Below are 72089 nucleotides of genomic sequence, written 5' to 3'. Positions count from 1 at the left end.
AATGAACTGGATTCTTCCTTGACCCACGAGACACCCTTCCATTAATTTTCCCCAAAATCAGGCTCGAAGTTTTTGCGTAAACCTGCTGACAATCAGACAAACACACCAAACTCTAAGAAGAACCGTCTTGACGGACGTTAATGTTTAATATAGGGCCGGGACTTTAACACGTTAATTAAGATTAATTAATTACACAAAAATTAACACGTAAAAAAAATTATACTGGAGCACCAACTAGCGTTGATGAGTTGAGACAACAACAAACCACAGTGAACATGAAGGAAGAAGCTGATGAGACCTTTGGTTGGCCCCGTGGATGATGGGACATTTAGTTACTAAAAACCAACGGAGGGAAGCGTCCATAAGAGCATGGTTGTGTTGCTAGGCAACAAGGAATTCACATATCACCATAGCAGCACATCCAGCCTCAAGTATCACCTCAATGCTAAACATATAGCAGCTAGCGGCTAGTGTGCTAGCTAGCGTGGATTGTGTTTTACTTCAAAAACCAAAGTATTCTAGTTTACAGAAGGTCTACCTACCTATAGGCTACCTGGATTTATGAAATGTACTATATTTATAAATATGCTATTGCTACACTTAATGGCAAACATTACACTGGTTTGTTGGACTTGAACAAAAATAAACAGTATTTTTGTTGCTGAAGCTTATGTATTCAGTCATTATTCAATGGTATACTAAAAATCCATGTGAAAAAAATCACTTCTCACTGTTCTCAGGTCAAATATTTACATGCGATTAAAATGCGATTGATTTCGATTAATTAATTACAAAGCCTCAAATTAATTAGATTCATTTTTATTTATCGAGTCCCGGCCCTAGTTTAATACGATCTTTTCAGGGCTGTGATCATTCAGCAACGACTGGCTATTAGAACAACTTCCTTTCCAAGATTTATTAGAAGTTCCTTTTTACCTCCTCTCATTCCTCTTTCCTTCCCTTCTTCCTCCCTCCCTTCTTATCTTCCTGCTCTCCTCTCAGCCTTTCCATCACACCCTGCCAGCTGCTCGCTCACCCCGGATCCTCCCACCCTCGGCTCACCTCTCTGAGTTGGGGAGGAATGTAAATGATAGTGATTCGGGATGTGGGGTGTGACGCTGGAATTTACTTAAGCGAGACAGAGCCGTGATGGACTGTGTGATCGTCTGTCTTGGTGGGTGCGTTGGGGTGACATCACTCCCTTCCCAGCGAGCGCTCAGAGGGGATGAGACCCCGGCTGGGCGGCGGTTTGGGATCCTGGACACAAGCTCTTTCTATTGTCTGCTCACTTCCTGTCCAGGCTTTCATTATCCCAGTTACTTGGCAACTGGCCTCAAAGTGTCTACGAAATAAAGTGAGGAGAAGCAGACCGAGGCTCACGCCACTTAGCCGCCACGTCATCGCTTCAATTTCTCAGAGATTGTTGTATGTCATCCCAACATCTGTATTTGTTGTCTCAACATTTTCATCCCTTTTAAAAGACATGTTTTTCTTGGCAGCGGGTCGTCCATTTGTCTGCCATGAGTTATTCGATAACTACAAAATGACTGATGCGTCACATTTAATTGAATTTAGATGTTGAGTGATGCAGATTGCTTCAGTTTATCCCTTGTAGAATCGATGATTTCTTGATTGCACTCATTGTTATGAGGCAACTAATGGCTTCTTGTCTGTCTGTCATATATCTACTCTAGATTTTTTTTTTTATAACTGGAAAGCACACATATTGACAAATCCATCTCCTGCAACGTGTTTTCAACAGGTCAGATCTGCTCACTTTTTAACTGCTTTAACCCTGACTTTATGCCACGCCAGTCAATAAAACCTGAAACCTCAGAGGGAAGGAAAGGAAAGAGCATGTTAGGGATACTGTGGTGAAGTGCAGCCCTGGTGTTTTCATGCCTCTTGGCTGCATTAGGATCCCCGTGGCAGAAAACACTTATAATGTTGATGAAGTGCACCGGTGGGATACCTCAGTGCACGTCAAGGGGCTGCCTGAAAGGCTAGGATCAGCAGCGTTATTAATGAAAGGCCTGAATGTTGGATTTGAGCCCGTCTATTCTGGGTGATGTCACCGTCTGGATAGACACGACTAGTCTCACCTCAGTGACTGAACACAACAGATGGCTCACATCTGGAGGGATTCCAGAGAGGCATTTTAGCGCTGAGGGTTCGGAGGTTTAGCTTTGTCCAATGACTTCCAGCGTTGATGAGGATTGATGGTGATTTTATTTTCTTTTAGCGCAATTAGCTCTGGCAGGGTGCCTAGCCTTGAGAGGTTTTACAAGATATTTAAAAAATGTCAAATCTGTTGGCGCAGTTGCATGGATCTTTGGATACACTTCTGTCCTCTTGTTTTTTACATACGCAGGTATGCAAATGCTAAACTTTAAAGGAAAACTTCACTCTTAAAATGACCATTTTTATATCAATTACTCCCTGCGTCATACCACACCATTCAGATGGTATCATTGGATTAAATTGGCATTGTTATTGCTTATCATTCCCATAAATATGGGGGAAAAGGCCTGCTCCACCTTCTAGTAGGTCCAGTAGGTTGTTTTCATATCACTCAATAGGCTGCTTTATTAACATGTGCTGTTGGCGGCAATCTCTAGTAGCCGTACTAATAATTAAATGAAACCAAGACGGAGGTGATGTTATAGAGTGTGAAGGCAAATAAGGAAATAATAGAATAAAAAACATGAAAGGGTCACTTCAACTTCTGGCATGTACATGTATTTATTTTACTATCATAACACCTAGACTGGAACTTTGTTGTCCAAACCTTAGAGAAGTAGTTTTGTAGTAATGAAACTGTGGCTTTTTTAACTAAAAGTAACCACTTATTTTTCAGCAACTGGCAATTGAATGGGCTGATAACAACCTACTGCAAATCCCAGAGGGTGGAGTAGGCCCCATACTCCATGCAAATGATAACCGCTGAAAACGCCCATTCAGTGATATGAATTCTGTATTGATATAGTGTTATTGTTAACCCTGGCCTCCACTTACTTCAAAACAAAAGAATTAACTACATTGTATTCCGTTAGTTATTTAGTTGTTAAATTAGATTTTATTAAAGAACAGAAACTATCTCACTTGCTTGCTTGCTTGCTTACTTACTTACTTACTTACTTACTAACTTTCTCACTTACTTACTTACTAACTTTCTCACTTACTTACTTACTAACTTACTTACTTACTTACTAACTTTCTTGCTTACTTACTTACTTACTTACTTACTTACTAACTTTCTTACTTACTTACTTACTTACTTACTAACTTTCTTACTTACTTACTTACTTACTTACTTACTTACTAACTAACTAACTAACTAACTAACTTACTTACTTACTAACTTTCTTACTTACTTACTTACTTACTAACTTTCTTACTTACTTACTTACTTACTTACTAACTTTCTTACTTACTTACTTACTTACTTACTTACTTACTTACTTACTAACTTTCTTACTTACTTACTTACTTACTTACTTATTTACTTACTTACTTACAAGCTTCCCTACAAATTAATGCTATTTTCCCCATTTTCAACAGTTATTTCTACAGGGAATAATATAAATGCATGGGATATTTTTCAGCACTACACTCTGTTGCATTTCTGTATGCATACACCTGGGAGATTGCTAATGCAACAGCAGTCTCACACTGTTGGTCACTCAGCAGCTCCACTTGAGTAGTTGGGGCTTAGCTGGGGTTTAAGCTTCCAGAAGTTGCCCAAAGGAACCTCTTTGAGCCAAAAACCTTCCCATCACTTGTTACTTTTCAACATTTGGTTTCCCAAAGGCACCCCGAGCCCTAAAGTCAGGGGAGCCTGATGGAAAAAAAAGACTGCTTTTGGGAATTTGTGTTTGGCCTCAAAACAAATGCCAAAACAGTTTTTCATTTGATCCTAAAAATTGCATTTAATTTCACCCTTCCCAGCAACAGAAAGGCTTCCATTTAAAATGTAATATTAAAATTTGGATGCCATGCAGTCCGTCTGACACCATGCCAAGGCCTAACAGAGCAAAAGAATAGCTGCTAAATCACATTTTTTTTTATGATATTTTGGGTTGAGCATAAAACTGGCTGTAATATACGGCTTCTCGAAATGTGAGCTCATAATTTTCTTTGTTTGAAAAAAAAAAAGAGAGCGCCTCTGGAATGAGCTCATGCTATACTTACATTAAATTAGAGAGATCCAGGCATAGCATTTATTCTCTCTTGTGTTTGCTCTTTGCCCAGACCGCAGATTCCGTACCTCCTCCTTGGCATGCTTCAACTTTACAAGAACCCTTCTTAAATTGTTGGATGCTTTTAAACAGATTATAGGTGATATGAGGAGTTGATCTCTGCTTTGGCACTGGGACGCTCTAATACTTTTGGACTGATAATAAAAAAAAACATTAGTGTCTTTTTGGAGGGATAAGATAAGGTTGGCAAGGCCAAAGAAACCAGAAAGCGTAAAACATTTAACGTCACACTCTGCAGAAGCCTTGTAAGGGTTTCAACCTTTTCTTGTGTCCTTGCTGACATGGATACTTCCCTTTTTTTTCACCAAGCCATGAGAGGCTCCTGAAACCAGATCGACCCTTTAAACAGTTTTTCCACCATTTAGTCATACTACTCACCCACCCTTCCCCACCTCTGTCACTGCCAGGAGGATTTGCTCCGTTTCAAGCCCAAAAACATTTGTCCCGAGATATCAGCCCCTGGACTTTGACAAAACTCTGATTTCATCACTCGGGCCTTTTATTGTGGAGTGCACAAGCAATCCTAAAGCCTGCCATAAACCATCAAAATACTATCCACGGGACATTTTTATCCTTTAGTGTTACAGGGAAAACCAAGTGCCAGGCCGTCATGGCTCACCACCAGGACAGCGCTACATCAGGATAGGAGATTTCTGAGTAAAACTAAGTCGACTGCATAATTCAATCTTGGAAAAATACAGTGTAATTAAGGGTTTGGGCTGGGATCAAAAAGACGCTGGAAATGACTTCTAGGACGAGTGCGGTCCGGAGGTTTGGGCGGAGGGAGGTGGATGTTGTTTGTTTTGCTGTTATGACACTACAGCTCTAAAGGTGTATTCTACATTTCATCAATATCCACCAAAAGGAGCCAATCGGTGGAGCTTGGCACCAGTCTCCAGCCATAAAAAGACCCATATTTGGTTTTCTGTCAAGTCATGCATATTATTGAGAGTTAAATTACATTTCTGCAGAGGCTTGGTGGGCTTGTAAAACACTAAACTGTTCAACATCGCTTCCACATTCTTTTCTAAAAACAACATTTCTCACGACATTACTCACAGATACATAATGATTTAGTTTTAATAATTTCCCTGAAATATTTTATAAAAACATTGACGACTATTGAGGGAAAAGGTGTGTCTGAAAAGATAATGTTTACCCTCGTATCTCAGGCCTGAAAACAGAGCAGTGCCAGCTATTCTCCAGCCTCGTAACCTTACAGGAAAACCTTCTCATCAATCATCTCCAGCACCTTACATCGGATCTGGGCGGAGGGAATTTAAAACCCAACCGTGGCTCTTATTTCCTGGTCGGTCTGAAAGTCTCGTCAAAATCCCAGGATGCACTGCGGCAGGGTGGTCCCTCTGACAGACTCTATTGTTCCCCGCCAAACACCTAATCCCCAAAGTTTTAACCTTCGGTTTTCATATCACATCTGCCCATAAAATCTCTTGGTAACACTTTACAATAACCAACTAAGTAATGTTAATAGATGGTTTATAGACCAATTATTAACCATTTACAAAGTGCTATACATATTTAATTGTTAAATGTTTCAAACCAATTTCTTAAAGGTATATTAATCATTTCAAAATCATCAACATACTTAATATGGTAAATAATAATATGGTAAAAATGTTATAATGAGTGCAACTAAAAATATTGATAAACTATTAATTATCATTTAATTGTGTGTTAATGGTAAAATAATTATAAACTTACATTACTTACATTACAAACGCATCTGTCCTCGTATGTCCCATCTCATTTAAATGTGTGGATCATAACTTCAAATAACTTTTTTCAACTCAAATCAAACAGGCCACTATATATTAAAAGGGAGCGGTTTCTGATGAGATGTAGCACCTTTATCATCTCTCACTACTGGGTGGCATTTTGAAGTATTTGTAGATTTTGGAAAAAGTAGTTTTTTCCACCTATTTTCCGTCTCTTGGCCAATGAAATGCATCAGAATACATGTGAGGGTGTCGCAATGCAACATGGGACTTTTCCAGAACTTTGTAATCATCACCAAAAAAAGACACAAAAGACACAAAATGACTAAAAAAAGACACAAAATGACAAAAAAAGACACAAAGTGACTAAAAGAAGACACAAAATGACTAAAGAAAAGACACAAAATGACAAAAAAGACACAAAATGACCAAAAAAGACACAAAATGACCAAAAAAGACACAAAATGACTAAAAAAAGACACAAAATGACCAAAAAAGACACAAAATGACAAAAAAAAAGACACAAAATGAGATACATGTGGAAGTGTCGCAATGCATCATGGGACTTTTCCAGAACTAATAAATCATGGTGGAAGACGACTATAGCGGAGGGACATCTACTTGTCATTTATAAATCACGTAGTTAGTCAAACATTAATAAATGATGTAGTTACCATTCTAAATGGCCTATATAAGGTTTATAAATGATGATTAAACATCTGTTTACCATTTATAAATGAGGGTTATTGTAAAGTGTTACCAATCTCTTCTTACTTTCTCAATATTTCTCTCATACAGTATGTTACACATCTTTAAATTCCATCGAGATGACAAAAAGATTCTACAAACAAAAAGCAGCTCCTTCAGGCACAAATAAACAGCTGGAGTCACTCGTAACCAATAACAGTAGCTTTGTTTTTCAGACAAACTTCGTCAAGGAAAAGTAAATGAAACCCTGTGCCCTATAAACATCCCTAATTAACAGCCGCCCAATCAAATCAGGTGCTTCCTGACACCCTGAGAAAAGTTACAAGAGCTATTTTCAATTTTACACAAATCCTGTAAAATCCCTGCAGACACAATGACTTAAGAACATGGATTTGTTTAATGGATGACAAAATATTTATCTCACATTATATCTACAGTTTGTTCTAGAGTTAATGAGGGACTTTAATCCTTAGAAGTCTAAGCATTCACATTACTTAACCCTTCGGAGTTTGGGGCTATTTTGTCAGTTTTTTACTCCTTTTCATTCTGCCTGTATACACCACTTAAAAATATTTACCATGATGTGTTGGTATCATTGTTTTCAGCACAACCTCACCTATATGACCTGATTATTTTTTCATTTTGACTTACTGGATCAACATTTAAAACACAAAAAAATACAAAAAAACACAAAACATGAAAAACAAACCAAAAACACACACAAAATTACAAAAAAACACATACAAACACACTCAAAACACACCAAAAACACAATAAAAACACACAAAAATGACAAAAAAACCACAAAGAAATTACAAAAAAACAGATAAAAACACAAATAAATTACAAAAAACAACAAAAGAAAGAAAAAGGTAAACACAAAAGATTGCATTACAAATGCTAAATGCACAAAGCTAAATTAGAAAAATCTCTGCAAAAAAAGTAAAATCATGTTAATGCACTTCGAGGTGTTTTTCTTTTTTTTTTTTACGTTTGCTAAAAAAAAGGTTAATGTATTAAATTGGACATGGAAATTTGTGGAAAAGCCAAAACTTTAGAGTTCAGCTGACAGCAGGGAAACATGCTGCTTCGTTTTTACGCTGTGACATCATACTGGATCAACATTTAAAACACAAAAAAATACAAAAAACACATAAAACATGAAAAATAAACCAAAAACACACACAAAATTATAAAAAACACATAAAAAACACACTCAAAACACACCAAAAGCACAATAAAAATACAAAAAACACACAAAAATGACAAAAAAAACAGATGAAAACACAAAGAAATTACAAAAAACAACAAAAGAAAAAAAAAGGTAAACACAAAAGATTGCATTACAAATGCTAAATGCACAAAGCTAAATTACAAAAATCTCTGCCAAAAAAAGTAAAATCATGTTAATACACTTTTTTTTACCTTTGCTAAAAAAAGGTTAATGTATTAAATTGGACATGGAAACTTGTGGAAAAGCCAAAACTTTAGAGTTCAGCAGACAGCAGGGAAACATGCTGCTGAAGTTGTTACGTTGTGACATCATGTGACGCGTTCATGGTCTCCAGAGGGTTAACATGCATCCTATTCTCCTGTTTTTGTGTCCATATGACTAATGAGGAGCGAGAGCGCTGCAGAAACAGGCTGCGAGGGCAGTTATTGCCAGAGCATCCACTAATACCAGGGGCGGATTATAAGACTTTGTGTCCCTGGGCACAGACACAGAAAAGGCCCCACCACCTCTCCTACTAACAGGCTTTATGTGTCTTTGTAGCTCATTGTGTTGCTTTTTGGTCGTTTTGTTTCTCCTTGTGGACTTTTTGTGTATTTTTCTGGTCAATATGCTTCACTTTGTGGACCTATTATGTTATATTGTGTCTCTTCGTGGACTTTTTATGTCTCTTTGAGACCGTTTTTGTGTCTTTTTGTGGTCAAATTGCGTCTATTTGTTGTTATTTTGTGTCTCTGTAGATGCATTATGTGTCTGTATAGCCATTTCATGTTTCTTTCTGGCCTATTGTGCAGCTTTGTGGACATATTGTGTGTCTTGTTATTTTGTGTCTTTGTAGTAGCTTTGTGTGTCTTTGTTACAATTTTGCTTCTTTTTGTGGTAATTTTGCTTCTTTTTGTGGTAATTTTGTGTCTTTTTGTGGTAATTTTGTGTCTTTTTGTGGTCAAATTGTGTCTATTTGTTGTTATTTTGTGTCTCTGTAGTTGCATTATGTGTCTTTGTTGCCATTCTGTGTTTTTTTTTTTTGGTCCATTGTGTCTCTTTGTGTTAATTTTGTGTCTTTTTGTGGTCACTTTACATCTCTTTGTGGACTTATTGGGTAATATTGTGTCTCTTCGTGGACTTTTTATGTGTCTTTGAGACCGTTTTTGTGTCTTTGTGGTCAAATTGTGTCTATTTGTTGTTATTTTGTGTCTCTGTAGTTGCATTATGTGTCTGTATAGCAATTTCATGTTTCTTTCTGGTCTATTTTTGCGTCTTTGTTGACTTTTTGTGTCTTTTCGTGGTCACTTTGCATCTCTTTATGGATTTTTTGTCATTTTTTGTCTCTTTGTAGTTGCTTTGTGTCTTTGTTGCCATTCTGTGTTTTTTTTTGGTCCATTGTGTCTCTTTGTGGTAATTTTGTGTCTTTTTGTGGTCAAATTGTGTCTCTTTGTTGTTATTTTGTGTCTCTGTAGTTGCATTATGTGTCTGTGTAGCAATTTCATGTTTCTTTCTGGTCTATTTTTGTGTCTTTGTGGACTTTTTGTGTCTTTTCGTGGTCACTTTGCATCTCTTTGTTGACTTATTGGGTAATATTGTGTCTCTTTGTGGACTTTTTATGTCTCTTTGATATCGTTTTTGTGTTTTTTGTGGTCAAATTGTGTCTATTTGTTGTTATTTTGTGTCTCAGTAGTTGCATTATGTGTCTGTGTAGCCATGTCATGTTTCTTTCTGGTCTAATTTTGCTTCTTTGTTGACTTTTTGTGTCTTTTCGTGGTCACTTTGCATCTCTTTGTGCACTTTTTGAGGTCATTTTGTGTCTCTTTGTGGACTTTTTGTCATTTTGTGTCTCTTTGTAGTTGCTTTATGTGTCTTTGTTCCCATTCTGTGTTTTTTTTTTTTGGTCCATTGTGTCTCTTTGTGGTAATTTTGTGTCTTTTTGTGGTCAAATTGTGTCTATTTGTTGTTATTTTGTGTCTCTGTGTAGCAATTTCATGTTTCTTTCTGGTCTATTTTTGCGTATTTGTGGACTTTTTGTGTCTTTTCATGGTCACTTTGCATCTCTTTGTGGACTTTTTGTCATTTTGTGTCTCTTTGTAGTTGCTTTATGTGTCTTTGTTGCCATTCTGTGTTTCTTTGTGGTCATTTGATGTCTCTTAGTTGTTGCTTTGTGTCACTTTGTAGTTTCTTTGTGTCTCTGTGTAGTCATTTGATCTTTCTTAGTGGAACCTAGCCGGCACATTCAGTTTTCCATCCTCGACCAAAAGTGCGTTGCCAGTTATTATTAAGTGTCAAACAACATTATTATATTGAAAAATAGAAAAGTCTCGTTCTGAAATCCTACTGAACATTTTTTTGCTTGAAAAAAAAGTTTTCTGCAGTTTGATTGTGTGTCCTATTATTAGTTTATTAGTTGCAGAGTTTGAGACGAGGTGAAAAGCAGCAACCTGGGAGAGTGAAAGCAACAACAGTGGCATAAATCACTTCACGCTGCTACTGCTTGACAGGACGCTATTATTTTCTGTTTGCTTACACAGCAAGGTGTCCTTCATCAGGACCAGTGGGTGGATGTTCGCTTCCCCAAAAGAGAGAGAGGAACTGAAAGCTAAATGTTCCATTGTGTAATGCAGCAAAAAGCAGCGAGAGAGAGAAAAAGATCACCAAAGTGGTTCTTTTTTTTGTGCCAAACACCGTCCCAGAGGTGGAGTTGTGTTGCCGGGCTAAACTGACTCTTCCTCCCAGCGGTCGAAACAGGATATGAGGTCATGAGCTGCGCTGACATGAGCATCCTCATACGATATCATGAAAAACCATCAGATACAGATACTTGCACCATTTATCTCCGAATGTGGAATTTGATATTTAACCTTTGTTATAATCTATAGAATGAATTCTCCCATTTTTTTCTTCTTCTATGGAAACTCTATGTACATTTACATGTACACTACCGGTCAAAAGTTTTAGAACACCCCAATTTTTCCAGTTTTTTATTGAAATTCAAGCAGTTCAAGTCAAATGAACAGCTTGAAAGGGTCCAAAGGTAAGTGGTGAACTGCCAGAGGTAAATAAAAAAAGGTAAGCTTAACCAAAACTGGAAAATAATGTACATTTCAGAATTATACAAGTAGGCCTTTTTCAGGGAACAAGAAATGGGTTAACAACTTAACTCTATGGAGTCTTGGGCTATTTTGTCCATTTTTTAATTATTTTCATGTCTTTGTAAGTCATTTTGTGTCTCTTGGTGTCTTTTTTGTCATTTTGTGTCTTTTTTTGTCATTTTGTGTCTTTTTTTAGTCCTTTAGTCCAACATAAAATGTGATTTTGAATCTTTTTTTTACTTTCAAAACACTATCATGCTCAATAAAGAATTTTAAATGTTGCAAATGTGCATTAATTTCAGAGTACACTGAGACATTAAACTGCATCATTTTCAATTAAATTCTGGAAAAGTTGGTGTGTTCTAAAACTTTTGACCAGTAGTGTATTTGCTTATCTTTCATGATAAAATTGTACTTTTTTTCAATATTCTTGACCTATTAACTCTCCTGTTATGTTTGTTTCTCAGGAACTAATAATAATAATCTTGGTGTGTCAATTGGACCCGGGTCTGTTTAATTATCCAAAAGTGTCAGAAACCAAAAAATCCCAATAAACATTGTTTATATTTCATTATTAACTGCATTACTAACCATTTCAATCAATATTTAGTGCAATGGTCTCCTATACCTGTCATAGATCATGTTTCAATGAGGATAATTGTTTTAATATATATATATATATATATATATATATATATATATATATATATATATATATATATATATATATATATATATATATATATATATATATATATATATAATTCTTTATAATCGTTTTTCATTTTAAAAAAATGCACGTTAAAACTTATTTTATGTACATTGGAAAGACCTAAATATAAAATGCAATAGATTACATTACCTACATTCACACCACATTGTTTTTTTTTTAATTTATTTTACATTTTAACATTTTTTCATATATACCAAAATAACAAATAACAAAATAAAAGTCATACCTGTCACAGATCATGTTTCAATGAGGATAATTGTTTTAATATATATATAATATAGTCTTTATAATAATTTTAAAACTTTTTAATAAGTCTTTATAATCGTTTTTCATAAAAAAAAAATGCATGTAAAAACTTTTATTTTGTACATTGGAAAGACCTAAATATAAAATACAATAGATTGCATTACCTACATTTAAACCACATTGATTTCTTTTATTTATTATTTTACATTTTAACATTTTTTCTTATATACCAAAATAACAAATAACACAATAAAAGGGTAACACTTTACAATAACCATCATTTATAAATGGTAAACAGATTATTAATGTTTAATCATAATTTATAAACAGTATATAGACCATTTAGAATGGTAAATAGATAATTTATTAATGTTCAACTATCTAAATCATTTAAAAAATGGCAAATAGATGGTATATTAATGTAAGTTTATAGTTACTTTACCATTAACAAACAATTAAATTATAATTAATAGTTTTAGTTGCACTCATTATAACATTTTTAACACCATATTAAGTATGTTAATGATTTTGAAATGATTCATATACCGTTGAAAACATTTAAAGATTAAATATGTATAGCACTTTGTAAATGGTTAATAATTGGTTTATAAACCATCTATAAACAATATTTAGTTGGTTATTGTAAAGTGATGCCATTAAACCTAGCAGAAGAAGTCCCAAAAAATAATTACTTTTAACAATTTTTTTTTTTTTTTTTTTTACTTTGAAATGGTTCAATTTGACACGCAACATAAGGGTTAAGATATTTATATTTCTATGAATTATGTTAGTTGGTGTGGTTGGGTAAACTGATTGGACTTTGTGCACTGTAAAAAAAATAAATAGCTACTCAATAAAACTGAGGCAACAGATTGCACGCAATATTATTAATTAGATCTAACAACATTACAAGTTGAGTTATTAACAACTAAACAGGAAGTGCCTGTCAATTAAAAACGGACTAATTCTATTGTGTTGGATTCATTCAAAATTCTCTTGATTTAGAATTACAGACACATAAAGATTATATTTAATGTGATCAGAATAAGTAGATTATATCTCAAACATTTTTATGTTAAAGTTACTTAAACAACTGCCTCAAAATCAAGGACGCATTTATATTTAATACATTTGATCAAATATATTAAGTAAAATGAAATGACTACAGAATAATTTATTACAGTGTGGTGGCTCCTGATTGGACGGCTGCTGCACACAGTTGTAATTAGACAGTGTCTTGTTATTTTGTGTCTTTGTTGTAGCTTTGTGTGTCTTTCTTACAATTTTGTTTCTTTTTGGTCCATTTTGTCTCTTTGTGGTAATTTTGTGTCTTTTTGTGGTCAAATTGTGTCTATTTGTTGTTATTTTGTGTCTCTGTAGTTGCACTATGTGTCTGTGTAGCAATTTCATGTTTCTTTCTGGTCTATTTTTGCGTATTTGTGGACTTTTTGTGTCTTTTCATGGTCACTTTGCATCTCTTTGTGGACTTTTTGTCATTTTGTGTCTCTTTGTAGTTGCTTTATGTGTCTTTGTTGCCATTCTGTGTTTTTTTTTTTTGGTCCATTGTGTCTCTTTGTGGACTTTGTGTCTTTTCGTGGTCACTTTACATCTCTTTGTGGACTCATTGGATAATATTGTGTCCCTTTGTGGACTTTTTATGTCTCTTTGATATCGTTTTTGTGTCTTTGTGGTCAAATTGTGTCTATTTATTGTTATTTTGTGTCTCTGTAGTTGTATTATGTGTCTGTGTAGCCATTTCATGTTTCTTTCTGGTCTATTTTTGCGTATTTGTGGACTTTTTTGTGTCTTTCCGAGTTAGACGAAGAATTAGCCAGTGTGTGTGAGCCTTTATCGGTGCTGTCCTGACGGATGCAGATATAGTGCTTTTTAAATACTAAATAATAGGGCTGAAGCAAAGTGTTAATAATCCATTTCCATCATGTTAATGGCCTGACACGCTCAGCACCAATCCTGTCTTTGTCCAAAAAGAAAAGGGGGAAAATGTCACCAGGTTGATTCACTCTCCCTGTTTGCACGATTGTTTCGGAGCCCATTCACCACCATGAGACATTGGAGTTGGCAGATCCAGGCAGGCTCCTTCCTCCCCCCATATTTCACTCACTATCTGGACAGCGAGCTGGCCCGGAGCTCCGGCACACACTCATTGTTCATACGCTGCAGCTGCCAGCGACCGGGACCTAATGTGCAAAGTTTCTCGCTGTCGCTTCCTCCCAGCCCCGACAGGACGGGAGGGAAAAATGGCTTCCCTTTGCCACGTTATGCCAAGCAGTAACTCAAGAAGGTGTCTGCTAGAACAAATGTGAGAAGAAGGTAAATCAGAGAGATTAGCCCTCGCTGGCTGGCTGGCGGGGAAATGGATCCTCCACAATGTCAACTTTCCATCTCATTCTTTGGATTTCCTCTGCTGCCTGTTGCAGTTTGAGTTTCAGTGTCTGTGTGCAGCTCTGAGACGGAGCAGAGGCTAGCACGGTTCACAGCAGGCGCAGAAATGTCATGCTAACGCTACATTAGCTGCATTTTTCCTCCTTGACCCCGGGAACCTCCAGCCTCGCTGCTATTTCCTTCCACAAATAGAAGATTAGCTCATACATCACTCCAGCAGATTCACAGCCACCAGAATCATTTGTCAAACTGGAGGCAGTTGACCGTTCTGCTCTTTTTTTTTTTAAACCCTGAAGTTACAAATATGCTGACAAAATGGTTTTAGAGCGAAACTTTTTGTTTCATACGTAGTCAAAACCAAAGGTGCCATCTTGTATTAGCAAAGTACCAAAGGCCTTTACTGTTTCTTGATTTCATTTCAACTTCTGATATGGAAATTAATCTCAGCACTGTATCAAAAAGGATGTCAGGATCTCTTAAATCAGGGGTGTCAAACTCAAATACACAATGGGCCAAAATGTAAAACTTGAATAAAATCGCGGGCCAACATTGAACAAATAAACCTTTTAATATATACCAAACATGTTTTGCTTTAACATTAAATATGGAACCAGCAACGCTTATAAACATACAATATATAACTAAATAGTGCAGACATGCAAAATCTAATTTAAATAACAATAAAAAACACATCAATGTCATTAATTTACAATAATAATATAATAATTTGGTATTGCCTCGCGGGCCAAATAAAATTACACTGCGGGCCAAATTTGGCCCGCGGGCCAGAGTTTGACACCCCTGCCTTAAATGATACACGTCTTTGAAGAAACCAGTGGCTTTTAACAACTTGATTGAGACAAAACACAAGTTTCAAGCACGAAAAACGCGAGTCTACAATTTCAAAAACATTAATCTTGTGAAAAGAACATATAAAAGTTAACTGCCTTCAGATTTTAATAACTTTATCGTCCATTAAATTTGCCTAAAATGGATATTTGTCTTTAGCACTGACGTTCAAAACACCATCACACACCATGCACAACATTAGTGACGCACAATGGTGGGAAACTTTTTTCTCGCAGATTCACCAATTTAAATCTCATAAATCAGCAAAAAAAAATTCTTGTAGATTTGCCACTTTAATCTCGTAAACTTTTTTTCTCAAAATATCACCCCCGTCCCCCGGGTCCGTATGTTTTTTTTTACACATTCTGGCAGAATGTAATATCCTCCAATATTCTCTAGGGTTGAAATTTGGAATTTGCAAGTATTTCAATGAGTGTCCTATTAAGGGTTAATGAACATCGAAAAACATCTTTGTACATACAGTACAGGCCAAAAGTTTGGACACACACCTTCTCATTCAATGTGTTTTTCTTTATTTTCATGACTATTTACATTGTAGATTCTCACTGAAGGCATCAAAACTACGAATGAACACATGTGGAATTATGTACTTAACAAAAAAAGTGTGAAATAATTGAAAGCATGTCTTTTTTGTCTTTTTTTTTTTAGTCATTTTGTGTCTTTTTTTAGTCATTTTTGTGTCTTTTTGTGGCTTCTTTTAGTTACTTTGTGTCTTTTTTTGTCATTTTGTGTCTTTTTGGTCATTTTGTGTCTTTTTTTAGTCATTTTGTGTCTTTTTTGGTCATTTTGTGTCCTTTTTTGGTCATTTTGTGTCTTTTTTTAGTCATTTTGTGTCTTTTTTTGTCATTTTGTGTCTTTTTTGGTCATTTCGTGTCTTTTTTTAGTCATTTTGTGTCTTTTTTTTATCATTTTGTGTCTTTTTTGTCATTTTGTGTCTTTTCTTTAGTCATTTTGTGTCTTTTTGTGTCTTCGTTTAGTCACTTTGTGTCTTTTTTTGTCATTTTGTGTCTTTTTTTAGTCATTTTGTGTCTTTTTTGGTCATTTTGTATCTATTTTTTAGTAATTTTGTACATAATTCCACATGTGTTCATTCATAGTTTTGATGAATTTACAATGTAAATAGTCATGAAAATAAAGGAAACGCATTGAATGAGAAGGTGTGTCCAAACTTTTGGCCTGTACTGTATGCCGGATTATAGCAAGGCTGCTAGTTTGCGTCCGTAGTCCCTTATCAACATGGTCTCACAGAAATCCGTGGAATAGCCACGGATTCGCTTAACTCAAAATCCGTGGAATAGCCACGGAATCACTCAAATTTCCGTGAAACTGACACGGATTTCACTACAATGCAAGTTAATGCCAGTCATATCCCGTGGCTATTCCAACATACAAAGTGATTATGTACATTCACTGAGTGAATATTTAGAAAATAAAACATATATTTCTCGCTAGAAATGTGATCAAAATCCATTTTTATGCAGAAACGAAGTCAAAATATTGATTTTTTTTCACTAAAAATGAGAGAACTGTCCGCCATGTTTTTTGTTCTGACCGCCGGGACCTTGAAAGTCACGTGACTTGGAATAAACCAATAGGAACAAATATCCATGGAATAGCCACGGGATATGACTGTCATTAACTTGCATTGTAGCGAAATCCGTGTCAGTTTCACGGAAATTTGAGCGATTCCGTGGCTATTCCACGGATTTTGAGTTAAGCGAAATCCGTGGCTATTTCACGGATTCCTGTGAGACCAGGTTGTCCCTTATATATCTATTCAACTCACTTACTTTACAAAATCAGCTGAAAGACCGAACCACAACGTATTATTTCTCATTTTCACACAGCAACAGAAATAGCACACAACATGTAAGTTCTATTTTCGTCTCTCTCTCTCTCTCCTTTTATAACAAGCGGGTAAAATGTGGGAAAAGTACCAGCAGTTAGTTTTCTGTGTCCCTGTGGTCGGTGAGGTCTAATCGCTGCATTCTGTCAGGGAGATGTAATCACATTACGCCATGGATGACGACTCTCTGGGCCTTATTACCAGCTAGTTTGCAGATGTAGTGGAGTAATACATTGACAGCCTCACACACACACACTTTAAGGTAACGCTGCACACATAAAATAGGCTTTCATGCGAGTGGTATCTGTTTTATGTTACTGCCATTTGTCTTCTAACGTCAATTGATGCATCACTAGCAGCACATCTGCACTGCAGAGCTGCTCTGCACCACTTGATGCACCTTATCTCTATCTTTTCAGACAATATTTTACCAATGATATCACTTCACAATAAAGCAATGACAGATTCTTAATGAAGAAGTTATCTAAGCTCGGTAAACAAAACCAGCCATTGATTTTCTTTCCCCAAAACATGCAGCATTTTAAAAAATGCAACGCTGTGAGGTCACTTTCTTCAAAAAACAACAATAAAAGTTAATTTCGCCAATCATGCAGATTTTCATGTATTCACATTGCTGTTTGATCTGAATCCAAACTACATCATAGTCACACAACACCAGAAAGTCTGGTGGTTTAGGGCAGCTGTTCTCAACCTTGGGGTCCCGACCCCAATTGGGGTCGCGAGATGATTTCTGGGGGTCGCCAAATCATTTTGGAAGTCAGCTCTGTCTCCACTGTGTTAAAATGTTCATGTGTTAATGTGTTTTTGGTCATTTTGTGTCTTTTTTTGATCATTTTGTGGTCAATTTGTGTCTTTTCGGTCATTTTGTTTGCTTTTTTTGGTCAGTTTGTGTCTTTTTTAGTCATTCTGTGTCTTTTTTTGGTAATTTTGTTTCTTTTTTGGGCCATTTTGTGTCTTTTTTTGACCTTTTGTGTCTTTTTTGGTAAATTTGTGTCTTTTTGTGGTCATTTTTTGTCATTTTGTGGTCAATTTGAGTCCTTTTTTGCTTAATTTTATGCACATTTTTGGTCATTTTGTGTCTTTTTTTTGATCATTCTGTGTCATGGTGTGGTCAATTTGATTATTTTTTTTACAAGGAGTCTCTGGCTTGAAGTTGACTGTTACACACTATTAAACTGATAGCAAAGGACTTAGATTAAAAGTAACAATAAAATATATATAAATACACAGACAGAGAGATGTTTTAGTTGTTGTCTGCTTCATTATTTGTCCAATACAGTAATAGTAGTAGTAATACACTGAACATGGATAAGTACCCCACTTCAAGAAATCCAAACTATCCTTTTAAGAGGGGAGCTTTCTCAGACTATATTTTATTATGAAATTTATTTTCTATCACAAGAAAGGAAAATGTTGGCCTGTTTTACTTTAAAGCATTTCATAAAAGCCTTCCAGACCAAGTTTTGTTATCTGAATATCATTACTCACTCTTAAAATTGATCCTAGACTGAGTAAAAACACAGTTTTTCTAATAAATCACCGTCTTTTAAGGTTGAGCGTCTTAATATCGTCAGGCGTATTGCAGTAGATTCAGACAAATGAGCCCGAGGTGGAGGAGACTGTGGAGCAATCTGCTTGTTATCTGGCCAAAGCTGCAGAGGGAGTGTTGGCCGACCAGCCCAAATTAGGTCAGCTACTCACTTTTTCCTACGATGTGGGAGTGATAGTGATGAGTGTCTAAATGCACAAACAAAGGTGGTGCAAAGCAGGGAATCAGTTCTGCAAAATGTAAACTCCTTGTCCTCGAATGTCCCATCTCATTTAAATGTGTGGATCATAACTTCAAATAACTTTTTTCAACTCTGTCATCAAACAGGCCACTATATATTAAAAGGGAGCGGTTTCTGATGAGATGTAGCACCTTTATCATCTCTCACTACTGTGTGTCTTTTTGTAGTATTTGCAGTTTTTTCCACCTATTTTCAGTCTCTTGGCCAATGAAATGCATCAGAATACATGTGGGAGTGTCGCAATGCAACATGGGACTTTTCCAGAACTTTGAAATCATCACCAAAAAAAGACACAAAAAGACACAAAATGACCAAAAAAGACACAAAATGACAAAAAAAAGACACAAAGCGACTAAAAGAAGACACAAAAAGACACAAAATGACTAAAGAAAAGACACAAAATGACAAAAAAAGACACAAAATGACCAAAAAAGACACAAAATGACAAAAAAAAGACACAAAGTGACTAAAAAAAGACACAAAATGACACAAAAAGACACAAAGTGACTAAAAGAAGCCACAAAAGACAGAAAAATGACAAAAAAAGACGCAAAGTGACTAAAAGAAGACACAAAATGACCAAAAAAAGACACAAAATGACTAAAAAAGACACAAAATGACACAAAAAGACACAAAATAACTAAAAAAAGACAAAAAATGACCAAAAAAGACAGAAAATGACCAAAAAAAAAGACACAAAATGAGATACATGTGGGCGTGTTGCAATGCATCATGGGACTTTTCCAGAACTTAAATCATGGTGAAGACGACTATAGCGGAGGGAGCTCAGATATAACAGCTATAAGCTCTCAAATACTTTTTGAATTTCATTTCTATCTGCTACAGAGGCTGAAAAATCTATTATTTAGTAGGAAGAGTTGACACTTCTGTTGAATTTACAGAAAAACTTCAGGTTTTAGGGGGTTATTTTGAAATCGCCCAGAGGTTTTACAGGCATTTTTTCCAGGCGTTTTAGGCCTAAATGTGTTAATTTATTTTAATGTACCACTGTTTGTTTGCTCTCTCTCTGCACTCTGCAGACAATGGTTCTGAAATGTGGAGGTATTTTGGATTTCGGATTGCAGATTAAAAGCATCTGAATCTGATGAAATTGCTTCAAAAGGTGGAAGGTTTTGAATTCGATCAAGTCTTGAAATAAAACAGGTTGATGGTGATTTCTTCTGGCATTAAAACTAAACACTTTGCACGTTTTGTTTAAAATACCAATATATGTTGTATGTCGCCATTTGGCCTAAAAAAATACCGGGATATGAGTTTTGGTCCATTCGCCCAGCCCTATACTGCACCGTATGTAGATGGATGACAATAAAGTCTCTCTAATCTAATCGTTTAGCCTTGAATTAGCAGAAGCTTTGAGCTTTTTTCTCTACAGTGAGCAGAAGACTTAATAACCAGGCTTTCACTGAAGGGACATGTCCATGTATCTGCATTTGTGGAGCAGCCAATAGGAACGCTCTCTCTGTATAATGAGCTGTGATTGGCCAAAGTCTCCTGTCAACAGCTAGATTTACAAAATGACTAAAAAAAAAAGACACAAAATGACCAAAAAAGACACAAAAGGACTAAAAAAAGACACAAAATGACAAAAAAAGACACAAAATGACTAAAGAAAAGACACAAAATGACAAAAAAGACACAAAATGACTAAAAAAAGACACAAAATGACTAAAAAAAAGACACAAAAAGACACAAAACGACTAAAGAAAAGACACAAAATGACAAAAAAGACACAAAATGACTAAAAAAAGACACAAAATGACTAAAACAGCTAGATTGTCAACAGCTAGATTTACTGAAGCCTTAAAGCAGAACCAAGAGAAAGAGGAAGAGGTGCATTAGTCTAGTTTTCCACCTGGATGGATTACAATGTGCTTAAAAGTTATTATGGAAGGAATTTTTGCCCAATGAAATCAAATATAAGAAGCTTAAAGCTTTAGGGAACTTATTTCTAATGATTGTGATAAAGGCCAGAACATCACATCATGTTTGGCCGTGACATCAACAGACATCTCAGTCATTATTGAGGTCTTTACAGTCTTTGTCTGCTTTCATGTTCTCTTTCTGGATTTAATTCATCCATAAATTCAGCGTTTAGTTGCAAATGTTTCGACTAAAGTTGAAAAACGTCTCGTAAAGTGCTGAGAACTCTCAAGCTTCTTGAGGAAATGAGCTCCATTGAGTGACGTGTTTGGCAGGCTGTGTTGTGACAGAGGGTGTCGCTGAATGTGTCATATTTGTGTGATTCCTGACCTCAACATGGAGGCTTCATAGTGTACAACTGCAAACACGTCAGTAGCGTCATATACAGTAGTCAGCCAGAGGAAGAGCTCTATTCCCATAAAAGGGAAGCTTCAAAAAAGACTGTGTACTCCCCCGTAGCAGCATTTAACCCTTTGATGCACAACATAAAAACACCTTCTAATGCACAACATGGTCAAAGATGACCTGCATTCATTTCCCATGTTATTTCATGCTGGCTGTGTGTTTGAATAACTTTTTTTTTTATTACAACAGATCATTATATCCATTTTTTCTTTCATAATTTATGAAGAAAAATATTTTTTGTATTATTTCATCAAGTTTACACACATGCATAATGATACAAAAAGTGATACACTAAATGAACAATTTGAGTATATGTGTAACTATGTTTGTCTTATTTTGAAGGTTTAACTTTAAAAGAGTTGTTAGAACCACCAGATTACATTGAAAATCACATATTTTAACATTTGAGACTTAACATTTGAGACACCAAATAATAATTTCCATTGGAAAAACACCATTTTAACAAAATAGGGTAGTTAATATTTGTGTTTTCTTTGTCAGGTTTTAAACTGGTGACAACATATCTCAACATATCAACATATCAACACACCTTCTAATGCACAACATGGGTCAAAGATGACCTGCATTCATTTCCCATGTTATTTCATGCTGCTGTGTGTTGTTTGTTTTATTACAACAGATCATTATATCCATTTTTCCTTTCATACTTTATGAAGAAAAATAGTTTTTGTATTATTTCATCAAGTTTACACACATGGGTCAAAAATGACCTTGCACATTAGAAGTGTAGTACAAAAAGTGATACTCTAAATTAACAATTTGAGTATATGTGTAACTATGTTTGTCTTATTTTGAAGGTTTAACTTTAAAAATCACATATTTTAACATTTGAGACTTATTAGAGTCACCAAATAATAATTTCCATTGGAAAAACATCAATTTAACAAAATAGGATAGTTAATATTTGTGTCTTCTTTGTCAGGTTTTAAATTGGTGACAACATATAAACACCTTCTAATGCACAACATGGGTCAAAAATGACCCGCATTCATTTCCCATGTTATTTAATGCTGGCTGTGTGTTTGAATATCTTTTTTTTTTTTATCACAACAGATCATTATATCCATTTTTCCTTTCATACTTTATGAAGAAAAATTGTTTTTGTATTATTACATCAAGTTTACACACATGGGTCAAAAATGACCTTGTGCATTAGAAGCGTAGTGATACAAAAAGTGATACACTGAATTTACAATTTGAGTATATGTGTAACTATGTTTGTCTTATTTTGAAGGTTTAACTTTAAAAGTTGTTAGAACCACCAGGTTACATTGGAAAATCACATATTTTAGCTTTTGAGACTTATTAGAGCCACCAAATATTAATTTCCGCTGGAAAAACACCATTTTAACAAAATAGGATTGTTAATATTTGTGTCTTCTTTGTCAGGTTTTAAATTGGTGACAACATATAAACACCTTCTAATGCACAACATGGGTCAAAAATGACCTTGTGCATTAGAAGCGTAGTGATAAAAAAAAAGGGGTTTTATTCAAAAAGTAAGAAATGAAAACAAAAAATTAGGATGTATGCTGATCAAAAACAAGTTATTTTAGGAAAACCTGCAATACTGAATGATGTAATTAATTTATTGCAAAGATATAGAATATAAAAACTTAGTCGGGTCACTTTAGACCCATGTTGTGCATCAAACGGTTACTAAACATTTTCAAGTTTAAAGCATCATATTTTGAAACTGACCAGACAATTTCTCCTAATACATATCTCATCCTCTCATTCATCATATCTAAAGTTGGGCTTTGAACAGGAATGTATACTATGCACCAGGCTGAGATATTTTTCTTGGGAGGAATACAGGTGTGCTTCTGCTCCGAGTCAGGAAAGACGTAACGGGCTTAGCAATCACACGTCAGCTCCACTTGATGAATGAGGCAGATGTGTGTCCTCAACAACAGTTTTAGGAGCACTGATAAAATCTTAACAACGCATAGGTGAAGACAGATCCTGCTCATGCATGCAGGGGAATATGTGTATATACAGAAAAACAGCTGCTCGACAACTTCCTAAAACGCGGTGTAATTTCTCCTCCTGCAGAGTTCACAACCTGTCTTTGAGGTGAACCTGCAGAGACAGGAACCGCCATAGTTAATAAGCAAAAAATCCCAGATCGTAAAAAAAAAAAAAAAAAAGATGTTCTGTTTGAAAGAACAGGGCAGGTCTGGATAATAAGCATCTCAGCGATGGTGATGACATCGCCGAAGAATGTTCTCGATCTGATCCACATGAGTGATGTCACCAACGCTGCAGTTAAGTCAAGCAGATGGCATGAAGATATAAATCGTGTGCCCTGCAAATCATTAAGGAAGAAGGTCATGTGGTGTCACGTTAGCAGCTACTGTTCTTTTTATCCTTAATTATAACTCATTTTGCCAGTAAATTACGTCAACGCGCTGTTGTTTCACATCATCTGGGGCCTGTTTTCCCATTGCTTTGCTTTGTTTCTATGGCAAATTCACAACTATTGAGCTTTCCCATGATGCATTGCGCAATACAGAAAATGACAATTTCAAGATATTTGTGGGAAAGTACACGCATCCTAGTTAGTTAGTGTGAATCATGAAATGTTGCTGAGATAGAGTGACATCCAACACCCACACACATCTGATTTCAATGATGCATGTATGCTTTAGCAGTCATGTAGCCTGGGATCATACTGGCAATAATATAGACCATGCAGTGAATATATTATTACATACAGCATGTGGCCAAAATAACAAACTCTGTGGTGACTAGCACTCATGTACAGTTTGGTCAGTGTTAGATTTTTGTTGAGAATGTAAGACAGTTGTTTTGACTATAGGCCGACCAATACAGGCTTTTTGATGCTGATATTTGAGAGGTTGAGAAGTCAGTCTTACAAGGCCAAAAGCCATATTTGGTAATGTTACCAAAGGAAAAACTTCATGTACCCCATGATTCAGATCTGCTCCAAAGTTTATTGGGTTTCTCCTTTGCCCATGCACAACCCTTCCACCAAGTTTCATGAAAATATGGCCAGTAGTTTTTCATTAATCCTGCTGACGAACAAACCAAACGAGACCAAAACCAAAGTAACAAGCAAACTACTCAACTGTCATTGCTCTTTAACGAACAAACAAACTGAAGCCAGCACTGTTTCCAAACAATATCTTTGATATTCCTGTACTGCAGTTTCTTGATACTTATCAGCCAACATACAGTCATGGAAAAAATTATTAGACCACCCTTGTTTTCTTCAGTTTCTTGTTCATTTTAATGCCTGGTACAACTAAAGGTACATTTGGTTGGACAAATATAATGAAAACAACAAAAATAGCTAAGAGTTTAATTTAAGAGCTGATATCTAGACATTTTCCATTGTTTTGTTGATAATGATTTAGGTTATTATTAACCTGGATGGATGCATTGATGGATGGATGGATGGATAGGAACTTTTTTTTATCATAAATTGCACTTCCAGCAGCAGCATAACACCAATACAATAAAATAGAATACAATAAAGTAAAAAAAAAAAAAATAGTATAAATGTGCAAAATTACAGAATGCATGCTGCTACAGTTTGCATGCTCTATCATATCTCTAAAGGTACATTTGGTTGGACAAATACAATGATAACAACAAAAATAGCTGAGAAGAGTTTAATTTAAGAGCTGATATGTAGACATTTTCCATTGTTTTGTTGATAATGATTTAGGTTATTATTAATATGGATGGATAGATAGATAGGTAGATAGATAGATAGATAGGAACTTTTTTAACCATGAATTGCACTTCCAGCATAGCATAACAACAATACAATGAAATAGAATACAATAAAGTTAAAAACTTGTATAAATGTGCAAAATTACAGAATGCAAGCTGCTATAGTTTGCATGCTCTATCATATCCCAGAATGCAGAGCACACATGGCTCCAGGAGCCTTTTAGCTGCAGCTTGCAGGGAGCACACCTGATATGTTGGGTTGGATTGAGGTTGGATCACATTCCCATCACAGAAACAAACCGCTCCAGGGTTCATTTGGGTTTGGACCCAGGCCACCTTCTCTCAGGGGCCAGGTGCAGTTGTCTTGTATTGCAACCAACACTGTGTTCACACCTGCCCACATGAACCGCACCAAAGGGGAAACCAGAGCCTGACTTCACTGGATTTAAAAGCAATGGTGTTAGAAACACGCTGGAAAATGTGTTCCTTTAATACTGCATTTTTTCAGTTTATGATTCTTTGGTAGTGCTTTTAAATTGAACTCAGAAACAACAGCAGTAAAGTCTAAAAACAAAACAGCAGCAAGACTGAAGAGTTTAATTTAAGAGCTGATATCTAGACATTTTCCATTGTTTTGTTGATAATGATTTAGGTTATTAGATAGATAGATAGATAGATAGACCTGCCCACATGAACCGCACCAAAGGGGAAACCAGAGCCTGATTTCACTGGACTTAAAAGCAATGGTGTTAGAAACACGCTTGAAAAAGTGTTCCTTTAATACTGCATTTTTTCAGTTTATGATTCTTTGGTAGTGCTTTTAAATTGAACTCAGAAACAACAGCAGTAAAGTCTAAAAACAAAACAGCAGCAAGTGAGAATCCCATCCAAAAAAGAACCTGGATTCAGTAACAGCAGAATGTTTGCCTCTGTTCTCCCTTCGGTTTAAAATGATCCCAGACCAGCTGGCTTGGTAAACATGAGCGCGCTGCATGCATTTTACTGCCATTACATCACAGGAGTTCTGCGTGTCCAAGTTCATGTTTCAAGCCTCTTGCTGTCGTCTGCAGACATCAACATGTGAAGTTGCCTGGTGCAGCTTTAAATGGTAAAGATAACAGGAGGCTCGTGTTTCCATGCGGTCTCTCAATGCATCACATGAGCTCAACTCCTCACACTAACATCCGTCACAACGCTCCAAACGTTAGGTGAGATTTAGGTTATGCTATGCATGAAATCAGAGGATACAGATGGCCGTAAAATACAGTTCCCTGCAAAAGAACAAAGACAAAATGTATGTATATCTGCACGCTGAAGTCATCCTTAAAGTAACATCTGTTGAGGGTTAGGATGCCGCGCTCGCTCTCACACCCCTGCTGCTCCTGCACTACCCAACGCGATGAGGTCATCACTCATTGACGGGTGCTCAGTCCCCAATTAATCAAAGAGGAACCGGGTTCATCCCAAAGCCCCTGGCCCGGATTTACATGCTTTTTAGGGCTTCCAGGGAGAAGGTCAGACAGCAGTCAGATGCTTTGATAAAAGACTAAAAAATGGTTTTCTCCAGCCTTACAGTACATTACTGCAGGATCTAATCACAAGTTTCCAGAACCCAGAGAAAGGAAGTGATTACATCCAGCTATGATGCATCACACAACAACGCATTAACGAGAAATTAAAGCCTCTCATACTGTACATCAGCAGCCGGTCTCAAAACACAGAAAGTTGTTTCAGCTCTCCTCAAACAAGTGATAAGTGGCTTTTCCTTTTAGCCGTCAAAGCTATTTTGGGGTTTGCAGTTCTTCTAACCCTCTGTAATAATGTTTTGGAAGGAGTGCAGAGCAGAACAGAAGCCGCTGAACAAACTCTGGGTTTTGTGCTCGGGCGAAGGACTAAAATGTCGTTTACTTTAGCTCCTCAGGGATTCTCTGTTTCTTCCTGCTTGAGGCGGTCTTGATGACATGTCTACCTCTACATCTTTTGATCACTAGACTGTTACATGATAGAAATATATTGTTGAAAGTTTTAACAGCACAGAGTACATCCCCAGTTTTTATTGGCCGCTGGACTGCAAGTTTTAAAAAATGATTGCAATGGTTCCACCAGTGAATGCAGGCGAGGGACCATTGGTTTGGGCTTAAAGTTAACTAAAGTTTATCTCCATGTGATGCCAAGATGCAGGTTTGCTCTGCAACCTGAAGCAAATGTTTAATTCGTCCCTTTGCTCACATAAAATTGAAGCAAACCGGAGGCCAGAGCAGGAACTATGACCAGAAGAGTCGCAGCCACAACCCATAGCAAAGGATGTGTGTATGGTTGACCTCATTTGGCAATGCCCACATTGAGCATTGGTGCATGTGTAGTCTCTAGATGTCGACTGTTGGGAGAAGCCTGCTGTTTCAGACGAAAATCTCCTTCCCCTTTCCCTTGTCTCTGCTATCTAATTTACAAGAGCACCTCTGTCTTCCTGTCCTGTTCACCTCTGTTGTATTGTTTGTGTGTTTTATACGTTTTGGACGGGTTGATGGCAAATTTCGTTGTACTAGTACTTGTTACCCTGTTCAATGACAATAAAGGCATCTGATTCTGATTCTGATTCAGTCCAATGCGTCATACTTCAAGAACCACTCCCTCAGGAAAGGACAACACAATATGCAGTTAAGGGCTTAAACGCTAAAAAAATGTTTGAAGCTTGCTAAACACTTAGATTTAAGTATGACAAAGGATTATTTTAGCACTCTATGTCTACCAGAAAGGACAAGTTAGCTGTTAGCATGCTAATGTTAGCTATGTGTTTGCAAGCTACGGAACTTGCAAACATAATAGCTTCTGGATTTATTTTAACAAGTTGCATGGTGGCAAAATGCTAAAGTTGATCTTACAAAAACATTGTTAGGCTAAAATTGACATTTGAATATTTGACTTTGAGTCAAAATGCTACAGCACTCAAACACTGACACAGCACTGTGGAGACAGGTCTGACTATATAAGACTATGCTCTATTGATGACACTCAGGGACATCACTAAAACTGATTAAAATGTGATTGTACCAAATAAATGATGGCCAAAGCTGTAAATATGAGACTCAAGTTATGATGAATATTCAGCAAACTGCACACCTACTGTTCAGTTCAAACTGTTTATGCTCTCCCTGGTGTAGATATCGTACAGTATTACTCTTTGTATATTATCTCCTTGTATTTATATTTTTATTGTCTTCTGCATTCTCTTTTTTCCATTCTATTGTATTAATATCTATCTATCTATCTATCTATCTCTCTATCTCTCTATCTCTCTCTCTATCTATCTATCTATCTATCTATCTATCTATCTATCTATCCATGCATCCATCTCTCCATCCATGCATCCATCTCTCCATCCATGCATCCATCTCTCCATCCATGCATCCATCTCTCCATCCATGCATCCATCCATCATCCATCCATCCATCCATCCATCCATCGTTCATGCCAGATATGCTGCTTGTTCCCTCATCCATCAACTCCCACATGTATTTTCACTCATGTGCACACACTTAAAGCAGTCCCATATAGTATAACTCATAATTATACATGTGGCGACACTGAAAAATATATTGAGGATTGTCTAAGAGGGAATGAAAACAGTGAGAGACCAAACACACACTATTACCTAATAATTAATAACACCAATAACTTTACTCGCATGCTTGCTTGCGTCCATGACCGTAACAGAGTACTCAGCTACATAAACAATGTTGCGTCCAACCGCTGAGGACAGATGACAACAGCAGATGCTGAACCCCCCACTCACATTTGTACTCACTTCTATGTACATGTACTGGGACTGAAATCTGCTGGCTGAAAATATACACCCTCATCAACTATTTCCATGGTAATCTGGCATCTTGTTGAACATGCAGTGTGATTGATGCTTCTCAGAGCCATTAGGTTAGTTTTTCTTTTTTCTTTTTTTTACTCTCCTCTCAGTCGTATAAATCTTTTGCCTTTTCTCACGCGGTAATTAGCTCGACCCTGGACAGAGGCCTATTTTTCATGGCAGCCTGTCCTTCCTGACATGCCCGGTGACAAAGCGCAGACCGTCGTCACACCGCTCGCCGCTCCAACTCAAACATTCTGCCTCGGCTAAAGTGCAACGATGTGATTGTCCCAAATAGGTCACGGGCCGACGTCCAGCTGTGTTTCCTTTGTGAAATTAATTGCTGAGTGTGAACGTACGTGTACGTGTGTGTGTTTGTCTGATATGTGATATTGCTGAGCGAGCAGTAAACATAGCGCTCCACAGTGACTGCTCTTTATTTGACATTTATAGAAGAAATCAGTCAGACGTGTTTCCACCTCAGGTCTTTACTGGCAATGTTAAACAGCACCTCCAAATAATTCATCCCAGACTTATCTCGCATTACACTATTTTATGGATCACGGCTTCACCACTGGAGACATTAAGACAACATGCCTGTACAGTAATCTAAAATAGCTGTGATGTCTTGTAATCCTGGGTACGGTTTGATATGCCTTCTAACAACACCCAGATGAAATTACAACAAAGAGACACAACATGCATTAGTCTGTTATGACAGCCTCTAAATGAGTTATGTGCTGTGATTTGTCATACCACCGAATAACACAAGTGTTTCCAGATTATAAAAAATCCGCCAGTTTGGTCGTTAAAACACTGAATTCTCCTTTATCTGCAGTTGTCATCCATTTGTTTGGGTGAGTATGAGCCTACTCTGCTCTACTATTGTAATAGGTCCAATAGGTTGTTATCAGATATTAAATATTATTCAATCATCTGCAACATTAAACCTCTGAAGTCCAAAATTTGGTTCAAATTTGTCAACTTCCTATGCATTCATTTCTGTCTCATTTTAGCATCTTTCAGTCTGTCCTTACATCACATGCATGGCTCCTTTTTTTAAAATTCCATTTTTACCATTATACACACAAAAACAGCAGGAAAAAATAATAAAAAATCAAACTACAAAACAGTCTATTTGCATGTAAATTAAAAATGGTAATAGTTTATTGTAGAAAGAAAATTCACAATTTGAAAATGGTCTAGAAACATAAATGGCACTTTCAACTGGCTTTCTCAGCATATCTATAAATAAAGTTATTATTGTAAATAAAACGTGTATTTTCAATAAATAGATGGACTCCAGAGGGTTAACATGTATTGTTGGCGGCGTCCTCTAGTGGCCATAGTCATTTTGAATGACACCAAGGCGCAAATAACTTCACTTCCGATACTTATGTCATTCTCGTAACTACTAAAAATGATTTTACTTTTTTAAACTAGGTTCTTTTAAGCTTTCGCCATTTCTAAAAAATATCAGCAAACACTTTAAAACTCATGGACTCAAGCAGCCAAAGTCCATCAGGTCTGAAAAGTGAAGCCAATGCTGAAGTGCCTTCCACCTGTATTCTTTCTAATGGCCAGCAGTGGTGGAATGTAACTGAGTACATTTACTCAAGTACCGTACTTAAGTACAATTTTGAGGTAACTTTATACTTCTAGTTCACTACATTTTGAGGCAAACATTGTACTTTTTACTCTGCTACATTTAGCTGACAGCTTTAGTTACTTTTCAGGACGAGTTTTAACATAAAAAACATGATCAATTTAAAGTGATCAGACGTGTTGTTAATTAAACCTCATAACAGTATACAGTATTTACAACACTAACATGCTGCTAACAAAAATGCATCAATACAATTAATCTAACAACATATTTATAATATATAAAACAATCTGAGTGGGTCCATTCTGCATAACGAGTACTTTGATACTTTAAGTAAGTTTTGATGCTGATACTTTTGTACTTTTACTTCAGTAAGTTTTGGATGCAGGACTTTTACTTGTAGTGGAGTAATTTCACAGTGTTGTATAAGTACTTTTACTTAAGTAAGCGATCTGAATACTTTTTCCACCACTGATGGCCAGCAGGGGGCGACTACACCAGGTGCAAAAAGAAGTCAGATTGTCTGAAAGTCTATTAGAAAATAAGTTTATGTTCTTAAACACTAGTCTTCTTAAATACAGTATGATGAGAGTTATGGGCCCATTTTAGATTAAAAAAGACAAGAAATCTGAGTATTATTTCGGGCGTGTCAGTAAGTTTTTTTACAGTAAACATGACCATATTCAAAGGCAGCATGAGGCATAGCAGTGCTTCAAGTTCAATGCAAATCAATGCTGATGGGTTTTTTTTTTTAATTTTATGTTATTAATTTCTGTGGGTTATCATATTAGGTACCAGGAAGTACATCAAAACAACAAAAATAAAAAAAGCAATTTCAGAATTTCATCAACATCAGAGTTTCATAGTATTTCATCAAACTTCAGAATTCCATCTGTCTTATTACGTTCAATGCTTCCCTCAATACTAATAATTGGTTATATACGGTAACACTTTACAATAACCCTCATTTATAAATGGTAAACAGATAGTTTATTGATGTTTAATCATCATTTATAAACAGTATATAGGCCATTATTAATGTTGAACTAACTACATCATTTATAAACGATAAATAGATGGTATATTTATGTAAGTTTATAGTTACTTTACCATTAACAAACAATTAAATTATTTTTAATAGTTTCTTAAAGGTATATGTGAATCATTTCAAAATCATTAACATACTTAATATGGAGTTAAAAATGTTAAAAATGAGAGGAACTAAAACTAGTAATGAACTATTAATTATATTTAATTGTTAAACTTACATTAATAAACCCTCTATTTGTCATTTATGAATGATGTACTTAGTTTAACATTAATAAAGTATGTATTTACCATTCTAAATGGCCTATATACTGTTAATAAATGATGATTAAACATCAATAAACTATCTGTTTAGCATTTATAAATGAGGGTTATTGTAAAGTGTTACCGACTACTGATGTTAAGCTGGTATAATACTTACCATGATGGTTTGGGAATGTCATAAAGTATTAAACAAATTATTTTTTTGACTCGAAGGCGCTAAGTGAAAAGTCAGAGGATTTCCAAAGTTCTTCCAGTGGCACAATGACATCTGGTAATATGGCAATCCATCTAATAGTTGTTGCAATAATTCAGTCTGGACACCAGTAGTGGACCAACACTGTCATCCAAACATCTGTCTGTGGTCTTAGGTCAGTGCACAGGACAGAGGATTGAAATGACTGCGAGCAATTCTAATATAATTTTATGATGTTGGACAGTTGAGAGAATTACCACATCATAGCACATTATGAAACCGCAGCATAAACAATCTAATCTGCAAGTGTCCCTCAGTCTGAGCTGCTTTCACTGGCGCTAACATGCAGACTGAGCTGGAGGAAAGTTCTCCAGGGATAAGGTTTTCCCCCTGATCCATCCGCAGTGCTACCATAAAGCAGAGCTGTAAATGTAAAGCTTATTTGTGGATCTAAGCTCCAACCTAAATTATCTGTCGACAAACTCTTGCCTCCCTCTCTCTCTCTCTCTCGCTCGCTGTATCGCAGTATCAAAATGACCAAAAAAAGACACAAAATGACCAAAAAAAGACACAAAATGACCCAAAAAAGATACAAAATGACCAAAAAAGACACAAAATGACCAAAAGAAGACACAAAATGACCAAAAAAAGACACAAAATGACCCAAAAAAGATACAAAATGACCAAAAAAGACACAAAATGACAAAAAAAAGACACAAAATGACCAAAAAAAGACACAAAATGACCAAAAAAAGACACAAAATGACCCAAAAAAGACACAAAAGGACCAAAAAAAGACACAAAATGACCAAAAAAAGACACAAAATGACCCAAAAAAGATACAAAATGACCAAAAAAGACACAAAATGACAAAAAAAAGACACAAAATGACCAAAAAATACACAGAATCACTAAAAAAGACACAAAATTATTTTTTAAAAAGGACACAAAATGACAAAAAAAAGACACAAAATGACAGAAAAAAACTAACTTACTTAAAAAAGAAACAAAGTGACCAAAAAAAGACACAAAATTACTAAAAAAAGACACTCTTGCCTCCCTCTCTCTCTCTCTCTCTCGCTGGCTGGATCATCTCCAGTAAAAACTCTTGCTTCGCTCCAGCTCTGTGCAGAGCTGTTCAATAAAAGGTGATAATAAAAGTAAAGGAGCTAGTGCAGGTCATGGGAAAAACAATAAGGGAATTCTTTAGGACGGTTTTTCCCCCATAATCTAGAAGAACACTTTGATTTAATGCGAACATTACATAGGAATATTAAGACGTTTGGCAGTGCTGAGTGGCTGGAGTTGGATGGAGGATTCAAACAACTTTTACTAGCTGAAAAAAAACAACTTTTGAGCAAGGCAGTCAACTCTAACAGCTACAATCTTTATCCTCCACCTCAAGCTCATGAAAAAGGACAAACTTCAACTTTAACTCCAGCTCTCTACCCTCAAAGAAAATGCTGACTTTGACTTGTAGGAACAATGAGCCGACCAGAGGTCACAGATATGACAAGGAAAAGTTGTAATTTTGGCTTTAGTTTCACACTGGGGTGATTCTTATAAACATGCTACAGCTCATAGCAAAAATTCAAGAGCATTGAAAACATATTTTCTTTGACCCTTTACAACATCAACAATCTAAAGTCACTGTTTAATATGAATTTATAATCTATTTTAAAAATTTTAAGGTGTTTTCTGACATTTTTAGACACAAAATGTATTACCGTAACACATTTTAAATAAAAAAAACAACAAAAGTTTTAGTTTTTTTCTTTGGCAAGCACTTAGATAAGCTCAACCGTAGCGGTTTCAAAAAATTATTATTTTATTAAAATATACAAATATTTTAATGCAGACAATTCTATCATTATGGTAACATATAACCATTTTTTCTCATCAATTGTCATTCAGATTTTGTTCTTTATACATTGTTAAAAACCATTATGTTTGATTATATTTCGTTAAATTATACATTTTCAAACAAATGTATATTTATTTTTATAAAGCTTATTAAATATTTATTGTATATAAGTGTGAGGAAATCATGACATTTTTATCTGGATGCATTACAGTAATGAATTTGTTTATCAAAAATATGTTATAAAATATAGAAAATATTATTTTAACACAAAACAATTTATCGTTCCCCATTATGGCTATATTGTTCATTCATATAAAAGTAAAATATATTTAGTTTAATAAAGTATGTCCTGATAATCTTCACAGATAGAACTTAGACTGGCTTCATGTGTGGTGTGTGGTGCTGTCATTTTAAATGCCACTTGACATCGTTAAGTGCTTTTTCTGTTCTGCATGTTGGATCTTAATGGAACATGAAGTGCAGTCAAGGTTGGTGTATTGGAGAATATGTAACCTGTGGTAGTGTTATATCTTTTCTCAAAACTGGCTCATTAGAAATAACACAAATTTAAAAACGTTAAAAAAAAAAAAGACTCAAATTACCTGGGGGCCGCTGGAGGCAGTATCAAAATGACCAAAAAAAGACACAAAATTACAAAAAAAAGACACAAAATGACAAAAAAAGACACAAAATGACCAAAAAATACACAGAATCACTAAAAAAGACACAAAATTATTTTTTAAAAAGGACACAAAATGACCAAAAAAAGATACAAAATGACCAAAAAAGACACAAAATGACAAAAAAAGACACAAAATGACCAAAAAATACACAGAATCACTAAAAAAAGACACACATTTTTTTTTTTAAAAGACACAAAATGACCAAAAAAAGACACAAAATGACAGAAAAAAACTAACTTACTTAAAAAAGAAACAAAGTGACCAAAAAAAGACACAAAACTATTTAAAAAGACACAAAATTACCCAAAAAAGGAATTAAAGGGACCTTCCACACACAACACGGTAAAGTCCCATTCATATAAAACTCACATTAAACTTTCATATCAAGGCGAGGGCCACAAAATATCCCCACAAGGGCCGCAAATGGCCCGCGGGCCGCAAGTTTGAGACCCATGATCTAGACGTTACCTGGAGGGGCTGATGTGAGAACACAAATATAAGAATGAGTTAAAGCTAACATTCAACAGACCTCGCCATGAACAAAGCCAGTATCATGTCTGATTGGACCCATGTGTGAATAGAAGAGGTCATTGTCTGGAGAATGAGTGTTGAAGATTCTATCATGTGAATGGTGCAAAAGTGGAAGAATACAAGCATCAAAAAGGGGATTTTACACAAATACGTCCACAAAAATGTCTTATTGGAGAGAACATCTGTTGGTAGGCCCCACTCTATTGACCAAGTCATCATTTCTATCACCACTCTTTCAATTCCACCAGGAAAAAAACTGTTTTTCAAAAGTCTTTATAATTGTTTTACAACTTGCCTTCACCAAATGCTCATCATTATAAACCACCAATGGTATATGGATGTTTTCATCCACATCATCCAACATTTGTGGGTGGAAATATGCATTCATTGGCATTTTGTTTGGCCAACTTCCACAAAATACAATTAAAATGTGGATGGGCCTGGGTACGTGGTTCTGATTTCCGCAGCATATGTTTTTGCGTCATGTCCTGCTCCTCCTACTTTATTAAACTACATATATTTCACTTTTATAAGAATGAACAATATAACCAAAATGAGGCACAATTCATTGTTTTGTGTTAAAATAATATTTTCTATATTTTTTAACATATTTTTGATAAACAAATTCATTACTGTAATGCATCCAGATAAAAATGTCATGGTTTCCTCACACTTGTATACAATAAATATTTAATAAGCTTTATAAAAATTAGTTTTTGACAATGTATAAAGAACAAAATCTGAAAATTGATGAGAAAAAATGGTTAAATGTTACATTAATGATAGAATCGTTTGCATTCAAGTGTATATTTTAATAAAATACATGTTGGTGATACCAGCTACCCTTGAGCATATTAAAGTGCTTCCCAAGGGTAAAAAAAAAACTTTTGCTGTTGTTTTTTTAATTTAAAAATGTGTTACGGTAATGAATTTAGCTCACAGTGTCTCTAAAAATGTCAGAAAATACCTTAAAAATGCTTTAAAAAGATTATAAATTCATATTAAACAGTGACTTTAGATTATATAGGTTATAAATGGTCAAAGAAAATATGTATTCAATGCTCTGAGCTGCACCATGTTGATAAGAATCACCCATTTGTAGTAAGTGAGAATGTCCCGATGTGTAAAAAAGCAAACCAGGGTCAGTGTCTGGAACTAATTCTTAGAGTTCAAATGACAAAATAGCTTCTGTCTTCTCAACAGGAATGTAGTTAAGAGGCATCCATAATTAGCTTAAGTCAGCGAAACGTTCCCCTTCGATTTCCTCTAATTGCTTTTAGATCACATGTCACCAAATCTGACACCAATTTAAACCCATTTAGACTCCGCAGGGCCGGAGCAACACGTTTCATTACTGAGCTGTGGTGTAAATCACACTCTGACCTCTCGCGCTCCTGCTCCAGCAGGTTGGTGAACTCGTCGCTCTTCTTCATGAACTCTCCGTGGTTCCTCTTCTCGTCCTCCAGCTTGTACAGGGCCTGTTTGTGGGACTGCTCCACCATCAACAGCTGCTCCAGCATCCGGCGGTGCGTCTCCCTCTGCTTCTCCACCAGCTTGTCCAGCTGTGGAGGGAGAGAAAACATCTGTCGTGTCTGGAGTGCTTTGTGGAAGTCAGACGGTCACTGAGGCTGTTTTAGAGCCTGTATACAGTTGGATCAACATGGTCTCACAGGAATCCGTGAAACTGACATGGATTTCGCTACAATGCAAGTTAATGACAGTCATATCCCGTGGCTATTCCAACATACAAAGTGATTATGTACATTCACTGAGTGAATATTTAGAAAATAAAACATATATTTCTCACTAGAAATGTGATCAAAATCCATTTTTATGCAGAAACTAAGTCAAAATATTGATTTTTTTTCACTAAAAATGAGAGAACTGTCCGCCATGTTTTTTGTTCTGACCGCTGGGACCTTGAAAGTCACGTGACTTGGAACAAACCAATAGGAACAAATATCCATGGAGTAGCCACGCTGGAGGCAGTATCAAAATGACCAAAAAAAGACACAAAATTACTCAAAAAAAGACACAATATGACAAAAAAAGACACAAAGTGACAAAAAAAAGACACAAAATGACCAAAAAAAAGACACAAAATGACCAAAAAATGCACAGAATTATTAAAAAAAGACACAAAATTATTTTTAAAAAGGCACAAAATGACCAAAAAAATACACAAAATGACAAAAAAAGACACAAAATGACCAAAAAATTGACAGAATTGTTAAAAAAAAAGACACAAAATTATTAAAAAAGACACAAAATGACAGAAAAAAAAATTACTGAAAGAAGAAACAAAATGTGATCAAAATCCATTTTTGACTACATTTCAAGTCAAAATATTGATTTTTTTCACTAAAAATGAGAGAACTGTCCACCATGTTTTTTGTTCTGACCGCCGGGACCTTGAAAGTCACGTGACTTGGAACAAACCAATAGGAACAAATATCCATGGAATAGCCACGGGATACGACTGTCATTAACTTGCATTGTAGAGAAATCCCTGTCAGTTTCACGGAAATTTGAGTGATTCCGTGGCTATTTCACGGATTTCTGTGAGAGCAGGTTGGTTTTAGAGCCTATATATATACAGTTGGACTGCTGTTACCTCCACCATGGGCTTCTCATAGATGTCCTCCTGGAAGAGCTCAGCCTTGCCTTGGATGGCGTCCCTCTGCAGGGACTGGAGGACTGTCTGCGGTGTGACGAAGCCATATTTGGCCTCCAGCAGGGCCAAGTCGATCTTCTCTGCCTTCAGCACTGTGATCACCTCATCTCTGGCCTGTAGTGGGAGAAGAAGGTGGATCTGGTTAGATTCAACTTTGTGAAGCAGGATAGAGATGAGACTTCATTAACCCATTTAAGGCGGGAAAGCATTACCACATTTCTACCATTAAAACCGGGGGCCGCTGTTGCGTTATTCTACCATTAAAGCTGGGAAAGCAGATACGTTGTTTTGTATTATTGCTATTAATTCCGCTTATTTATGTGATTCCTGAAACAGAAGGATAGAAAGGAACTAGGGAGAATCTTAGTTGACTCAATCTTGTCAGACTATTGAATAGGCGTTTATCAGCGCTTACCATCCCATAACTATGGGTGTGCAGGGGTCTACTCCACCTCCTAGCAGGTAGAGCAAGTTGTTATCAGCTCACCAAATGGACTGGTACATTAACCCATTTAAGGCGGGTAAGCATTACTGCATTTCTACCATTAAAACTGGGGGCGCTGTTGCGTTATTCTACCATTAAAGCCGGGAAAGCAGATACATCCTTTTGTAGTTTTTGTAGTTTTTTCTACCTATTTTCGGTCTCTTGGCCAATGAAATGCATCAGAATACATGTGGGAGTGTTGCAATGCAACATGGGACTTTTCCAGAACTTTGAAATCATGGCGGAAGACGACTATAGCGGAGGGAGCTCAGAAATATTTAGGGGCAGCTGCGGCTCAGTTGGTAGAGCGTTCGTCCAGTGATTGGATGGTTGGTGGTTCGATCCCTGACCGTCGCAGCCTACATGTCGAAGTATCCTTGAGCAAGATACTGAACCCCAAATTGCTCCTGATGCTGCGCTCATCAGTGTGTGAATGAATTCCCAATGGTGGCAGGTGGCACCGTTTAGGGCAGCCTCTGCCACCAGTATGAATGTGTGGGTGAACGGGTGAATGAGCGCAGTCTGTAGTGTAAAGCCCTTTGAGTGGTGGCAAATCGACTAGAAAAGCGCTATATAAGTGCAGGTCCATTTACATATAACAGGTATAAGCTCTCAAATACTTTTTGAATTTAATTTCTATCTGCTACAGAGGCTGAAAAATCTATTATTTAGTATGCGTTGACACTTCTGTTGAATTTCCAGAAAAACTTCAGGTTTTTTTTTTTTTTTAAATCACCCAGAAGTTTTCCAGGTTTTTTTTCCATGCATTTTAGGCCTAAATAGGTTAAATATCAGTAAAAGGACCTTGAATACTAGGCTAGTGTCAACCTTGTTCTGCCATCTTTCTTAAACTCCCACAAAGGACATATCTACGAAAACACACAGTCCATAGTCCTATTGAATAGATACTTCTGTTTCCATGAATCAAGCTTGTTTAACTTCAGCAATAAGGCAGACATTGCCGTGTTCATATAATACAACAACAGTGCCAAGTGATTCCTGGATCCAGTGCTGGAACAGGAAGTAGCCTCAGCTGTTGGCTGTCCATTAACTCAGGCTTTGAGTCCATCTTGATTGACTCCACTGCCCACTGACTGTATGTCCGACTGGGGCCGGTGCCATGTCTGCAGGCCTGTCTGCTGATGTACCGGCTAAATGTTTCCAGAGCTCAGTCACCTCTACAGCCAACATGGTCTCACAGGAATCCGTGAAATAGCCACGGATTTCGCTTAACTCAAAATCCGTGGAATAGCCACGGAATCGCTCAAATTTCCGTGAAACTGACACGGATTTCGCTACAATGCAAGTTAATGACAGTCATATCCCGTGGCTATTCCAACATACAAAGTGATTATGTACATTCACTGAGTGAATATTTACAAAATAAAACATATATTTCTTGCGAGAAATATGATCAAAATCCATTTGAATGCCCTGCTTATCCTACTGCCCCCGCGACCCGGCCCCGGATAAGCAGACGAGAATGGATGGATGGATGAACTTTTTTAGTCATTTTTTGTCTTTTTTTCAGTCTTTTTGTGTCTTTTTTAAGTCATTTTGTGTCTTTTTGGTCATTTTATGTTTTTGTTTTAGTCATTTTGTGTCTTTTTTTGGTCATTTTGTGTTTTTGTGTCTTTCTTAAATAAATGAGTCTCTGCTCTTTTGTGTGAAATGTGTCAATCCGTCTGTTTGTCCAAATCAATATGAATACATGTTTTTGTTTTAGTCATTTTGTGTCTTTTGTGTCTTTTTTTGGTCATTTTGTGTCTTTTTTTATTGATTATGTACATTCACTGAGTGAATATTTAGAAAATAAAACATAGATTTCTCGCTAGAAATGTGATCAAAATCCATTTTTATGCAGAAACAAAGAGTCACTAGTTTCACTAAAAATGAGAGAACTGTCCGCCATGTTTTTTGTTCTGACCGTCGGGACCTTGAAAGTCACGTGACTTGGAACAAACCAATAGGAACAAATATCCATGGAATAGCCACGGGATATGACTGTCATTAACTTGCATTGTAGCCAAATCCGTGTCAGTTTCACGGAAATTTGAGTGATTCCGTGGCTATTCCACGGATTTTGAGTTAAGCGAATCTGTGGCTATTTCACGTATTTCTGTGAGACCAGGTTCCAACAGTTTAGATTACCTGCAGCTCTCCTTCTAGCAGGCTCAGTAGGAAGACGAGGTCGTCCCGGGAAAGGTCCCTGGTCTTCTCCCGTCGACCTGTCTTTGCAGGACCGCTGGCGGAGCTGCTCCCACTCCCACTCCCACTCCCACTGGTGCCGTTCTTGGGCGTCTTGTGGTTCCTCTGGATGGTGCCGGTGTCGTCAGGCGGCTCCCTGTGCCGGCTGCGGCGCTCTGCCCTCCCTGAGGGATCCTCCCGCTCTGCAGAACGCTTCCGCGTGTCCGCCGCCTTGCCCTTGGTTATGTCCTCCAGACTGTTGCTACGGGACCTCATGTTCCTCTACCTGTTGAACAAACAAAGGGGAGATTCTCATCAACATGGTGCAGATCATAGCAATAACCCAAGAGCATTCAATACATACACTACCGGACAAAAGTTTTAGAACAGCCCAATTTTTCCAGTTTTTTATTGAAATTCAAGCAGTTCAAGTCAAATGAACAGCTTGAAAGGGTACAAAGGTAAGTGGTGAACTGCCAGAGGTAAATAAAAAAAGGTAAGCTTAACCAAAACTGAAAAATAATGTACATTTCAGAATTATACAAGTAGGCCTTTTTCAGGGAACAAGAAATGGGTTAACAACTTAACTCTATGGAGTCTTGGGCTATTTTGTCCATTTTGAATTCTTTTCATGTCTTTGTAAGTCATTTTGTGTCTTTTTTTTAGTCATTTTGTGTCTTTTTTTTGGTCATTTTGTGTCTTTTTTTGGTAATTTTGTGTCTTTTTTTGGTCATTTTGTGGGGGTTTTTTGTCTTTATTTTGTGGGGTTTTTTTGGTCATTTTGTCTTTTTTTGTCATTTTGTGTCTTTTTTAGTCCTTAGTCCAACATAAAATGTGATTTTTAATCTTTTTTTTTACTTTCAAAACACTATCATGCTCAATAAAGAATTTTAAATGTTGCAAATGTGCATTAATTTCAGAGTACACTGAGACATTAAACTGCATCATTTTCAATTAAATTCTGGAAAAGTTGGTGTGTTCTAAAACTTTTGACCAGTAGTGTATTTTCTTTGACCCTTTATAACTGATACAATCTAAAGTCACTGCTTAACCCTCTTGGGGTCCTGATCAGATCATGTGAAGTTTAACAAAAAAACATTCAACATTGACATTCCCAGGTCCTGTAAAACCAAATACATGATAAAAATATAACATAAGATAATAATGATAATATGTAATTTTGCACATAGTTTGTTTTTGAAGAGTTGCAGCTAACAAGAAAAAAAAAACGCCTATAAATATACTTGTTTTTATGGGACTTTTTTTGTACATAGTTTTATTATATTTACATTTTTACCTGTTTTATTTGTTCATACTTGTATCCTATGTTTACATTTTCAAGTTCCAAAACAGTTCATTGAGCATATTTGTGGTTTTATTGTAGTAAATAGTATCATTTTTCAACTCGGATTTCAGGATTTTTGTGTATATTTGGGCTCAATATGTTGATAAAGTAGGTTAAATGAAAAAAATTATTGTCAGATCATATAGGTAAAAAAAAATGGATACCAAATATGGGTATAGTTAACATTTTTAATGCGGTACATGAAGGGCAAAATCAAAAGTTTTCAAAAACGGCCAAAATAGACTCAGAGCCCAGAGGGTTAATATGAATTTATAATCTTTTTAAAGAATTTTAAGGTATTTTCTGACATTTTTAGAGACACTGTGAGGTAAATGTATTACCATAACACATTCTTAAATAAATAAGTGTGTTTTTATAAGTAGATATGCACAAAGTGTTCATTGTTAGTGTTCATCTTAGTTGAACAACTCGTCTCATTAATGTTCCTACTATGAAACATGAATGCACCTTAATTCATAGCATAATTAAATGTAAAATATATATGCCAATGTCAGTTTTTTCCAACATTATGCAGCCCTAATTGGACGTATTTGGAAGTATTCCTTACCCTGTTCTTTTTCCCTAACCATAACCAAGTAGTTTTGGTACCTAAAACCAACAAAATACTTTAGTTTTACAATGACAATACGTATGCATCTTCATCTTTATTTTTCATTCCATTAGGTCCAGACACAGACAAACAGAATCCCTAATGTGCCAAATTTGAGTCCATGACTTTGACTTTGAAGGAAAGGCAAGAGCAAAACACTCTCAGATGCTTTTACACTGTCATGTGTAATAAATTGTTAATGTTTCTTGCCTTCTAGGAGTTACTTTGTGACTGATGAAATGCTTTAATTTACATTTTCTGGTCAGATGATTTAGACATTAGTGGGCATGGATGCCACTGTTGCAACTGTTTCACTCATTTTTTATCTCACATATCCCAAACTACCTTTAACCCTCTGGGCTCTGAGCCTATTTTGGCTGTTTTTGAATACTTTTATCCATTTTTGTATCCATTTTTTTTCACCTATATGATCTGACAATTATTTTTCCGATTTAACCTACTTCTTTAACATACTCAGCCCAAAAATACACAAAAATCACAAAATCCAGGTTGAAAAATTATACTATTTACTACAATAAAAACCACAAATATGCTTAATGAACTGTTTTGGAACTTGAAAATGTAAACATAGGATACAAATATGAACGTATAAAAAGGTAAAATTTAAACATAATAAAACTATATACAAAAAGGTCCCATAAAAACATGTATATTTATAGGCATTTTTTTTTCCTTGTTAGCTGCAACTCTTCAAAAACAAACTATGTGCAAAATTACATATTATCATTATTATCTTATCTTATTACCATATCTTTGGTTTTACAGGACCTGGGAATGTCAATATTGAATGTTTTTTTGGGGTAAAATTTAAATAGAATAAAACTATATACAAAAAAGTCCCATAAAAACATGTATATTTATAGGCATTTTTTTTTTTCTTGTTAACTGCAAGACAATCTATGTGCAAAATTACATATGATTATTATCTTATCTTATATTTTTATCATATCTTTGGTTTTACATGACCTGGGAATGTCAATGTTGAATGTTTTTTTGGGGTAAAATTTAAATAGAATAAAACTATATACAAAAAAGTCCTATTAAAACATGTATATTTATAGGCCTTTTTTTTTTTGTTAGCTGCAACTCTTCAAAAACAAACTATGTGCAAAATTACATATTATCATTATTATCTGATCTTATTATCATATCTTCGGTTTTACATGACCTGGCAATGTCAATGTTGAATGTTTTTTTGGGGTAAAATGTAAATATAATAAAACTATATACAAAAAAGTCCCATAAAAACATGTATATTTATAGGCGTTTTTTTTCTTGTAAGCTGCAACTCTTCAAAACAAACTGTGCAAAATCACATATTATCATTATTATCTTATCTTATTATCATATCTTTGGTTTTACAGGACCTGGGAATGTCAATGTTGAATGTTTTTTTGTTAAATTTCACATGATCTGATCAGGATCATAGACCCCAGAGGGTAAAATACAACCCGCACTGACTCCAATACTCTTTCTTGTGTAAATATCTGAAGAAAAAACTGTATATTTAACCTTCCAATTTCCTTGGAGGCCGATCATGCCTGAACATAACTCTTGTTTGCTGGATGTCAGATGGTGCAGTGGGATCACGTCACTCTGTGCTGATATAACCCGTTCTGTCATAATCCTCTCAGTAGGCCGTAAACTAGACCTACGTACTACATCAGCTCCATATTTGTCATCTATACAGCCCATGCAGCATGGCGTCATTGGCTGCCGTGTTATTATTAGTCACTCAGCGGAACAGAGTCATCATCACCACATCGTACCAGCCGCCACAAAGCACCATTATGGTGCAAATTCTCCGACAGCGCCAGAAGTTTTTTGGACCCTGGACCTCAAGTCCTGTCGCAATGTATTACCCAAAGCTGCCGATCGCCACTCAAGACTGATGAGTTTTCCCTCGACGTAAAAATTTTGAGCTGCCAAAGTCAGTCCTGCCAGAGGATTTAGACAGTGGAGCGCTGTGGGCGTCTTGTGTACCTACTTTGTCTTTTCTACAGACGATGATAGGTGGTCTGATGTGTTCGGGCCCATAGAGAGCAATTGGAAAAACGGGTAACATCAGAGTAGATGACTTATGAGTAAAAAGCATCATGGCGAGTTCCCAGAGTCTGTTTGGAGTGTGTCGTTGTGACATCTGGTTTATGAATGGGCCATTCAGTGACTCACCGACTATGATAAATCAAACCATGATAAATAGATGAATGCTGGAGAATAACTGCAAGCCTCTTTGCCAAGTAAGTGATTACTTTCTCAGCATTATGTTCGGCTAAAGTAAATATATCCAAAAAGACAATGATGGAGATGAAAACATGCTGAGACTCATTTGTATGAGTGTTTGATGTAAGAGAGAATAATCTGCCCAAAGGCATTACATCATCATCATCATCCAGCTCGGCTCACATCAAAATATTTCCAACGAAACTGAGCTCAAAAGACACTGTTACGACAGAGGACGATGTTTCAGAACAGTGTTCTAACGGACTTTCGCTGACACAATACTAATGTGGATTTTGGGTGTACTTTTGAAAGTAAAAGTTTAGTTTCCAACATCCAAAAAGTAGCTCAAAAATGTTGCCAAATGAGCTTATTAGATAGTTCAAAAACAACTGACAAAAAGTGACTTTTCTTTTTACAATATATCTCAGTATTTCATTTAATTCTGCGAAGAAAGATACATATAATTTGTTAGTTTTCTTTAGAGTTTGGATTGTCACTTAACCCTTTGATGCACAACATGGGTCTAAAGTGACCCGACAGAGTTTTTATGTTCAATATCTTTAAAATAAATTATTTTCATCATTCAGTATTCCAGGTTTTCCTCAATTAGTTTGTTTTTGATCATCATACATCATAATTTTTATGTTTTCTTTTATTCATTTTTTAATAAAATCCTTTTTTGTGTCACTACTCTTTGAATGCGCAACATGGGTGAAAAGTAGCTAAGTAGCTTGTTAAGCTAACTACTTAGCTAACTTCTTAGCTAACTTCTTGGCTAAGAAGTTAGCTTAGCAAGCTACTTATCCAAGTAGCTATGTAATAACACAAAAACTGTTTTTCTTCATAAAGTATGAGAGGCAAAATGGAAATAATGATCTGTTGTTATAAGATATTTAAAGAACACTTGGAATATTCAATCATAAAATAAGTTGATTTCAAAAGATAGAGCACAGAAACACACAGCAGCATTAAATAACATGGGGAATGAATGAGGGTCATTTTGGACCCATGTTGTGCATCAAAGGGTTAAGATATATACTAGAAAAACTGACTAATTTCATCAATTTTCATTCTAATAAAGTATCCAGTTAAAGCAACCAACGAGTGTATAGAGCCAAGCATCAGAGATAATAAAAAAGTGAATTTGATTTACAAAAAACCCTATTAAGTATGTTTAAAACATCTTTTTTTTTTAAATATGTAAGACAAACAGAGACTCTCTGATCACCCGATATGGATTTTATCACATGATTGATTGAGCTATATCAGTGCTCATCATTCTCATACGACTTTAGACTTTTTTGGGGAGACTTGCCTAAGTATGGGCTTGGTCCACCTTCTAGTAGGTCCAGTTGGTTGTTCTCAGCCGAGTCAATGTGGTGGTGAAGAAAACGAAGCAGTTTTGTTATCAATAAAAAGAGGGGGGAATAAACTATCCAACTCCACCTTAACCAGCTAAGACATTATTGTGATATATGACAATAGTGTACATTTTGATGTATTTCCTGTATACTGTGTTTAATACTGTATTTTTACTTTTTGAGAATTATAGAAGCAGAACTCGTAATGGTGTTTCTTATACTGTAACATTGGGGTTGTTCTTTAGTAAAGGATCTGGATACTTCTTTCACCACGTACGTCCACCAGCTGAATCTAAATAACAAAAATGCTCGTAAATCAAGTCGACTATATCAGTATATCACTACCTCTGGTGCTTTACTATATTTTTTAATACACTTTGGGAGCAGTTCACATTGATAATGACCTAAACTTGGCAGTCCAATAAAACAAAACAGTAATAAAAAAGGTTAAAAATTAAAAAAAAAAATAATGTTTTTTCAGCATTAGTTCGACAAAAATGAAAATTTCAACACTCCAACAGAAATTGTCGGATTTGACCACAGAAACAATGTGTTTGAGACTCCTGCAGTGTGTGTCCAGCCTCTGTGTGAGGCCCTCTGACAGTTTATGAGTAAGAAAGATGGCTGGGTGATTGCATTGTGCACACTCTCGGCAAGGCGCCACATGATTCAGAGCTGAGGTAATTCCCTGCAGTCTAAGACAGACTCCACATCGACTTACTCACAGATCTGGGGGATAGACAGAACGGTGTGTGTGTTTGTACAGATTTAGGTAGTGTACATTAAAGTCTATAATGTACAATATGTAAATGATACAAAACAGTGTGTAACCTCCCCCCGCGTAATCAGAACAGTATGTAACCTTTGTGTTGAGTAACTGCACTAGATACATAATTAACTCAGCTATCAGCCACTCCTGCACAACTGCAGCCATGATGCACAAACACAGATGCATAAAAGCTGGGTGATGCAGATTTGAGCTGAGATTGTGCAACAAATCCAAGGGTCACAGACATGTAACGCAACCCCGCTGGGATTCCTACATGTGCAAGTATCACGTATCTGCAAAATGTCCAAGATGGATCAGAAATATATCACGTAGTTCATAAAAAGGTTCACTGAAAGGACGGGAAAATAGCTTCTATTGGATGTGTAGCTCCAAATGGGTCCCTAACTCTCATGGTGGGAGTCGAATAAATTGGTTTTGAGATCAGTGTTATATCTCTGGTGATTGATGATCTGGGTTTTTTTTTAACTGAGTTATTGGTTTTTGGAAACTTAAAGCAAAGCAAAATTGGAAACACTGGAATGGTGAGCCAGAGTCCAAAAAACTGGCCGACTGAATTGTGTTCATGGACTGAAAATAATTTAACTGCTCGAAACACCTTTCTTCCATTATCCAATTTGTTCTTTGAAGATTTGTATGACTTCAGCCCTAAAGTCTGAAGAGATTAGATTGTCCGATTATTCACAGATATACCTCCAAAATAAACTTTTTAAATGTGAGAAAAAAAAACTGTTTATATAAGATAAGATATTAAAAACAACCTGGCTCTAACTTTCACAGCATCACCTAAATCAACACAAGGTGTAAATAGACTTTGGAAAGCAGCAGTGCCAAATGTAAGCACAGCATTAAAAAGGAAAAAAAAGACGCTGTTTGGAAATTTCCTTTGGGCCTTCCTTTGCCTGAGGAGGCAGAAACACGGCTCTTAAAATGCTTGTGTACGCTGTGTGAGCACATACTTTCTCCATGACATCGTTGTGTTGTTCATGTCGTCAGCTCGGAGAAGGTGTGAAGATAAAACTGCCAAAACACAAAGTTAATTAGTCACCATCTGTGTTGAGAGACCTCGGATAACCCTGACGGAGCCTTAACCCTATAAAGCCAAATGTATTATATTTGTGACACAATAACTTATTTGAAAATTTGTCAGTTGTCATTTTATTGCATTTCATACATTATGCATTAAATAAAGCAACATACAGTCTTTTACTCATTTAGGTACACTAGGTAAAAGTTTAACTGACATAATTAGGTATATTAAGAGTAAAATTGAGATATCTCTCGAATAATTCAAAGACATAAAAACAATTTTTTGGTGTGTATGGCAAAAAAAATTGAGCATTGATGATATGTAGGAGATAAACAAACTGAGCAACAAATTGCACAAAAATAACAGATGTAGCAAAAATGAAATGCTGGTTCCACTGGTGGATCTGTCATTGCTGCATGAAAACTTCATATCAGCAGATGTATGATGTTGTGTTATATGGAAAAAAAATATATTTTGTATGTTTGAGGAAAATGTTAAAAGAAAGTAAAAGGTTAAAAATGTTGGGTTTTATATGTTTTTGTTAGTTCAAGAAAAACAAACTGTGAGCAACAAATTGCACAAAAATCCCGATGTATCAAATATGATACAAATTAGAATTCATATATGCAAATTCATATATATATATATATATATATATATATATATATATATATATATATATATATATATATATATATATATTATTTTTAGTTGTCAGCAGGTTTTTTTTTTTTAAATTGAAATTTCTGGCAATTATTTTATGGTTCAGGCTTTATAGGGTTAAAGGGCAATTTTAGGAGATTATATAAATCAGTGGTTCTCAAATGGGGGTACGTGTACCTCTGGGGGTACATGAAGGCACTCCAGGGGGTTCGTGAGATTTTAAAATATACATTTAAAAAGTAGCATCCATGCAAAAATCCTTTAAAAATAATTATTTGATAAATATCTTAGGAAAATATAAGTATAAGTTCATAAAAGTAATTTTATATTCAGTAGGAAATTCCATTTAATTATCCAAAAAACCCAGAGTGTCCCCCATACCAGGATGGTTCGACCCAACCTGTCATATGCCACCTGGTTAAAATGTTTGAAATATGTATATATATATATATATATATATATATATATATATACACTACCGGTCAAAAGTTTTAGAACACCCCAATTTTTCCAGTTTTTTATTGAAATTCAAGCAGTTCAAGTCAAATGAACAGCTTGAAAGGGTACAAAGGTAAGTGGTGAACTGCCAGAGGTAAATAAAAAAAGGTAAGCTTAACCAAAACTGGAAAATAATGTACATTTCAGAATTATACAAGTAGGCCTTTTTCAGGGAACAAGAAATGGGTTAACAACTTAACTCTATGGAGTCTTGGGCTATTTTGTCCATTTTTGAATTCTTCTCATGTCTTTGTAAGTCATTTTGTGTCTTTTGGTGTTTTTTTTGTCATTTTGTGTCTTTTTTAGTCCTTTAGTCCAACATAAAATGTGAATTTGAATCTTTTTTTTTACTTTCAAAACACTATCATGCTCAATAAAGAATTTTAAATGTTGCAAATGTGCATTAATTTCAGAGTACACTGAGACATTAAACTGCATCATTTTCAATTAAATTCTGGAAAAGTTGGTGTGTTCTAAAACTTTTGACCAGTAGTGTATATTTTTCAAATGTTTGAATTTTGTATGTGTTTATCACTTCCAAAGTTTAATAAATCAGACACTGATGGCATAGCGCTCTGTTTTTAACTTTTTTTTCTTTTCTTTTTAACCAAAAATGCTTTGCCCTGGTTAGGGGGTACTTAAAAATATTTCACAGGTGGTACATCACTGAAAAAAGGTTGAGAAGCACTGATGTAAAATATACTCATGGTGGTGAATTTTTCTCCGAATCTCTGCCACAAATAATTAATATTTGGGCTAAAACGTCTCTTTAGTTGGAATCGGATATCTGTCATGAGGTCACAACATTACCCAAGTCTCAAGCTAAAGTTATCATGTTTATACCTGTGCTTCTAACGCAATGTTAATACATCATAATTCCCATCTGTTGAAGTAGTCATTGACAATAAGAGCATGAATGAACGGGTGTGTGACATGTGTAAAACCGCCCAGAGATGACTTCACCACGCTTTGTCCTCTTACTAATCCCATCCAGCCAGTGTCAGGCGTTTTTGTCAGAGCAGCTTGAATAAACTCCAATCATTTTTCATTTTGCGAGCGGCGACGAGTGCCAGGAGGTGATGCTATGATTAACAGGTGCTCAGATCTTATACAAGGGACTTGGCTGCTTAGCCGGCTTTTGGCAATAGAGTCAACACATTGAAAAGAATCATTCAAGCTCAAGCACGATAATACACAGAGGCAGGATTAATGGGTGTATTTTTTCGGTTTAACAGTCCCTATGACTTTTCATTTCAGGTATGCATACATTTTAATATGGATGTATAACATGTGTGCACACAGTAGCTTTTCTGGAGGATCAGGGTGGTGGCAAGTGAGCTGCAGCCATTCAAGCAGCTCTGGAAGGAATTTACTCTGGCACCCGCTTTGAACGCTATCACGCGATTGAATGAAGGTTATCAGCGGTTATAATTTCCATTAGTATGGGTGAGTAAGGCCTGGTCCACCTTCTAGTAGGTCCAGTAGGTTGTTCTCAGTGCAGAAACTTAAGCAGTTTTGAGGTAAAAGGCCACAGGTTTGTTTGGTTTATGATACACAATTTATTTTCTAAGGTTAGGCCAAAAAAGCTCCTGGTGAGGCGTTATGGAAGATAGTTTAGACATTATCTTTTGGTTTTCATGAACGCCGGCCTCCTGGGTGAATGTCCTGGGTTTGTTTGAGTCACTTCCAGACTTTGGGTCGCTCATAGTTACTATTGTCGATAGACGACACCAATACACATTAACCCATTTAGGCCTAAAACGCCTGTAAAAAATGCCTGTAAAACCTCTGGGCGATTTTAAAATAACCCCCTAAAACCTGAAGTTTTCCTGGAAATTCAACAGAAGTGTCAACGCTTCCTACTAAACAATAGATTTTTTAGCCTCTGTAGCAGATAGAAATTAAATTCAAAAAGTATTTGAGAGCTTATAGCTGTGGCTTTCATGAGCAGTTGAGTTTATTTGTTTGTTTTTTTTAAATCAACGTGTTGCATTGCGACACCCCCACATGTTTTCTGATGCATTTCATTGGCCGAGAGACCGAAAATAGGTGGAAAAAAAACGACAAATACTACAAAACGACGTATCTGCTTTCCCGGCTTTAATGGTAGAATAACGCAACAGCGCCCCCGGTTTTAATGGTAGAAATACGGTAATGCTTTCCCGCCTTAAATGGGTTAATGTAGCAGTCCATTCAGTGAGCTGATAACAACTTGCTCTACCTACTAGGAGGTGGTGTAGACCCCTGCACACCCATAGTTATGGGATGATAAGCTCTGATAAACGCCTATTCAATAGTCTGACAAGTTTGAATTCACTAAGATTCTCCCTAGTTCCTTCTATCCTTCTGTTTCAGGAATCATAAATACGCAGAATTAATAGCATTTTGTTGGCCATTTCATGGGACCTTTTAGTACCGGACAAATGTCCTGATGATGGCACTAGATAAAAAGTCAGGGATCCAAAAAACGTGTTGGAAGTCATCTTTTGTTCACCTTTAATGTTTGTCGAAAATTTCTTAGCAATCCATCCCGTAGTTATAGAAATATTTCAGTCTGGACCAAAGAGGCCGACCACTGCAGTCCCTTGAGCCACACTCAAAATAAGTAATATTAATAAAAACAGCTTATTCATTCAAAAGCTTGCATACTTTTTCTTTTTTTTCTCCTTCCCCGAGGCCCTTCCATTACCTTGTGCTCTCATTAAGCAGTGAGGACAATGTCCGAAGCCAAAAGCAAAGCAGTTACTGGAAACAGTTGGCAGTTTGGGCTCGTCTAGCCGAGACCACCAAGGTTTCTCCGACTTGCTACCAGGTCAAAAGGCTCATTCATTCAAAGAGTTTTTACGCAATGAACTCACCAAGCCAGCCTGCCAGCCACTCACTAAGTCTCATAAAGTCCGTCTCTAATGGCCATCGAGTAATTTTATCACAAATCTGAACACTTTAGAAAGTGATTAAGCTTATTATTTTGAGGCTTTATGATTTGAGATTTTTTTCTGTGGCTACTGGGACTTACAATCTAAACCAGCACCACACCCCTGCCACACACACACACACATAAAAAGCCTTTCCCAGATGTTACACAAACTCTTTCAGAACACCTTTGAGTAAACTCTCAGCACTTGCTGTCTCTGAAATCTAAAACAATATGGCATTTTTGTGATGACTTCACTTTTCATGTGAGCTGGAAGTGAAGAAGAGGGAGGGCCGTTAAATTCGAGAGGGTGAAAGGTGAGGAAGCAGGTGTGCCACAAAAAATACACCTCTTCGCTCTTTTCTCCCACACACACACATGGAAAAAAATGCAAACGGGAGCCTGTGCAGAGAGAGTCACAGAACATATGCATTGCATGTACACACCCTCTGCTGCACAGGCACACACAAATTACAGAGTGAATTCCTGCAGCCTGACATCATGCTGCTGTCAATATGATTGAGGGGGAGAGAAACGCAGATCAAAGAGAGCAGAGAAAGGGAAGAGAGGGGAGGGGAAGATCGAGGACCTGCAGCGTATCCTTTGGAGGGTCTATATGCAGCTCACTGTACACAAAGTGTGCACTAAATCACCACTTACAATAAATTGAGAGGAGGCTTTGGTGTTTGAATCCACTTGAAGATTAAATGGCTAGAGTAGTTGTTAAAAAAAAACCTTTTCAAAATGGTAAAACTCAAACACACAGGGTGGCTTTTCCAACAACTGTTAGGAGGAATAATACATTTTATTAGCTTATTTGAAGCATCATTTAAAGCTTTAAATGGTGTTTTCAAGTAGCATCCTAGCTACTTCTGGAGAGAGAATTGCCCCATCTTACACCCTGCACAAAGCAGCACACCAATTGGCTTTGCTAGTTACAGTCAGACTCAGTTGTTACTTTTCACATCCAGTGTGCATGTTATAGGTAGCCCATGTACTTTTGCCACCATCTGTGCACCCAAATTGGTCTTAAAATGAAGTGCAGTCAGGTGCATTGTTGGTCGATTGCTAGCTTGCAGCAGAAATCTATTGCACCAACAAAAACCTGGTCTTAAGTCAATGGCGTAGTATCTTCTTGCTATTTAAAGGGTTCATTATTCACTGTAAAGTGTAATCGATCACCTTACTGCTTACTTTCTTGACCCCCTTTTAAATTAAACTTAGTAAAAACGACTCTCTGGTGAAGAAAGTAATCAAATTTTTCAGTTTAAGGTAGCCTAAAACTTGAAAGAACTCGACAAAACTCTGTATTTTCATTTCAGTTGTTCATTTCGCAGCCCAAATTTTCCATCAAGCCTAGCGCCGAACTGGGAAGGTTGTTAATTTTGCACTTTTATGTTTCAAAATGCAGGTGTTTGTTAGTATCTGTTCAGAACATGATGATTCATGTTGGTAATTGAGAGTGACGTCAATATTCTTTTCAGGAAAGATAATATTCCCTAAAAGGTTGCACCTTTACGAAGCTTGTACGACCGATTCAAAACTGAGTTAGCAGACATTCTATGCATCTAGGACCTTTTTATATGCTTTGAATTATTATACAGCTACAATAGCAGCCCTCCTCTGTCAAATAACCCACATAATCTGTTTGTGGCCCATGAAAAATGGATCATGTGGAGGCAAAGCTGGTTTTCAAAGAGAGAAAAGTATGGCGAATTAGGTTTAAAACGCTTGTTTTCCTCCCAGCATGCATTGACTCAAAACAAAACTGTAAAGCCATGCATCAGTATCAGAGGTAGCTGTCTACAGCGGGAGGCTGCAGCAATGTCTGATCCGTGTAAAATCAGATCAGATGTCACTCATTTTCCACACTGTTAGACGTCGTGGTCAGGTGTGATGAATGTGAGGTCGAATCCTCGTGCTTGACTGTGTAATTAAATATCCGTTTTTTGGTGTTCAACAATATTTCACTCTTATCATAGCACTGGTAGTAAGGAGTTCAGATCCAGGTGTTTTTTTTCATGCATTGATAGCTAATGTCTCTTATATCTGTTCTGTCTTTTGCAGTAAATGCACCACACATGCTTGTTTATTTTATTAGTTATACATGGAATCAATTATTCACCCATTATTCTTTATACATTCCACATTTCCGCCAAGCACATCATTATTCACAATCACATTTCTGTGCTTGCATGTATGAGAGGCCACACGCAGAAAGAGAAATAAAACAAAACTCAGTGTCAGCGATGATTAAACTACAGAGCCAGAGGAGGTCAGAAAGCCCTGAAATCCCACAGCACCACTTTTCTTTTTGGCTCAGTCACACAGTTCAAATTTATTTGTCGGGGCAGAGTGAAAACATCTTGAAATAAGCTTGATAACAATATAAAACAGAGTTCATGTAACACATTTCCTGGTGCAGGAGTTAACTGTTTTGCATTAACAGGCCACATAAGTGAAAATTCAATCAGGAAAACTATTTGCATGCAACGCTTGGGCATAGTTTTATTTCTGAAACATTCAGCACCAGGGACGGACTGGGACTCAAAATAGGCCCTGGACTTTTTCCAAACTATCCATACTATAAATGATGTTTTCAAGTAGCATCTTAGCTACTTCTGGAGAGAGAATTGCCCCATCTTACACCCTGCACAAAGCAGCACACCAATTGGCTTTGCTAGTTACAGTCAGACTCAGTTGTTACTTTTCACATCCAGTGTGCATGTTATAGGTAGCCCATGTACTTGTGCCACCATCTGTGCACCCAAATTGGTCTTAAAATGAAGTGCAGTCAGGTGCATTGTTGGTGGATTGCTAGCTTGCAGCAGAAATCTACTGCACCAACAAAAACCTGGTCTAAAGTCAATGGCGTAGTATCTTCTTGCTATTTAAAGGGTGCATTATTCACTGTAAAGTGTAATTGATCACCTTACTGCTTACTTTCTTGACCCCCTTTTAAATTAAACTTAGTAAAAACAACTCTCTGGTGAAGAAAGTAATCAAATTCATCAGCTTTAGGTAACCTAAAACTTGAAAGAACTCGACAAAACTCTGTATTTTCATTTCAGTTGTTCATTTCGCAGCCCAAATTTTCCATTGTGCCTAGCGCCGAACTCAGAAAGTTGTTAATTTTTCACTTTTATGTTTCAAAATGCAGGTGTTTGTTTGTGTTTCTATAGTATTTGTTCAGAACATGATGATTTATGTTGGTAATTGAGAATGACGTCAATATTCTTTTCAGGAAAGATAATATTTCCTAAAAGGTCGCACCTTTACGAAGCTTGTAAGACAGATTCAAAACTGAGTTAGCAGACATTCTATGCATCTAGGACCTTTTTATATGCTTTGAATTATTTTGAATTGCCCCATCTTACACCCTGCATAAAGCAGCACACCAATTGGCTTTGCTAGTTACAGTCAGACTCAGTCGTTACTTTTCACATCCAGTGTGCATGTTATAAGTAGCCCATGTACTTGTGCCACCATCTGTCCACCCAAATTGGTCTTAAAATGAAGTGCAGTCAGGTGCATTGTTGGTTGATTGCTAGCTTGCAGCAGAAATCTATTGCACCAACAAAAACCTGGTCTAAAGTCAATGGCGTAGTATCTTCTTGCTATTTAAAGGGTGCATTATTCACTGTAAAGTGTAATCGATCACCTTACTGCTTACTTTCTTGACCCCCTTTTAAATTAAACTTAGTAAAAACAATTCTCTAGCGAACTCTCAAATCTCAAATTCCAAAATTTAGGTGATCTTATGAGATATTCACAGAGAGAGACTGACAGCATGTTAGCTCCCCAAAACCCCAAAGTAATTTTGTTTGTTCATAGCAACAGAACCCTAATAAATGTAGGTTCAAGCTCCTCCTAGTGGCCGTCCGCCACAGTCTTACTAGGTGGTTAAATACTAAATAACTCGGTAATCTTTCTACATTTTAATGCATCTGACCTTTAACCCTTAATAGGACACTCATTGAAATACTTGCAAATTCCAAATTTCAACCCTAGAGAATATTGGAGGATATTACATACAAAAAAAAGCATATGGACCCGGGGGAGGGGGGGTAATATTTTGAGAAAAAAATTTACGAGATTAAAGTGGCAAATCTACAAGAAAAAATGCTCAGATTTATGAGATTTAAAGTGGTGAATCTGCGAGAAAAAAGTTGCTTTTTTCCCACTTTTTTCTCATAAATCTGTGACTTTTTTCGCGCAGATTTGCCACTTTAAATCTCTTAAATCGGCGCATTTTTTTCTTGTAGATTTGCCACTTTAATCTAGTAAATTTGCTACTTTTTTCTCAAGTCATTGAAGAATAACACGACTGTTTCTTGCAGATTTTTTTGGCCCTCTTCTTTTTTGATTTTTCCTAGCCACCTTTCTCTTTACGCTTCCTACTTGACATTTTCTCACACCCTTCTTTGTTTTTTTTTGTTTTAAGTTTTGTGTTTTTTTTCCTACGTCATACATTGTATTTCTGCTAATCAGGTTCTTTTCCTGATGAACCACAAAGGCCACAGACAGGCAGGGTATGTGGCATGGCCATTCAGGACTTTGACAGAATCTCCTATTGGTCAGTCCGGCCCTGTTCAGCCCTCACTCCTCACACATGCACATTTTCTTGCTGCCATTATCTGGGACACAATCAGCTGTTCTCATCAGCTGATCACATCCATCAAATAGCTCCGTGACATGAAGGGAGTTATCTCGCTGCTGACCAGGACAGATGCCCCGCGATTACTGATCTTTAAAGACTTTCAATGAATACCAAATGATCTTGTCATCAGTTATAAATAGTAATCTCTTAAAACGATCCAGCATTCTCTCTCTGTTATCTGTTCGATCACATCATCTGTTATAATAAACCTTTTAAACTGTAGCTAGGGAAGAGTTAGGAAAGTTCAGAGCCTATTAATACGACAGAACCTCCAGCCAATGCGATGACCTAATGATATCCAGAAAGACAGACTGTGTGAAGGGTTGCAGTTATACGATTAAGTGGTAATAAAAATATGATGTTTTTACTTGTGTTCTTCCACTTAAAATGAATCAGAAACGCTAACAGCACCCAAAGACTGAGTGTCAGTGAGCAGCACACCGTGCCCGGGGGGGTTTCCGTCATCTCGACAAAAAAAAAAAAAATCCAAGTGAAATGTTTACAAACAGTGTCGAGGTTGCCACGGCAACAGGTAGCAATCAGCCCTCAGGCTTTGTGGTTGCATGAGGTGCCATAAAACCATCGGGGTTGTTTCCTGTGAGCATTAGCTTAGCGCTGCTGGACCGTAGAGCAACAAGAGAAGTCGTTTGGGAATTCCTCTCCACTCAGACTCCAAACAGAGATGTTTCAGCTGAGATGTCGCCAGTCAGAGCTGCAGGATGTGTGACAGTGAGCGTTAAAATGCCTGTCTGGTGAAAAACGGCTTCAAGGCCTCCTCTCTGCTACATGATGCAACCCCAGGAAATCTGTAGACTATAGTAGTCGCTTTAGCTTAGCACATTTCCCCTGCAAGCATGACTCAGAGACCAGGATCAGCTTCAGGAACAGTGTAGCGCCGCTGTGCATTTTTAAATCTGATCAAGGGGTTTTCCAGCTGGAAATGAAGGCGGTAATGATAAATATCATCCTTGCACACCAATCCATCCAAGCAGCTGTACGGTATCTTTCCTTAATATGTCAGAATGCAAAGTTATGAGAAGCTGTTCCTGGACTAAATTGCACAATCCTCAATGGGAAACTGAGCTACAGGCTGTTTTTTAGGAAACTGATTTACAATATATGTACGGTAATATAATATGAACACAATTGGAGCACAAATCTAACAAAACTGCAGCCTTTTAACTAAACACAACTGCTGTTTTTTCATTGACCGGCCATTGAGAAGTTGAGAGGCCCCCTACTCGCCCATGTATAAAACTTTTGGATTTGCAAAGTTTTTGATCGCATTGATCTAATTTTAATTTCACATTCTTCTTTTCTTGCAATTAAATATTTTTATTGCAGTATCTATAGTTTTCCTATCTTTTTTTTTTTGATTGCATAATAAAGAGCCACAAGTAACCCATAAAGTGTCTAAAGATGGAGGGTCTCATATCGACAACTATTTAAGCAAAAACAACACTTCTTTTCTTGCAGCTTCTCAAATTTTAGACTTTTTTTGTGTTTTTGCTGCTTTTCTTTGTCCTAGATCAGGGATGGGCAACTTAAATGCTGGAGGGGGCCACAATTTTTCATCTACACTACCACAGGGCCACATATAGGACCGTGCATTTAACCAGATATGATAAAACTACAATTTTTAATATGTTTACAGTGCAGTAACTTCACATATTTCATGCTCAAATGCATGTATAACAGTATAAATAGGAATACAAAAGGTTTGAAGCACATAAAAAATAACCACTTACTGTGATTTCTTTTTTTTTTCCAGTGCAAGAACAGCTGATCAACATTAATGCAGGAAGTAATTTTGTGCATTTTTACACTGCACTTTTAAGATAAGAAAAAAAAGATTCAAAATCACATTTTATGTTGGACTAAAGAACCAAAAAAAGACACGAAATGACAAAAAAAAAGATACAAAATGACTAAAAAAAAGTCACAAAATGACCCAAAAAAAGACACAAAATGACAAAAAAGACACAAAATGACAAAAAAAGACACAAAATGACAAAAAAAAGATACAAAATGACTAAAAAAAAGTCACAAAATGACCCAAAAAAAGACACAAAATGACAAAAAAGACACAAAATGACAAAAAAAAGACACAAAATGACCCAAAAAAGACACAAAATAACTAAAAAAGACACAAAAACATATTTCATGCTCAAATGCATGTATAACAGAATAAATAGGAATACAAAAGTTTTGAAGCAAATAAAAAATAACCACTTACTGTGATTTCTTTTTTATCAGTGCAAGAACAGCAGACCAACATTAATTGCAAGAATTCATTTTGTGTATTTTTACACTGCACTTTTAAGATTTCATGCTCAAATGCATGTAGTTGCATGTAGTCCACTTCAAGTGAAGGGGCGGGCCGTATGCGGCCCCCAGGCCTCCAGTTGCCCATCCCTGTCCTAGATGATAGTAAACTGAATCTCTTCGGGTTTTGGACTATGAGTCAGACAACACTTGCAATTTGAAGATCATCTTGGGTTGAGGGACAAAGACTTTTCCAACATGAGACAAAAAAATTGACAATTGTTTTGCAAACCTGTGTCAGATTGCAAAGCTACGTAAATTCAACTGATTTCACTTGAGAGAGTTAAACCTCCAGTGAACTCACACTGTGAAACAAAAACTCCTGCATGTCAAAGCAGATAATCTCAAGACAAAAAAAACATTATCGCACTCTATGCCAAAACAAACCAAAGAACCTGTTCATGCTCTCATAGCTCTTCCAGGTAACATGACATAAAGCTGTTGACTATGGGTCTCAAACTTGCGGCCCGCGGGCCATTTGCGGCCCTCGTGAAGATATTTTGTGGCCCTCACCTTGATATGAAAGTTTAATGTGAGTTTTATATGAATGGCACTTGATCGTGTTGTGTGTGGAAGGTCCCTTTAATTACCTTTTTGGATAATTTTGTGTCTTTTTAAATAATTTTGTGTCTTTTTTTGGTCACTTTGTTTCTTTTTTAAGTAAGTTAGTTTTTTTCTGTCATTTTGTGTCTTTTTTGGTCATTTTGTGTCTTTTTTGGTCATTTTGTGTCCTTTTTAAAAAATAATTTTATGTCTTTTTTAGTGATTCTGTGTATTTTTTTTGTCATTTTGTGTCTTTTTTGGTCATTTTGTGTCCTTTTTTAGTAATTTTGTGTCTTTTTTTGGTCACTTTGTTTCTTTTTTAAGTAAGTTAGTTTTTTTCTGTCATTTTGTGTCTTTTTTGGTCATTTTGTGTCCTTTTTAAAAAATAATTTTATGTCTTTTTTAGTGATTCTGTGTATTTTTTTGTCATTTTGTGTCTTTTTTGGTCATTTTGTGTCCTTTTTTAGTAATTTTGTGTCTTTTTTTGGTCACTTTGCTTCTTTTTTAAGTAAGTTAGTTTTTTCTGTCATTTTGTGCCTTTTTTGGTCATTTTGTGTCCTTTTTAAAAAATAATTTTGTGTCTTTTTTTAGTGATTCTGTGTATTTTTTGGTCATTTTGTGTCCTTTTTAAAAAATAATTTTGTGTCTTTTTTTAGTGATTCTGTGTATTTTTTGGTCATTTTGTGTCTTTTTTGGGTCATTTTGTGTCTTTTTTGAGTAATTTTGTGTCTTTTTTTGGTCATTTGGTGTCTTTTTTAAAGTAGTTAAGTTTTTTTTCTGTCATTTTGTGTCTTTTTTTTTTTTTTTTTTTTGTAATTTTGTGTCTTTTTTAGGTAATTTTGATACTGCCTCCAGCGGCCCCCAGGTAATTTGAGTTTGAGACCCCTGCTGTTGACTGTGAGGACAGTGGAGGTGATTTGTCCTCCAGGAATAAAGGAGGAAAGACACATTATGGACACAGATACGGACTCAGGCTTCCTCTGCCAGGTTTACATGTGAAGGAGTCCGGGAGGAGGGCCAAGTCTGATGTTAAAGCATGAAACGTGGCCAAGCATGCATGCACTTAGTCTTACTTGCTGTGCTGAATGTGTAAAGGCACACACACACACACACACACACACACACACACACATTCTTGTACTTCTATCTTTGTGAGGACCCTCATTGGAACGGTGAATTCCCTTGCAAGGTTATAATAGTTTGGATTTTTCATTAGTTTTAGTTTCAATTTCGTTGTGAATTTTTGTTTTCAAATTCAGTTAGTTTTAGTTTAGTTTTTAGAGTGAGTTTGCTAGTTTTAGTTTAGTATCTATTTTTTTAAATGCTTTAGTTTTAGTTGAGTTTTTATTAGTTGTAGTTTTTTGTAATGGGGTATTTGTTGGCTGGGAGATTAAAAGAGGTCACAGTAAATTTTGCTTTTATTTCCTTTGTCTGATCCATCTTCATTATGTATGAAAAAAGTTGACAAAGACGAAAACGAAGGACATTTTCACTATAATTTCAGTTAGTTTTGTAACCACACAATACAGTTTCAGTTAATTATCATTATCATGTAACCTTTAACCCTTAAAACAAAGTCTGAAATCTCAAAAAAGCCTTTAATGAAGTGAGGACCGGCCGAAATGTCCTCACTTTGCAAAAATGTCCTCACTCTGTTGGTGAAAAACGTGTTCCGGTCCTCACTATGTAGGAAGTACAAGAACAAACACACACACACACACACAATCACACAATGCCTGGTTGTTTGTCTGCTTTTGAGCAACAGTGTTGCCACGAGAATGTCTTTCTCATGATCTCATGGCTGGCTCCAAATGCTGCGTTTTACAGTGTGTGTGTGTGTGTGTGTGTGTGTGTTCACTGTATATTAGTAATTTAAGTCGCGCCAGGGCATTCACATTTAACAAGGTCAAGCTGGTGAAAACAAAAACAGACAGCAGAACAGAAGTTCAGCGACCTCTCAACCAGAACTGAGACCAAATGACTTTTTAATGGGGCCAGTAATTTTGTTTGGATTCAAACATGAGCGCAACAGAACATGACGCACATGAAGTGAACCTTATTCTCTTTCTGTTGACTCTATGTATAGCCCGGCCGGCAATACATGTTGAAAACACGCCTGATGTATTTAATATCTTGTATCGACTTTCACGCCCTGGCAGGTGCTCCATGCTCGGTGTCATCAGACTGTAACCTTGTCTGTTTCGCAGCAGGTGATTATGAGAAAGAGAAGCTTTAAAGAGTGACGGGCTGGCTGGGCGCTAGTAATATCAGACGTATACAGTAACAGGAGGGATGGGTCGACCAGTTCATTGGTGGGATGACGATACAATGCTGAGATACATTAATGCTAATTATTAAGCTGCACAAATATATAATTTTGACTTAGTTATGGGGAAAAAATAACTATGATCTGGGAACCTGGTCTCACAGGAATCCGTGGAATAGCCACGGATTCGCTTAACTCAAAATCCGTGGAATAGCCACGGAATCACTCAAATTTCCGTGAAACTGACACGGATTTGGCTACAATGCGAGTTATTGACAGTCATATCCCGTGGCTATTCCATGGATATTTGTTCCTATTGGTTCGTTCTAAGTCACGTGACTTTCAAGGTCCCGGCGGTCAGAACAAAAAACATGGCGGACAGTTCTCTCATTTTTAGTGAAAAAAATCAATATTTTGACTTAGTTTCTGCATAAAAATGGATTTTGATCACATTTCGAGCGAGAAATATATGTTTTATTTTCTAAATATTCACTCAGTGAATGTACATAATCACTTTGTATGTTGGAATAGCCACGGGATATGACTGGCATTAACTTGCATTGTAGCAAAATCCGTGTCAGTTTCACGGAAATTTGAGCGATTCCGTTAGCCTGGCTAACACCAGACCAAATCTCATTGGAGATTAGGTCTGGACACCTTCAATGCTTTTCTCCGTAGAGGAGGTGTGGTTTACGATCCTCCGGAGCCGTTTATTGGGCGCTTAGAATGTCTATCAAAGCGTCTGTAGGTAGCTCTTAGCCAATCAGATCAGTTATACCAGATGACGTAGTAGAGCAACAGAGATGGATGTTTGTTGTGTGTGTGTCTGTGAGAGAGTGTTGTTTGCTGCTTTGCTTCTCCAGTTCTCGCTTTCTGCAAGATTATTTATTTTCACGCTTTATTCCCCCTCATGTCATTCTGCCACACACATCCACTGATTTTATGGGCAACAAACAAGCTGCTGCGGGTCTCTGGGGGCTCCGCTGTCCCCCGGCTCGGAGCGAGATCACCGGCGGTGACCGGCGGTCTCACCGGCTCGGCGCAACGAGCCGCAGAAACCGCCCGTGCGGCGCTAATAGCCCCGCTACCGGTGATCTCGCTCCGAGCCGGGGGACAGCGGAGCTGCCGAGAGACCTTTCGCCTTTCAACTTTCGCTCTAAACTATTTAAAACACCATCTACAGCTAAAGAGAGTTTCGCGTCTGCAGCAGCCATGTTGGATCCGGAAAGCTTCCAAGTGCCGAGTAGTACGCGTCATCGTCTCACCGTCCCTCCCCGCTCTGTGATTGGATCCCTAAAACAGGGCTAAGATAATCGCCTCGTTGCCAGACCGCCTGGAGGTTCGAAATCAAATTCGAGCGCGCAAGGCAGTCTGGGTATACCCAGGCTACGATTCCGTGGCTATTCCACGGATTTTGAGTTAAGCAAATCCGTGGCTATTCCACGGATTTCTGTGAGACCATGTTGGTTCTGAGAGACAGCCGAAAGCTAATATATATTGCTTAAACATCACGTTGCCTCCTAACTGCACATAATTTTGTCGCATACCCACGAATTTCCACAGCATCACTTTTTGTAGGAAATAATATCTACTATCACAAGCTGTGTTTCCATTGAATTCAAAGCAAATTTTGAAATAAAATGCGAATTAGGGACGTTTCCATCAACTGGTTTAGAGCATGTTAACAGAGCTGCAGTAACATACTTTGGTCAGAAGGTGGCAGTGTAATGTGTTGCTGTAGGTTAATCTGTCAGTAAACAGTAGAAGAAGAGATTGCTCAAGAAAAGAAAAAAGAAAAAAAGAAGTTGCTAATGGGACCCACAAGAGAAAATGGAAATGGAGAAAAGTCTTCATGAAATTGATTAAATGTGGCAACTTATAATTGTTCTTTGTACTTTTTGTATAATTGTACTAATAATTGGCATTAAAACAAAAGGCTGATTTTCCAAGTTCAGTCTGCACATTGGGAACTGTGAGAGTAAACCAAGTATTTGATCGGGTCGTATGTTGTTCATGGTTCCAATCAAGAAGTCTTGTTAACCCTTTATCAGGCAAAGAACTATATTTGGTAACTTCAGGTAATATTTCCAGAAAAAAGTTGCAAATTTACTAGATGAAAGTGGCAAATCTACAAGAAAAAAGTTGCAGATTTACGAGAAAAAAAGTGGGGGAAAATAATTTTTTTTCTCCCAGATTCACCACTTTAAATCTCATAAATCTACGCATTTTTTCTCGTAGATTTGCCACTTTAACCCTTAATAGGGCACTAATTAAAATACTTGAAAATTCCAAATTTCAACCCTAGAGAATATTTTGCCAGAATGTGTAAAAAAAAACATAATAATATTTTGAGAAAAAAAGTTTACGAGATTAAAGTGGCAAATCTACGAGAAAAAAATGCGTAGATTTATGAGTATTTAAAGTGGTGAATGTGAGAGAAAAAAGTTTTTTTCTAACTTTTTAAAAAAAACTTTTTTCCCACTTTTTTCTCGTAAATCTGCGACTTTTTTCGCGCAGATTTGCCACTTTAAATCTCTTAAATCTGCGACTTTTTTTCTTGTAGATTTGCCACTTTAATCTAGTAAATTTGCAACTTTTTTCTCAAAATATTACCTGAAGTTACCAAATATAGTTCTTTGCCTGATAAAGGGTTAAGCATGGAGGGCTCTATGACTTGGTATATAGGGAGTGGAAGTGGAAAATGCACCAAGTCCACTGGTTACAGGAAAAGCTCAGCAATTACATAAACAGAGAAAATGAAGCAACACATGCAACAAATTTGCATCCCATCAGCTGCTGCCAGACGTTCTCAATGCGTTCCCTGTGAAATAGAATAAAACAGGCAGAGCGTGCCACCGTCCAGGTGTTTAATTTATGTTTCCCCTGATTATGCAACATGTCAAAAACATCCCCGGTCCTTTCCCCTGTTTTTAAAATCTGATCCTCTGTTCCCGCCCCCCTCCGCCCCTCTAAAGTGTCCTGTGTGGCCAACATGACAGAGCAGCTCCAGGCAGATCCAGTGGTAGCAAGGTGTGAATAGCTGGAGTGATCTGTCACCACAAGGCCCACCAGGGGAGAAGACCAATCACAGACAAGCCTCAGCACCCGAAAACATGAGATCCTCTCCTCTTTATCCCCAAAATATATACACACATAAACACAGACTGTAAGAGATTGTATGAGGCAGAAAAACATCAGTTTTTCATAAGGATATGGCAGTTTGAGTCTATTAAATGTGTTGTTTTTATTTGAATCTGTCTTTTTTAAACTTAACATCTCAGGTTTTGAGTTTGTTTTAAGTGTTGTTCAGAGGTGACTTTACTGGGACCTTTAGCTCTGTTCAGCCAGCAGAGGGCAGCACTTTTTCAGTTTTGGGAGTGGCCGTTTGCACCTTCTAGACTCGACAACATGAGTCTCAAACACAAATTACCTCGGGGCCACTGGAGGCAATATCAAAATGACCAAAAAAAGACACAAAATGACTAAAAAAAGACACAAAATGACAAAAAAAAGACACAAAATGACTAAAAAAAGACACAAAATGACAAAAAAAAAGACACAAAATGACGGGAACAAAAACTAAATTACTTAAAAAACATAACTAAAGGGACCTTCCACACACAACACAGTAAAGTGCCATTCATATAAAACTCACATTAAACTTTCATATCAAGGTGGGGGCCACAAAATATCGTCACGAGGGCCACAATTGGCCCACGGGCTGCGAGTTTGAGACCCATGCTCTATGATGATGCTGCTCGACTTATGTAAACCTTTTGGGGCTAGATTTGATCCAGCAGCACCGAACTGGTTGGAGGGAGAACAGTAAAGTGGCACAGCAACATTTTACTAAATACATTTTAATGGCAATTTAAGTCACCAAACAAAAATCACAAGAAAGTAGGAAGTCACAAAATTCAAATCATGATGGGTTATCTTATTTCATTGATTTTCCTTTGTTGCTGTGCTTTTTTTTATGTTTTAGTATGTAAGGGGACATATTTAAAATGCCAACCGTGGGACATCGAAAATACGGAAGAATTTTAAACTAAGTGTTGGATCTGGGCATCCTCCCCAAGAAAAATATCAGTTCTAGAGACTTTGGAACTATACTTCAGATTTTACAAAATTCATACCCATTTCCTGTACTTCTTCTTTCTAGGGCGTCTGGAAATTTCTTTTAAATTCAAATATCACAATATTTTTGACCAAAGTCCTCATCGATATTGCAACGATACTGTAGGGTTGACTGTTGGTGCTTTCAAAGAAATATTTGCGAAATGAGATTCTTTATAAATAATCAGTTATCTGGATAACATGACTCAGTGGGAAAAGGCAAATCACAGAATCAGTGGAAAATTATAATCATTTAATGCAGCCTTTAAAACCAGGAATAGACTAAGACCAGACCATAGTCTCACATCACAAAATCAATATCATTTTGAGATATATCACCCAGCCTTAATAATTTTTCTGTGCATACCAGGAAAAAAACATCTGCTGTTGCCGTTTTGGAAACAGCAGACTTTTAGAGCTGTAGCGATTTTACTCTCTCTGTATGAAAAGTAAAAACAAGATGGAAAATTTGTTATAAATCGCTACAATGCAAGTTAATGACAGTCATATCCCGTGGCTATTCCAACATACAAAGTGATTATGTACATTCACTGAGTGAATATTTAGAAAATAAAACATATATTTCTCACTAGAAATGTGATCAAAATCCATTTTTATGCAGAAACTAAGTCAAAATATTGATTTTTTCACTAAAAATGAGAGAACTGTCCGCCATGTTTTTTGGAACAAATATCCATGGAATAGCCACGGGATATGACTGTCATTAACTTGCATTGTAGCCAAATCCGTGTCAGTTTCACGGAAATTTGAGTGATTCCGTGGCTATTCCACGGATTTTGAGTTAAGCGAATCCGTGGCTATTTCACGGATTCCTGTGAGACCAGGTTCTGTCAAACAGATTGGCTACTAGATTTTTGATATAGTTGCACACTGTAAACCCACCGTTTTGAAGTAAAGTGGGCTTAAGATTTGAGTCTCCTGACTCCAGATTAGAGAGTCAGCTGGTCAGCAGGCTGTCACTTTGTCTGCAGTAATTGCATCTAGACGATATGTTCCCAGACGTCACGTCAATGTGCTCATCTGTCTCACCGCCGTGTAAAGAATTAATTCTATCTGACGGTGTCTGTTCGGCTAACCTCTGGCCTTTCACTAAAAGTCTGTCAGAAAAGCTATGAGTCACTTAGACAAGCAATGACCTTAGTAATACTCTGTTCCCCTTCAGATAAAGGAAAAGGAGGCCTCAGCATGCACTCACTCATTCATTCACCGGGGCATTCTCAGTCTGTCCATTCATCTGTGTAGTGACAGAGGATTGACAGTAGAGGATTACAGGGTCAGCTAGTCCACATGCTGCCACACACATCTCACTAAAAGATTAACTCAGAAATGCCAATGAAGTTATCATTGATGCTTGTATTGGCTGTATGAATGTGAACTTTCATGTTCTTCAATTATATTTGACATGTTGGCTTTGATACCCACAATCCATGTCACAAAGTCGATCTTTTTCACACTATTGAATGGCCTGTTATCATCCCTTAAGTAAGGGACAGTAGGGACTTGTCTACCTTCTAGTAGGTCCAGTAGGTTGTTATCAGCTCATTAAATGGGCTGCGATATAAACGTGTATTGTTGGTGACGCCCTCTAGTGGCTGTAAGGCAAGCAGAAGTGACCTTATAGCGGAGATTCCCAACAGGGGGGGCTCGACCGCCCAAGGGGGTGGGGGGTGGGGGCAAAGATCCACGGGGGTCGCGAAGCCCTCTTGATTTTAAGGGATGTAATAAATCTAATGTGTTAAATATAGATGAGTCAGCATTTAATTAATTACTGGGACAAAAACAACTAAATAAGGGCTACATTAAATGTTTATTCATTTATTTAAATAGAAAAATCACTAAAGAAAAGTTTAAAAATAAAGGCTATATCGCCAGAATATGGACATGTGTAACATCCCTCCTGCAGTATACACAGGTAACCTCACCTAGCGGTAACCTCACCTAGCGGTAACTTCGCCTAGCGGTAACCTCACCTAGCGGTAACCTCACCTAGCGGTAACCTCACCTAGCAGTAACCTCACCTAGCGGTAACTTCGCCTAGCGGTAACCTCACCTAGCGGTAACCTCACCAAGCGGTAACCTCACCTAGCGGCAACCTCACCTAGCAGTAACCTCGCCTAGCGGTAACTTCACCTAGCGGTAACCTCACCTAGCGGTAACCTCGCCTAGCGGTAACCTCACCTAGCAGTAACCTCGCCTAGCGGTAACTTCACCTAGCGGTAACCTCACCAAGCGGTAACCTCACCTAGCGGCAACCTCACCTAGCAGTAACCTCGCCTAGCGGTAACTTCACCTAGCGGTAACCTCGCCTAGCGGTAACCTCACCTAGCGGTAACCTCACCAAGCGGTAACCTCACCTAGCGCTAACCTCACCTAGCGCTAACCTCACCTAGAGGTAACCTCACCTAGCGGTAACTTCACCTAGCGGTAACCTCACCTAGCAGTAACCTCGCCTAGCGGTAACTTCACCTAGCGGTAACCTCACCTAGCGGTAACCTCACCTAGCGGTAACCTCGCCTAGCAACAGAAACAGAGAGCTAATGGAAAAATGGCAAAGCGTCAGGGAGACAAAAATGCTGAATATCTCAAAAAGAAAAAGAGAGGGTACCATGAAAGTCTCATTGGGTTCGACTTCATAGAAGCAATGGAGAATGGGGGGGTCGCCAAAGTTTACAATGGTAAAAATGTGGGTCCCTCAAGAAAAAGGTTGGGAACCACTGGCTTACAGTATGTGAATGCAAAGGGAGCAAGGGAATGTAGTATAAAGCACATAAAGTTGCTGCTGGGATCGGTGGGAGTTGAATTGGTCAAACAAACCCAGAACTTTATTTTTTGTCCGGTGACAAAGCAATGCGATGTTAAAAGCGGCGTAAGTCCACCATCAATGGGCAGGAGGGGGAGTGGACAGAACCAACAAACACAGGACTTTTAACCTGGAGACCAATGTCTGCATCCGGTTGTTGGAAGTTTATCCAGAAGTAATGGTTTAAAATCATGTTGTAGTATTTATGTGTTGTTGTTGGAAGTAGGGCTGGGCAATAATTCACTACTCTAATTTATCATCTTCCATTGTTGCCTTACTGTGATAAAAAAAAAAAAATCTTAATACCTTGATACAAAATTACATTGTCTAATTTGATCCTAACAAGCACTAGGGCTGGGCAATGTGACAATATATATCACCTGAACAATATAAAAATGATTGTTGTATATATTTTTCTTTAATGTTTGTATCGCAGTGTCAACAACCAGCGCCCAAATTGTGTTATTGCAAGGTTCACATCATATGCAAAATATGACAAAAGACAAAAATAAGCTTTAGTTATTTCATATAGACAATTAATTAACCAAATAACCAGAAAATATGCTTTATCATGATATATATCGTTATTGAGATGTAAAATAACTTATATCAGGATAGAAGTTTTTGGCCATATCGCCCAGCCCTAGTTGGAAATTAAATCTGGAATAATTGCGTTTGTTTTTTTTACCATAACCGAATTGGTTTTGGTGTCTAACCAGTGTTTCACGTGTCACAATGACAAGTGGTTGCAGTGGTTCAGAAACATTCATATTCAACATATTTTTCGGTTTTACAAAATGTAGAGATTTTTTATTTAATGCAAACATGTATTCTGGCAACTGGATTTTTTTTTTTTTTTTGCTGATTACATCTTGTTTAAGGCTTGTTTTTCACAAACCAACATTTTAATTAATTTAATGCCCCATACTAACCGATCTCACTAGCTGGTTTAATCATTAGCTGGTATCTTACAGTTCTTGATCCTGCCGGGTTGGTAACCTGTGTAACCTACCCAGCTCCATCTCCTGTCATTTTAATATGGCTCTTCTGGCTGCAAAAAAAACCAAGATGGCAACGGCCGAATGACAAACATGAGGCTTCAAAGCTGTCGTCAGTAAACCATTAGGTGATGCCACTGAGGCTACGCCCACTTATGCAGACTATGGTCCAGACTAAAACGTCTCAAGTCTGAGATTGACTGCCATAAATTCCAAGAAAACTTGTTCTGTCTGTCCATCTGGAATAAGGATAGCATGTGTTTATGTGCCTTAGCAAATAATCATCAGTGGCTGCACGTATTCTGTCTTCAGGGACATAATGTATCAAATGAAGCACAAATATTATATTGCTTATTATCTCCCCAACGAAAGTGTTGCGTCCCCTTCTTTTTTTCCTGTAATCCAATCTGTCCAGTGGCCAACAGACCTCAGGCTAAAATTAGGGGTCATCCAATCCCCTGCACAGTAGCAGCGAGGCGAGGCCAGAGCTGAGACATTGGCTGGTGGTGTTGGACCACGTCCTGCTGAGGAAATGTACTGTAGTCTGCTGCATTTGTCCTTCAGCAGCCAAGCCAAGGTTTCATTTATCAAGTGATAAAGGTACTTCCCACCTATCAGCCTAAATAATAAAGTACAGTTGGCTTGTAATTGAGATGCTGCAAATTTGTCCGACACCCCAAAACGTCTTTAAATAAACTTTTATGAAACAGGGAATTCAGAGCTGTCACTTTCACAGCAGTAAGTGTGGAGAAAGCCTGATTCAGCAGGAAAATCTCTTCACCACCTCCACCCACATCTGAGGAAGTTTAATTGAACCTTTGGATGGTTAGTCTTGCAGCTCCATGTTTCCAGACGCTCGGTGGTTACAGGAAGATCAGCTGGTTGTTAACGGTGTTAGCTTCACTCTAAAGTCTTAAACCTACATGAGCTGCAGCTGCCAGCAACATAGACAGCCACTTAAGTGACTGTGGCAACAGAAAGGCAGGACTTTAATGGATAGTTGTGTGTGTGTGTGTGTGTGAGCCAGAACAGCTATAGCCAGGCGTGGGTTCAATTATGCAACATTTTTAGTCACAACTGAATGGATTTACCCTTATGAATGAATCCTCCTGTAGTCAAACTGAATACATGGCTTGCTTCCTTGTCCATTTCATTTTAATAATGAGTGTAAATACATGTACTTATCATGCTTTTGCAATTTCTAGGCCACTGTTAAAACTGCCACTTCCATACTACATACTTGCATAAACATAATATTAGAGTCTTCAGATGCAATTTCCATATTCAACCTGCTGATTCGTCCATTTTCAGATGACTCAGTAATTGTAATCAGAGGTTCTCATGCCATAAGTATGGGCGATAACTGCTCTACCTTCCAGCAGGTCGTCAGCTCATTGAATGGTCTGCTATGTTAATGTGTATTGTTAGTGGCGCCCTCCAGCGGCCATAGTAATTATGGACAGAATTAAGGCGGAAGTGAAGTTAAGTAGTGTGAAAGCAAAAAGGGGGAAGTAAGGGAATTTAGCTAAAAAAAAACAGGAGAAAATTGCACTTGTGGTGGATGGGTCAAACAAAACCAGGACTTGATTTTATTTGCAGTAGTTCTGTAGCCTAAGCCAGATAAAACTGCTGCCTCCTTTGGTGCCGAACGAAATTGAAAGTTAAATGTAATGATACAGCAAGCGGCTGTATATAAATAAAATATAAAATATAAACTGTGTTTCCATTAAAATCTCAGCGAATTTTGAAGCCAAATGTTAAAATCTAAATGTTATATTAAATGTCTTTCATGTCTTTATGCCTCTCCTGTTTAGCGCATTAACTATTTTTCGATAAAAGACAAAAACCACCTCAAGCGAGCATAAAAACTTTTATGCGCATTTTCAAAAGTTTTCACAAATGTTGGCGGAGAAATGAGTTGATGGTAACATGAATATTGAATGGGCTGATAACAACCTACTTGAAGGTAGAGTAGACCATTACTTGCCCATTCATATGGGATGATTTTTGGACACTCAATAACTGCCATATTGGATGATTCATATTCTCAAACCATTTTTTTAAACAATTATTAAACATAAGCTTTGGTTTGACCTCCGTCTTTTGTCATTGGAGGTCAGCTCAGTTGCCCAGCAGCCTTCTCCAAAAGATGTGCATTTAGTCAAATGTCTCAACAGTAATTAGAGCATCGACTTTTTGCTATTGAGTGCAGTAGTCTCCAAGATAATGCAAATCAGCAAATCAATTAGATGGACTGTATCTAATTTACAAACAAACAGGTAGATGTGATTTGTTTATAATGAGCAATTATTGGAGTTTGTGCAGCCCAAATGTCTTGAGGCATTTTGTTGGCACACTATTATGGGGGATCAGGATCTCATTATCTAGCAGTGTATGAGTTTCTGGAGGGTGTGGTGGTGTCAATATTGCCTCGGATGGTCAGTGATTTTAATTCCATTCGGAGCTCAGACGTCTTTGATTTCCACCCCGCTACTAATTACAGCTGTAATTTGCTGCTCCATCA

The 72089-nt window shown here is 36.9% G+C and overlaps 1 protein-coding gene across 1 annotated transcript; it reads right to left on the bottom strand.

Annotated features, from left to right (window-relative positions):
- Positions 1-34972: 34972 nt before the first annotated feature.
- Positions 34973-40660, bottom strand: LOC131962612 (filamin A-interacting protein 1-like). The gene is made up of 4 exons (XM_059327557.1): positions 40349-40660; positions 37654-37827; positions 36423-36601; positions 34973-34985 (listed from the first exon to the last, which is right to left on the bottom strand). The coding sequence occupies exons 1-4, from the start codon at positions 40658-40660 to the stop codon at positions 34973-34975; spliced, it is 678 nt and encodes a 225-aa protein (XP_059183540.1).
- Positions 40661-72089: the final 31429 nt, after the last annotated feature.

Source organism: Centropristis striata, chromosome 24 (assembly GCF_030273125.1).
Source record: "Centropristis striata isolate RG_2023a ecotype Rhode Island chromosome 24, C.striata_1.0, whole genome shotgun sequence".
NCBI classification, from domain to species: domain Eukaryota; kingdom Metazoa; phylum Chordata; class Actinopteri; order Perciformes; family Serranidae; genus Centropristis; species Centropristis striata.
The sequence above is the reverse complement of the archived record's forward strand: the minus strand, read 5'-3'. Positions and strand labels throughout refer to the sequence as shown.

Bases quoted from the DNA above. Each gene is read 5' to 3' on its own strand.
- LOC131962612 (XM_059327557.1), bottom strand. From the start codon at position 40,660: ATGAGGTCCCGTAGCAACAGTCTGGAGGACATAACCAAGGGCAAGGCG. The intron at 37,828-40,348 runs GTAATCTAAACT...CTCCCACTACAG, and splicing joins TGCTAGAAGGAGAGCTGCAG to GCCAGAGATGAGGTGATCAC. The intron at 36,602-37,653 runs GTAACAGCAGTC...CTCCCTCCACAG, and splicing joins ATGAGAAGCCCATGGTGGAG to CTGGACAAGCTGGTGGAGAA.